Source organism: Dermacentor andersoni, chromosome 3 (assembly GCF_023375885.2).
Source record: "Dermacentor andersoni chromosome 3, qqDerAnde1_hic_scaffold, whole genome shotgun sequence".
NCBI classification, from domain to species: Eukaryota; Metazoa; Arthropoda; class Arachnida; order Ixodida; family Ixodidae; genus Dermacentor; species Dermacentor andersoni.
This window is the reverse complement of record NC_092816.1, coordinates 40647461-40719549: the sequence shown is the minus strand read 5'-3', so window position 1 is coordinate 40719549 and position 72089 is coordinate 40647461. Positions and strand designations below refer to the sequence as shown.

Below are 72089 nucleotides of genomic sequence, written 5' to 3'. Positions count from 1 at the left end.
CGCCGCGTTGAACTGACGAAGCGCAGATAGTGCAGAGGTCGTTCGTTTCTTCGCCGGCGCCTCAGAGAGGGACGCGGGTCAAGCCGGCGCCCCGATAACGCGCCGAAGCCGGGGAATTTTGCATACGCAGCTGCGGCGACAAACGGGGTTTGCGACTCTCGTATAATACCGTCTGTGGAGGGAGGTCTCCCTGCCCCCCCCCCCCCCCCCCCTTTCCGTTGGCTGGTATACGCGTCGCGCAGGCGCGCTTTCCCTGTCACGAGCAAAAGGCCGCAGCATGCTGTCCGCCGTTTTGCGGGTGGCAGCCGTTGAACCCGTTCCGTCCTTATTTGCTGGCTGTGCCCCCCCCCCCCCCCCCCCTATCGCCGTTCCCGGATCTCGCACTACCGCCGCAACGAGGGGGCGACTTCTCTCTTCGCGTCCCCACCTTAGCAACTTCTCGGCGCCGGAGTTTGCGGACGGTATTTTAAGGCGATATTGATCTCTATGACCGAAGCGCCTTCTTTCTTTCCTTTGAGCGTGTCAAAGGCAGTGAAGATCGCTTAACGGTCGATGGTTGTTTAGGAGACCTCGGAGTAAGTAACAGCCGTATTCCGAATGCATGGAGCGCGCGCCTCGTGGCTTTAAGGGAAGATAAGATCTGTCGTATAGACTGCGAATGCGAAACCGCGCGCACGTGTCCAAAGTCTGGGCGATCGCCCTCCTCCAATCAGCCAGACCAGCATCGGATCCTTCGTTAAGCTAGTACTTGCTACATTAATTCGTGTGCGAGGCAGGCGGGGAAATGGCTAATCCGCGAAATCAACGAAGACAGAAGTTGCAGACAGAAGAGAACTACTCGTTAATTTCTACGGGCGAAGTCTCGAAAGCGCTGAAGACAGAGAACCTGCTGGCGCTGTACGGGTTTATAGTCGCTTTACAGGTTGAACACCTGCATAGAACATGCATACAGGTCTAACTAATGATGAGGTTAGAAGAGCCTTGCAAGACATGTCCCGGGGAAAAAGTGGCAGGAGAATATGAAATAACAGTCGATTCCATAAAACATGAAGGGGACATACCGTGTATCCCAGCTAACGTTAGTCCAGCTGTTCAAAGAAAAAAAAAACACGGTGCAAGATACAATCTGAAGACTTGCGGTCTTCGGTTAGCGTACTTATGATCACTAAACACCGTAGGTCTGGAGACCTTACACCATGCTTTTTTTTTAATATCTTGTTTTCATTGAACAGCTTGGCTAACGTTATCTGGGACACCCTATACAGGGTGTTCCACGTAACTTGAGCCTAACATTAAAAAATATGCCGGTTTCTTGCCCTACGCGTTACGTGGCCCGGCCCTGCTCCGTTATCGGCTATCCCCGTTTGCCGTATAACTTACGCCTCTGTACTGTTCTATTGCATACTAGTGGATGCTGTACTAGTGTGCGTACAGGTTGATTGCTGCACACAGGTTGATTGCTATACACAGGTTGATAGCCGGGCGCATTGCAGATCGCTCCGTTATTTGCGAGCGGCCGGGTCATGCGCTGTCTTCTTGGAACCTCGCCTAGCATGGGTTTCTTAACGGGGCACTAAAGAGAAAGCTGAGTGGAGCCATATAGCATTAGTGAATTGTGCTTCTATAACACCGAAAAGGCCACTCCTACTGCGAGATCAGGCTTTCTAAGCCAGAAAATAAAAATGTGCAAAACACGATATACCGGCGGCGACGCCACCTTGACGTCTCCGTACCAGCCTGCCTTGACGTCACAGATTTTTTGAAGGCGCCTCCTCAGGTCCAATTATTTGTTTGTCAGCACGACATGACTGACATTGTAGGTTAAGAGAGCCATAGACCAACTGGGCAAGTTTTGAGAACGCTTAAGTAAACCTCAGTGGCCCAAATACGAAAGTATATACGTTGATATCCGTGACGTCACACTGACGTGCTGAGGTACCAGCGCGAAATTAAAGAAACTGAACTTTCATCTTCACTTTCCCTTTCCATGATCAACATATATCGTCAAATTAACGAAGCTAAAGCTCTGAAAGAACACTTTATCAGTGTAAACTGAATTAGGTGCTTCTATCTAGTGTTCATTTCAAAGGCAAGCAAGAGACGTCGTGATGGTGGACGCGCAACAATGACACGCAAAAGCGAAGAAAGGACTAACAGGGGAAGGAGGGTGGCGAGGCACGGCTTGCGGCGGGAGAAAGGACGCTCAACCAACGTGTAGCTAACCGAAACTGGTCAGGGAAAAGATCTGAGCTCATCACAAAGGGCGTAGTGGGTCTAAATAGAGATCAAGGACCCGCAGAGCGGTCTTACAAGTGGCCCAAATATTAGAGCCCTTTAGTAGCGCTGGCTAAGATCATTAGTAGTAGTAGTAGTAGTAGTAATAGTAGTAGTAGTAGTAGTAGTAGTAGTAGTAGTAGTAGTAGTAGTAGTAGTAGTAGTAGTAGTAGTACAGTTCACACAAGCTCACAACACACGCAAATGCACGCGCAAAATGTATAACTACATGCTGGTGTTCGGGCGGCCCTTCGAAGTATATGTGCGTCTGGCGCAAACCAAAAAGGATGTCTCCTGTGCACGTTCGGATTACCCTCGGCGTGCACAAATCTTGCTTTTGCATTTATTCGTCCTCTTCCAAGTGCCACCGATGAGGTAGATCTCGCGCAATCGACTTCTGCGCAGTTTGTGGTTGACATCGGAAGCTGTTGAGGTGTCGTGAACGGAAGAGCAACATACGGAGTTTCAGAGAAAAATAAAAAAATGGGAGGGAGAACACTGCGGAACAAGGCAGGCGCCTTGCGCAGGCTCAACTCTCCCTCCTCCCCTCCCTTCTGGGAAAAAGAAAAAAAGAAAGGCATGAAGCATGCGGTGTTACACGCCGTTCCTTCCTGCGAAGTCCTAGGTTATAATGGAGAAGCGCGCTCACATCCGAGGCGCGGTGCTTTGAAAGCAAGAGGCGCGAAAAGAACGAAGCAGCGAGAGCACGCACCGACAAATGTAACAACGGGCGCCCACCACTGAAAGATGAGACCGTGTGATAAGGTCAGAGGCGCACTGCGCATCCACAACGCATATAAGCATGATATCGCGCGCGGTCGACCGGAGGAGGACGCTGAACATTTATCTGTTGGGCGATCTTATGCACTGCGCGTTGCTCGCCGCTTTTTTTTTTTTTTTCTCCACGAGCATATAGCCGGCGTATGCATCTCCAGTAGATGCTCCCAGGGGGGGCCTACGCCGAATGCGCCGCTGCAGGGCCACGTATAGCTGGCTCGCCCACACGTATATGCAGGCTTTAGGCAAGTGAGACCGCGCTGCGTATGCAGGAGATAGCGCACTGTGCATGCAGTTGCCAAAACAGGTTGACCCCAGAGCGATGGCTGTGCAGTCGCGTGCTCCCACTGTGCACGGAGGTCGTGTGTTCGATTTCCGGCCGATACGGCAGCGCGGTCAGGTGAGGAGTGCGGAATGCGAAGGCGCTCGTGCATCGAGATGTGTGTAGGACCACCCTTAACTTAATCCGCAGTGTGCCCCTTGCGCTATGCGGCATCTAAAGACTATATACTCTTAAGTCGCATAAATTTCATGTCGAATGATCCCACATAATGACGCGTGTTTATATGTGATAACTGACTCTGATATTCAAAATTACCGGATAGATCGGTTGTGTTCTCTGATGGGATAACACGACGTGCACACGACCGAAAGCGTCTCCGGAAACTCGCCAACGAAACGAAGAGGCAGCTCCCTACGTTCGTAATCTTTCTCGCGCGCACTGTTATATTTTCCCCTATCTTGCAACGATGTGCGTCTGCAAAGAAACAGTCACACAAACTCGCGCAAGTTAGCGTTATTCTACAGCGTTCGCACTCCAGCACTACTTCATTGGTTTCGAAAGAAATCGTATCAAATTCTGGTTATAGTTGGCGTATCGAGCCAATCAGAGAAGCCGCGGCAGCAATCCGGACCAATAAGAGCGGACAAGATGGCTAATTCGACAATACGGCTGTAGTTGACAGTGTCCAAGGATGTTATTGTGGCCACCGTCAAATTCCGCCATATTGTCAGCTCTGATCGGTCCGGACGGCTTCCACGCCTCCTCTGATTGGCCGAAAACGCCGCCATTGCAGAATTCGACAACGTGGTAGAATTTGACGACGACCAAAATAGAACCCCAGAATCTCAGTTTCCCACAAAAATTACTATAGGGAACTCTGGCCCTATAGTGTCTATGGGAGGTGCAAGTGTGATGTGGCGAAACCTTATAAGGGTTCGGAAAAACATGCCGTTCACTTTCCCTCGCATGACTGGTCGGAATCGCGCTTTCTAAGCAAAAGGGTGATTCCGACCAATAACGTGACGGCAACCGAACGGCTAACTTTCCGAACCCTTATAAGATCGCGCCCCAGGGGGCACGGTCTTATATCTGGTTCAGACTGTGCGCGAATGATGGGTAGTGTATGAATTTTGTCTAAATTCCTTCTTCTGGCTTCAAACCGATTTGTGACTTCCGAAATTGAGCATTTTAAGCAAGATATTTCGAATGTAAGTGCAACATTTTGCAATGACCGTGCATGTGCGCAGACACTTATTGCATTTCACTGTAAAGAAAAATTTTGAGTACACTTAAGCTTCGCCTGTAAGAGTGGCACCCCAAAGCATTCAAAGACCCCTGACTGCTTTTCATGCTTACCGGCAACTGCGGCTTATGTAGCCGTAACATTTACCGGAAAACACTGGCGGCGAACGCTATGCACTAAGGCAAGCTTTCTGGTAGAAACGCGGCCTCATGCCTGGATCGATCTCCTGTTATTGTCTCGCACATATAATATTTCGGTCTGAGAAAAGCTAACATAAAAGATATGCGTTGTCGTCGTTTTTTTTTTAAAGCGAAAGCTTTACTTGCCGCGAACTTGCGATTTCGTCGTGGTGGTGCTCCGAGGAGGCACATGACGTCACAACGCGCGCCTCGCCACGGATATTTCTCTCTCTCTCTCTATCTTGCTCCCTAGTCACTACTGCGCATGCGCCGCTAGTAGCACCGAGCCACAGGTGTTCCGCCGCTGCGCAGCGCCGCGCCTTTCCGCCGCCACCGTTTGGTATGACGTCGATCCGCGTTCCTCGTCGTTGCGCTCGCCTTCGCTCGCTTCGCCACCTGCGTCGCATGCCTGATAACATGTCGGAGGATTGAAAAGGAGAGCTCGCGTGCGCCGCAACCACAGTTGAGGCGGCAGTATGGACGGCGACAATTCTGATAAGCAGGAGGAGGCCAGGAATCGACATTGGAACGAGATGAAGAGGAAACGAATCGCACAGGAAACAGACGAACAGCGCGCCGAACGACTGGCTAAACCCCGCAACATAGCTAGACAACCAGACTAACCTGGACTTGCAATCAAGATTAACCAAGGCTAACCATGCTATGCCTTTTTCATTACATTTGTTTGCGGGCTGCCGCTCTCAAAATTCCGAGGAATAACTTTGTAAAGGATAAAAGACAAGGTATGAGCAACTTTGGTGGTAGAAGAGTGGTTGGGTATGCGTGGTTCGGAAATTGTTGCGAAATTCTCTTTCCCGTGGCGACGTGCGACGCCGGATTTTCCGAGACACGGGGCCCTTAACGCTCTCGCGTTAAAACTGTATATGCCTGCTTGGAAATATATAAAGGTAAAGCGTAAGCAAAAAAATCACGCCGCAAAAAAGTCCGAAGGCACAAGAGTGAAGATTAAAGACAAATCCGCGCACTACCCATTGTCCCCACGGTAGCTGACAGATTGCAGCGTCAGAGTTGCTTTTAGTAATTTCTGTAGGACACTTTATGTCCGGAACGACACCCCAGGGATACTATACTAGACATCGGCGTATTCCACCATGTTGTCGAATTGGCCATCTTGTCACTCGTGATTGGCCCAAGGAGCTGCTACGGCCTCTCTGTTTGGCTCAAAATGCCGCCATTACAGAACTTGACATTATGGTGGATTTCGCTGTGTCTGGAATATTAGAACCCGGCTTACTTTAACGAAAATATCTTTAAGCCAGCTTTCAGCGAAGGTGGGTTCCAAGCCACTGCCTGCGTGGGTGTTGATCGAACGGGCGTCTGTCTTTATCAATGCTGTCGGTAACACCGCTCAGCTGGCTTATATAACGCCCGCACGTGCCGAGAAAAAAAAAGGAACAGATAAACGTAAAGGGAGAGAGAGAGAGAGAGGATTTGTGAGGGAGAGAGGGAATGTTACACGGTCGTGAAGATAAGCGAGAGCTTAGGAAGCCTTCTGGCGTCCTGTGTTACGTGGCCAACCGACGGCACCGGGGAAATGGCCGCAGTTTTGTGCTTCTCTTACAACTTCCTCCGCACCACTGCAAGGCGGCGACGCGCTGCTTCTAAGCACCCTAACGCCGCCGCCACTTTTTCCTTCAAAAAAAAAAGCAGTGCCAGCTGCTCGGTCGCCCGGTCGCGCGGCTTCTTTGCCGAACGACGCCGTAACGTTCTCCTTCCCATCCCCGCTTCTTCTTCGCACCCGTGCGCAACGGCGGCAGCACGGCCGAAGAAAAGAAGAGCAAGGCAACGAGGAAACTCGCGCTAACGCAAAACGCCGGCGTCCGTCCCTTTAAGCGAGCTCCGAGAGGTGTACAAAAGGGAGAAACGCCGCTGGCGACGTCGAGTGGGCGACAACGAGCCGAGGGGAAACCGCGCGACGGGTTTCGGAAGAAGAAGAGACGGGCCCGCTCAGGGGCGGTGAGGGAATCGGACGAGACCGCTAACAGGCAGCCAAACCGACTTCCAGTGCCACAAAACAGCGTGAACGAGTCACACACACACGCACACACACATACCACAGAGAGACGCCGCGCGCTGTAGCAGCAGCAGCAGCAGGCGGTTGCCGAAAGAGAGAGGGCCAGTTTATCGCCGCTCATCGCCGAGACGCGCAGCAGCCGCGCTGCCGGTCAGGCGACTTCCGGATGCAAGAAGGGTGGGTGGGAATGCCCGGAAAAGAAGAAAGTGTTTGACAGTTCGCGCTTACACTACCTGTGTGAACACCGTTCGGACTCGCTGCTGCGTTGCATGTGTGTATATACATACGCGCGTGTGTGTGTGCAGCTCTGTTGGGTGGGCAGCTGAGCGCCTTCGCGTGTTTTCATGCGACTGCATGCATGCCCTTGCGAGCATGTGTGTACATCTCGCAGTACGCGTCGGGCACGTGTCTCTGTATGTGTCGTCTGCGTGGGTGCGTCTATGTGCGTTCGTGTGCGTGCGTCTTATGTGCGCGCGCTCGTGCGTGTGTGTGTGTGTGTGTGTGTTTGTTTGCGTGCGTGTGTGCATGTCTGTGTGCGCGTGTCTCCGTGTGCATGCCTCTATGTATGCATGTCGTCTGCTCGTGTGCGTCTGTATGTGCGTGCGCGTTTAGGCGTCGCCCCCCCCCCCCCCCCTCACGCAATAGGAGTTTCATGATCCCATGATGCTGCAGTGTGAAGAGCCCCGGTGCTCTTTAGTAGCGTTCTCTCTCTCTCTCTCTCTCCATCTCTGGCCACCGCTCACGATCCCAGAGCCGTGAGGTCGAAAGAAATATGGAGGCATGCGAGGGAGTCCAGAGTTCACGGTTCTGCTTCGGTCACGGCGAAGCTCTTTGTTGAACGTAAAGGAAGCGAGAAGGGGAGCAGGGTAGCGGGACCCAGAAGCGGTCCCGCAAAGCTAGATAACGAATAACCGGGCGAGTTGATTGCTCTCCGCACCCGAAGGTCGACGTCGGAACCCGATGCGCGTGATCGTATCCTGCGCTGTTTGCATTCGGCGCTCCACGTTTTGTCTATATACCGCCAGGGTCGCACACCCGGGCATAACGGCAATTGCGTTTTGCCCCTTCTTGCTGCTTCTTCCGACACATCCATGCGATGGGCCTATAGTCCCGTTACAATGCTCGGCGTGATTGGCAGCTGGGGCAAGGAGGAAACACAGAGTATTGTTCTTCGGCACGTAATTAAAGTGACGCCACGGTGCTGACAGCGTACGGGGTTTCCGGCACGGGTGTTTTGCCATGAAGAATGGTGTAGGTTCATCGCCCTGCGTTTCACGTTGAAAGACCATCGTCGATGTGTGTATCACGATGAACTGCTGAACCTCCGTCGCCACTATCGCTTGTCTTTCGTTCAAGTCTATACACCGATAAGCCGATGGTGCTTTGACAAGCTCGCTCGCTCACTCGCTCGCTCGCTCTCACTCACTCGCTCGCTCGCTCACTCACTCACTCACTCACTCACTCACTCACTCACTCACTCACTCACTCACTCACTCACTCACTCACTCACTCACTCACTCACTCACTCACTCACTCACTCACTCACTCACTCACTCGAGTGCACCAATTCCGTCGCACAGTCACTCACTCAATTCAACAGTGACTGCAACCTGCATTCGCCCTTGTTAGCAGCTCCTAACCTTTACTTTTTTTAATGAGTCAGCATTCATTGGCGCGGTACCCCTTCCCCGTCAAGCGAGAAGTGTAATGCTTTGTATCTGCACAAAAATGCATAATTTTCAAGTTATGGCATTTAATTATTATAGTAGTGTAAATGTAGATGATTGTTAACTTTATAAGCGATAAGGAACAATTTAAGCAAAACAATTAAAAAGAGCATACACATAGGGCTACATAGAAAATGCATGGGGAAGCTTATAATGTAGAGTGGGTCGACTGAGATTTGGGGATGGACAGGGAGGAGGAAATAACTTTATTGAGTCCTGAGGAACCCCTCCCCACCCACTCTTGGTTTAGTTGTCGGCAGGGGTCGCGGGCCGCACCCACGTTGGGACGGGAAGCCCGTGAGCCTCCGCCCTTTCGTGAGCCCTCTGGACGGCCCGGAGCTGGTTCTGGTGGTCGTCGCTTCACAAGGCGTCCACCCAGTCTTCTTCTTTAGTGAACATGGTGCCGCTTAACGCGGAGCATTGCCAGAGCATGTGCGCTAGCGAGCAGTACGATTCGCCACAATCCGGACATTGCAGCTCTACTTCTGGCGAATAACGGCCCAGTCTGCCTCTCGAGGGGAACGACCCTGTCTGAAGCATTCTGAATATCGATGACTGTGGCCTAGTGAGTTTAGCGTGGGGGAGCGGGAAGGTCCTCCTCGACAGCTGATAGTGCGTTGTTATTTCGTTGAAGGTGAGCAGCGGGTCTCGGTGCTCCCCTCCCTCCCCGCCACTTCGCTCGCCACGATCGCCGCGGTGCGTGAGTCCTCGCGCGCGTCCGTGCGCCAGCTCGTTGGCGTTGGGAAATTCGGGGTGCACGTCGGCCCCCATGTGGGCTTTAAACCATTTGACGATGTGATGACCCGCGGCTCCCTCGCTGCTGAGGACGGCCGCCGCTTCCCGCGATATCGAGCCCGAGGCGAATGCTCTGGCCGCCGATCGCGAATATGTGTAGACCTAAGGACGTTCGGGGTCTCTCGTTGCCATGGCTATTACCGCCTGTTCGGCCACTTCGGACGTTACCCCCCTTGACCGATGCTGCGTTAGTTATAGTACCATCCCAGCGTATCGAGACGGCCGCGTACCGGTCGCTGCGCCCGTACTGGGCCGCGTCAACAGGGATGGGCAAACTTGAAATTTGCAAGTGGGCCAACTTAAATGTGGGAGTGGCTCAACTTGAAATTTAGGAATTGGCCAACTGGAGAACTGGAGGTTGAGGGTGGGCCAACTTGAAGTTTGGGGTTGGCTCATTTTAAATTTGGGGTGGGCCAACATTAAGTTTGCACGTGGGACAACTTAAATTTAAGGTTGGGTCAACTTGAAGTGTGCGGATAGGGGTGGCCCAACAGAAATTCATGGTCGGGCCAACTTGCATGTCGGGGCGGGTCAACTTGAGATCTTGGGGTGGCGCAATGTCCAGTTGAACGCTGCTGAGCGTCCTTCGAGTTACGAACTCGTCGCGGGCGCAAGCGAACGCGTTAAGACGATTGGAGCGTTTTCATTTGGCCTTACCGAAGCGCAGTTAGAACCCAGGTGAGAGCTTGCGTGGACAAGGAACGCGCGCATAACACACGCTTGAGAGAGCGACAGCGAGGGTGACGTGGCGTCGCGGCCATGTGCTCTCCCCTCACGCAGCACCTCACGTGCTACATACTGGGGCAACTGGTGTTACCTTTGCCCCGCTCTGCTCCGTCCAGGCGCGCTCGCGCCTGGCGTCCCGAGTCAATTGATGCGATAGCTTCGAAGCGGCCGGATGCGGCGAAAGAAGTCTGACGATTGTCTACTAAAGCCTAAGCATTCTTTGCTCCCGGAAATGCCACGGGTAGACGTGCATAAGCAAGTAAGCAAAAGTAAGCAAAAGCGAAGTCACAGCTGAGCCAAACAATTCTTACACATTAGTAGACGATTCTCAGAATTTCTGAAGCTTTTTCTTTTCCCCACACTGCCGGCGCCGCCGCGGATGCGAGCGCCACCTGGTGGTGCTTCAAGGTGGCGTCCTCCGCTTTCCTCCTCGAGCTCTCTTCGCTATCGCTGCCTTCATCCCCCGCTGCACCCCGTGTTCACTCTTTCGTCCTTCGCTGTACTCGGTTACGCCAAGACAACCGACTCTCAACGCAGTAACGGGCGCCTATAAGAGCTTCGATCTAACATAACGTAGGAAAGGGATGTTAATTCCGAAACATTAAGCATTTACAGAATTGGGTATGCTAGTGGAGACGTTGCTGTGGCAGCGCTATTGGAGCCAGATACATACTGAGCGCTTACATAAGATACCTTTAAAAGCCCCCGCACTTGCCCTGGCTAGTCTGCAAATTTAGTCTTCCTATCTAATTTGCATTATAAGTAAAATTAATGCAAAAATTTATAGAATGGTATGTTTAAAATCAGTTAATATCCTTTAAAGTACCAATTTCACAAGCAAGGCAAGTATGCCTGAAATTATATGTTTTGACACAAAATGTCCATCAGCATGGTCAGCACACGGGGTAGCCCGCGAAAGGCTCAATCACACGTGTGACCTGAGGTCCTGCGACGATTTGCGAATGGCGACCAAAAAGCGACTGAAGGCGAGCGATGCTTCACACCGGCAAGCGCGCGCGAGCGCGACCTGCAAGTCGCAATCCCGGAGGTTATCGTTCTCAGCGAGAACTCTAGGGATCGAGCGAAGTCACAGCTGAGCGAAACAATTCTTACGCATTAGTACACAATTCTCAGAATTTCTGAAGCTTTTTCTTTCCCCCACACTGCCGGCGCCGCGGATGCGCGGACGCGAGCGCCACCTGGTGGTGCTTCAAGGTGGCGTTCGCGCGGACTTCGCTGGTTTCGCGTTCAGGCAACAGCCATGGAATTTGTTTCCAGCGAAGAGGAAGAGGTCGTCACTGTGCTGATGCGCTCTGCCATGCGTGGTGTCAGCTGTGGCAGCGCGGACGCCTCTGAAGATAAGGCGACGCTTTAGTGGGTGCGCCCGTGCGGGCGTTCGTATATGAGTGGCTGGCCACGCAAACCGCCTTCTTCGCGGACTCCGCGCGCATGCCGAGGATTAATATCGAGAGTAAGTTGTAATTTCAAGTTCCCATTGCGTGGGAATCGGTGCATAATTCTTGTGCTTTCTTTCGCTGCTGTTCAGCCTCCTGCCAATGCTACCGCGTACATTCGACACGTTGCTGGAACTGCTGCGCCCCAGCATAGCGAGACAAGACGCCAATTACGTTCCTGTAGTCCGCCATGGTGGCGCGGACTTTGTATTTAGTGCGACGTTGGAGAACGCTGGATAAAAAAAAACACGTTCTAACATAACTTTCTGCGCGTCGCTGATTGGTGTAGCAGTTTTTCGACCATGGTCGCGCGTCTGAAAGATCGAGCAGCGAGCGACTGGCCCAGAATAGTCACTTTTTGAGAAAAGCAACGATTTGCGAGCATTGGGACCAATTTGGTCGCGCAACCGCTGTCAGTCACCGGTGTGATTGAGCATTAAAACCGCACGTAAAGAAGACGTAATACGTAGGGAGCCTATACATGAGTGTCCTGGCTGAGTATGAGTATGCATGTATGGCATGAGTATGCGTGTCTCCCTATTCACACGCATACTTCTTTATTTTAGAGCGCACCTCCTATGCGACCGTTCCTGCGTTGAGCGTCGGCGTCCCTCGGCGTAACCGAGTGAACGAGCACAACGAAGGACCAAAGAGCGAACGTGGAGCGTAACGGGGGATGAAAGACGCAATAGCGAAGGGAGCGCGAGGAGGAAAGCGGGGGAGGAGGGTGCAGCGGAACCATGAGGTGGAAAGTGGAGGAGAAGGGTATGGCGGAAGCGTGAGAAGAAAAGCGTAGTGCCGCGCAAGACGCTCTACATGTGGCGACGACTGCTACGAGATGGCGCCAGAGTAGCGCATCGTCGTCTGTTCACCGATGACTCCATCGAAGGCATGCGGCGAGCGCGTACACCGATACCATATCTGGAAACAAAGCGCTGCATGAGCGGAGGTCTGTCTATGGCAGCTGGTGTGAATCGCGCCCATGCGTAACCCACGCGCGGCCTCTCGCGATCTCCCGATTAGCGAAGCAGTCGCGCCACACTTCCCTCCGTTTGCAACGTGCTGCACGAGACAGGTTGTCCGCGCCACCCACGCTACTCACAGCGTTCTCTTCCTAATATAAACGGTGTACCTATATAATCATAATACAAAATATTGAAACGCCAAATGAAAACCTGTATAGAGCTGCGCACAGGAGGAGGAGGATGAAAAGGAAGGAAAGGTAGGGAGATCAACCAGACGCACGTCCGGTTTGCTACCCTACACAGCGGAAGGGGTGTAAGGCAAGAAAAGAAAGCAGAGGAAGGGAAGAAGGTACTATCGGTGTGAGTACTTCCTAATGGGAAAGTTGAGCTGCGCACAAATTTCGCGTTAGGAAGTATCGTTACAGCGGTGAATTTCTTTTTTTCATTCTTTTTAAAGAACATGGTGGCACCTTAGTTGACTCTGGCAACTCGATCCTTTTCTTTTGATTTTGCAGAGAGCATATATAGGCACGTTACCATATTAAAAAGCGAAATAACGAATATAGAAAACAACTAAAGGTACTGGAATAAATTACAATGTGTTAAACGTACTATTCACACTTGATCACAGCATTCGCGCTACAACGATAGCGTCGTGGTTGGGCTAGTCTAAATTTTCACGTTTGGCAAGTATCTCTAAAAGCCCGCAAATAAATTTTTTTCTAAAGAAAATGTTAGGTGGGACTTACACGAGTCCTACGCGCTAGACACATCCACCCTTATTAAGCTTCGATGGAGCTCGGGTCGCTGACCGACGTAAATGAAAGTGCAGTTTGCAAGGGTCGCCGAAGGAGCATGTTGGTAACGTTGCATCTCTGGTTAGGAGCGCGAGAAGGGACAGGAAAGAGTGTTGACTTACAACAATCTTTACTTGAGAAGTGCAATATTTAGTCGCATGATCTGTATGTCGTTTGTTGGCAGCTCAGTTTCCGAACACGTGTCAACCATCTCTACTTTCCGTTGTGCCGTAGCACGGTGCTTAGGCCTGGTTTATGTGCGCAATAAGAAGCGTTGTGAGCGCTCTTTCCTGTCACTTCTCTTACTTCCCACGTAGATCGTCGCGCTGAAAACCAAAGATGAAAGCGTAGCGCATGGCCCGGGATGGTATGGTATATGGTCGAAAATGCCGAAAGGATTAGTCACCATCGTTTAGTGCAGCCTGCCACCTTGCTCCAAGTGATGTTTGTGACGCAATATAATCTGGGATGCGCATTTCTGGTAAGGTGTAACGCATTTATATGAGTGTGCCATAACTAGCCACCTAAGAAAAAAGAAAGCGTAAAGGTCCGCGAAGGCGAGGATACATTAAGTTACCACTTTAATAAATACCATTACAAAAAGAAGGAGAAAAGCACAAGAACGTCTTCATCTGGTTTTATTTATTTGTCTTTTTTGTTTTTTGTTTGTTTGAGCATAATGCAGGCCCTTCACGGCCCGTGCAGGAGTGGTACAGAAATGTAATGGTAAGTGCGAGTACGTAGTAAAAAATAAATAATGAATTCATGGTGAGAAGTCAATACACTGAATGAGGTTCATAAGAGAGTCGATGTCATTGCAGCATACAATAACATTTGTTAAATTGTTCCACTGGGAAATGGCCGACGGAAAAAGGGAGTGTTTGTGAACGTCAAACATGACTAGGGGGTAGATGGATTGTCTTAGAATGATTTAGTCTGGTTGAGCGTCTAGGATGATCGTGCAGGTAATGAGAACGTGTTATCTGGAAATGATCATGGTATAACTGATAAATAAATTTTAGTCGAGAAACTATTCGTCTCTGCGAGAGGGATTTTAGGTTTGCCCTTGCGATCAGACCATAGACACTATAGATTGCCTCTGGCAATCTGAATATACAAACCTGCCTGCTAATTTTTTGTATGCGTTCTATTTTATTGATAAGTCATTTTTGATGAGGACTCCAGATTATATCAGCGTATTCTAGGCATGACCTTATTATTGTTTTGTACGCGTTTAGTTTGAGGTACGGTGGTTCAGTACGCAGTTTCCTTTTTGAAAAGGATAGTTTGCCTGCGGCTTTTTGACACATGGTCGAGATATGTGGCTCCTAGTTAAGGTTAAGCGTGAGTTTAATGCCTAGGTATCTTACTTGGTCGATTTTGTTGATTATTGACCTTCCGATCGTATATGTAAAGTTAAGCGGGAGTTTATTTGTGAAGGAAATGTAATGTGTTTTTGTGGTGTTCAGTTTCATGCCCCAAGTGTTGCACCAGGAGTCACTTGTTTGTAGTGAATTGTTGAGTTCTACTTGGTCGTCTGATTTGTGTACGACTGTGTACATGACACAGTTGTCGGCAAACAGTCGCATCTGAATGGAGTTTATAACGGAAAACTGGATGTGGTTAATAAACATCGAGCACAAGAGTGGCGCAAGAACCGATCCTTTAGGTACTCCGAAGCAGACGTCGAGTGGTTGTGAAAGATGATTATCGATTGTCACGCTATCCGTTCACGATTGGTTAGAAAACTGTTGATCCAGGATATTATTTTATTACTAATACCAAAAGCCGATAGTGTTGTGAGTAAATCCTGGTGCGGGACTACGCCAAACGCCTTTGAGAAGTCTAATTTGTTTTATCTAATTGGTCATTATTGTGAAGTACGTTAGTTATGTCGTGAGGTAACTCAGACAATTGGATTATAGTTGAGAGGCCTAGTCTGAACTCGTGTTGTTTATATAGAAGTTCGTTAGTTTCTAGGTTAGTTATTATGGCCTTAAATATTACGTGTCCCATTATTTTGCAGCATGAGCTTGTTAGTGACACTGGGTGGTAGTTACCCAACTTTAATTTTGAGCCCGATTTATGTATTGGAGTTATTGTAGCCTTCTGCCAGTCGTCTGGTATCCGTAATGCTTGAAGAGAAGGAGTGAATATTTTAAATAGATACTTTGATGTCCAGCTTGCATATCGCCTTAAGAATGAGTTAGTCATCTGATCGGGACCAGTAGATTTTTAACAATCAAATTTAAGACGACTCATGCGACAACGTCGACGGCAGCAGAGCTCGCAGCGATGTTTAGTGCCCTTCATTACATTGGTAATGAACAGCTACACAAGTGTACGATATTCTGTTATTCTAAGGCGGCACTGCAGTCTCTACTGTCACATTTACGACGCGGACCACACGAACAGCTAATATTTCACATTACAGAGACGTTACACCATATAAGTGATGCAGGCCATAAAATAACTTTCCAATGGCTTCCAAGTTACTGCGGGATTATCGGCAATGAACGGGCCGATAAAGCTGCCCGTTCAGCCCATACTGAGGAGCACCACGTACCAATTCCACTTTCCAGAACTGACGCAGCACGGAAGCTCCGCCTGCTTGCTCGGCAGTACACCATGTCACAATGGAATGACCCCCTTTTAAGAAATACGCGACTGTACTCACTTGATCCAGCATTAAGTCTTCGAGCGCCATCACAGCTTCGCCGTGGAGACGCCACGCTTTTGCATCGACTGTGGTTGGGCGTTGCCTTTACCAACGCCTATGCGTTCCGCATGGGGATGACCGACATCCCAACCTGTGACCACTGCGGCCATGAAGAATCAATTGGCCATATTTTGTGCGCCTGCCCGCAGTACGGTCCACAGAGGGAATGCCTTCACCACGAACTTGACCAACTGAACGACCAACCGCTATCCGAAAAAAAGAATTCTACAACATCGAAGGGAGCTAACGTCACAGAAGAAGGCCGTGCAATCGCTATTGCGCTTTTTGCGATCTACCGGCCTTTGCGAACGCCTTTAACTGGAACGCCTTTTGTGTATGTGTGTGTGTGTGTCTCAATGTGTGCGTGTTTCTTCTTTTTTAGCGTTTTCCTCTCTGCCATCTTTCTAACCACTATCCCCCATCCCCAGTGTAGGGTAGCGAACCGGAGACTCATATCTGGTTAACCTCCCTGCCTTTCCTCTTCATTATCTCTCTCTCTTAACATCAAGCTTATGCAATAGAGAAAGTATGCCCTCTTCACTTACAGTTAATTCTTCCATGGGTATTTTGGCAGCGTAAGGGGTTAAGACTGCGTTAGTAGCACATGTTGTAAAAGCGGCCTGAAAGAGGTTCGTCTCATTAGCAGTTCGTTCAGGATCCTGAATAACTTGATCCGAAATTTTGTTTTGCCTTATTTTTTCTCATTCATCTGGCAAATATCACCAGAATTTGTGAGGGCCATGCGCCACAAACGAAGGTAACGTACTGTCAAAGAAACAGGCTTTTGTTTCCGAAATATCTTGTTTTAATGCACCGATAAGGTCATCTAACATGTATTTGATTCCCTTTTCCCGCTGTCATGTTATTTTTATTTTTAGTTGGATTTAGTGCTTTATAAACCAGCTTCGGTCGGACGTTCGAAAAATAGATGATGTTACTGCGAGATGGTGAGCGGTGTTCATAACGGCGCCTAAAACGCCACTTCTTGTTCTTACACCCTTCGTGGTATGCACGGAGAGTAAGAGCGACTTATTCACAATTCTAGACGTGAAACAGACGTGTGCGATAGAGGTATAATAGACGTTTCTGATAAACGTGTAATACACGTGTGATAAAATTTATATACTAATCTAGCTTAGCTTTCAGAGTTCATTTAGTGTTGGTTCAAGGCTCTCTTCACTGGGCCACGATTCATGAGTAATATAAAATGCGTAAAACCGGGTCGGCCCGGGTACTTCAGGACAAGCTTGACGCTCGTGTAAGCGGTCATTGCTCAGAGGGCAAAGCACATTTCCAGGACCTGACGTCATCCTCAAGAGGGGCTCCACTAAGGGTCTTCGACAGTATTACACGGAAGGCTATAATTCTATGGGCACACGCGAAGAGAATATACACGCTCATTACAACGGCGTTAACAGGCTGACAAACTGCCGTCTCCAATAAATTAAATCAGGGTAAGGACGAAAGTACTAATTAACGTCGAGGAGGCGGGAAACCAGACAGAAAAGGACGCCGAAAGGAAACAAAAATAAATGCGCCCCCTCCGAGCGCTTCTGGGAGTGAAGCAGGTCCGCGAGGACTTCGAGAGCAAAATAAAGTACAAGAAGTGGAGTGGAAAGAGAGAAAGTTGAGTGGAACGAAGATGCAAACAGCCGAGTACCTCTGCGACGTTTGCGCCCGAGTTTCCTTCGAAGTCTCATTAGTACCTCCTTTCCCTCGCAGGAGAGGCGTTTGCTTACAACCGAGCCCTCGAACGACCGTATATAACCGTCGCAAAGCGAACAAAAAAATTTTTAACGGGCTAAATATTTTTCGCCCTACGTTCAAAATCGCTTTACTACCTTTTAGCTTCTTTCGAAAGCGGCGCCCGTCCACCCTTTGGTTCCTTCTAATAGGATGACGCCGTTCTGCGGTGCAAACCCTCCATGACTTACGAGCGGACAGCAGACTGGTGGAAGAGGGGAGCCCGTCCATGCAAGTGCCAGGTAGGTTAGGGATAATTTGGTCGCACGCCCAAATACGCGAGCGGTGCCGCTATATCACGTTGCCCAAACGCGTTTATTAAAGTCTCGACCGCGATGCAGTCGAGTCTCGCCGGCCTGTGTCGGTGGGTGGCAAGGTTGAGAAATTGGACGGTACAGTGGCCGGGGCTGCCCCCCCCCCCCTCCCCCCGTCTCGCCCGCCCGCCCGCCGGCTCGGTCAGTCGGTCTGTCGGTCGGGGCACCACGAATGCAAGTATAAGGCGAATGGAGAGCGAGAGCTGCGGGGAAGAGAGGCATCGTTACTAAATTGACGGTTCGCGCGCATGCTGGACCCACTGCAGTGGTCACGTGGTGCACCGCTCTTGCCTTCTCCAGCGTCCAAGATATACATCTCGCCCCTTCACCCTTCCCTTCGTTCTACGCGCTTGTTTTTCGGGTTAGCTAGGGAGCCATGTCTGATTAACCCCGTTGGCCAGTGCCGCATTTTTTTTTCCTCGGAGGCGTACGAGTCATTAATTCACACTGCAGGTGTGGCGCTCGCTTCCCCCCCCCCCCCCCCTTTTTTTTGTTGGTTTACTTACTTTCCTTGCATGATATTTTTCTCTGCCACACGTAGCCCCGAAGATATTCGCGCAGAGAATCTCGCAGATGAAATAGTTTACGTCGTAAGAGAAGCCAGAGACACACGCAGGTACAAAGCCTCTGCGGCCTGTATACAAGGTCTGCCTGCGGAGTGGTTGAGGGGCGACCAGAAACTGCTCGGCTAACCACGCTACGTCGAAGCAACAGTAACAAGAAAAAAGTTATTACGATAATTCTACCGAAGTTCTTTGTTTCGGCGTATATAACCAACGGGGAGGGGAGTAATCAAACCAAAGTTCCCCAAAATGACTACGGAGTCATGCGTCTCCGAGCACAAGATGACTGTAAGAGACACCCGCAGAGGCGCTACAGATGACGTTTCATGACACGGTGCTCTTCATGGTGTGCCCAGAGATAGGTCACAATCGCATTTCTTTTTTTTCTTTTTGCGTTCCGCCTTAAAGAAAATGCAGCTGCACCGGAACGAGCGCGGTAATCGAACCGCCACATCCTTATCAACAGAACAATGTTGGTAAAGTTATCTTATTGAGATAGCAACTATGCCGAAGCTCGAGACTCAGAAAACGCCGTTGGCGCCGCCGTTGTCGTGCTGTCCCGCCCGACGTTTGAAACCCAGAAGAACGAAGTTCACAGGCAAATCCATGCGCTACACAGCGACCGCTTCCACGCTGGCTCTGCTGATCAAACCGAAGCTCGCTCACTCGTTGGCCTTTCGTTCGCCGCAATACATCTCAACTTCGTCCCTGCAAACGCATAGCGGGATCGTCTTTCCCGGCAAAGCTGGATAGTTCGCTGCCAGGACTATGACTATATGCGTGCAAGCTTAATACAAAAAAAAAAAAACGGCTGGCGTAGACCGTGCACGTTAAAGAACCCCAGACGGTCGAAATGAATCCGTAGTCCCCCACAATGCGGCATTGACTCATGATCACATCGTAGTTTCAGCGCGTAAAAGGTTAAGAATTTAACTAAATATGGTTGTGATTCAACGGACTCAGATAGACCGGCCGAGCAAGAGACCGGCGGGAAGAAAGACGAAGTGGGACATATCTCTTGGCCAATCCCCCGCACTGGGTACGCGCCATCGAAGAAGGAAATCCAATCCAATCCAATCGAATCTGGGGCCCTTGGCGCGAGCTGGTGTCCATGTCGTGGTCTCTGGATGCGCTGGTTTTTCGTAAATACATTGTCAATAGTCTATTCTGTCTGTGTCTCTCCGCATATAACATCGGTCAAGTTCCCCAATGATACCGAGAAGCGGTCGAGGGACTTAACAGCTCGTTCTGCCTCACCTTCCGCGGCACCTATATCTGATGAACCTGTTTCCTTTGCCACGGCGCTTGGTATACGAGAAGTGGGCACTGTGCGACTGCGGAATAACCAAACCTGTAAATCCGTACGATATGCCAGTGCACGGAGAGACACTGGCGATGGCGCTGTTGTGGCGATGGCGATGGCGTTTTTGGCGTCCGGCGGCAGCTTTTCGGGTTTATTCGCGACGCCAATGATAAGAGGTGTCGACTGGGCGGTCGATCGAGTATTGGAGGCCCGTATCAGTGGAACCTGCCTAGCAGCCAGCCGTCTTTCTTTCGCCCTTTCTCTGTTGCCTTGTGTGAGTATTGTGAGTATTGTGTGAGTATTGAACAGTCGTTTTCATAATAAATATAAGACGATATTCGTATCCTAGTATTCATAACGTCAGCGCTAAAATCCCAAATAAACCATCAGGAACAAACGAACAGTTCATTCACATGCACATGGCTCTTCAGAGACTGCCAATTATCGCTGTATATATACCCAGTATGGTATATGGTGCCCTGAGCGACTTACCCTGCTCACTACGTAAGCTCTCATAATTCATGCCTGTATTATCCCGCGGGAATGAAAACAAAAAAAAAATCGTCTTTACGATTAGTGAATTGATTCGAAGACCGAATCGAATGAGGCACTATTCTATTCGTTATTCGAAATGTTCGAATGTTCACACACCCCTATACTGTGCATGCCCCTATATAGTACAGGGTATACAGTGCATACACCTATAGTTCTGGTTATTAGGTGCCTACTGACCCCACCTGTTTCTGCGCGAAACGATACTAGGTACCGATAATAATATTCCCTTTATATTTCTTATTCTCCGCAGGCGGCATTGCCATGATTCGCCAAGTTATCGTCATTAATTACAACGGCACTAATAATAATAATAATAATAATAATAATAATAATAATAATAATAATAATAATAGTAATAATAATAATAATAATAATAATAATAATAATAATAATAATAATAATAATAATAATAATAATAATGATTTGCTCTGACAATAGGCCGTCGTTGGTATGAGCTAGCACTGGCAGTTGTTAACTGTTATCCTGTGTTGTCAACAGCAGATATTGTTTGCGCATGTGCTGCTTCTCTCTCTCGCTCTCTGTTTCTTACTTATCTTCTATGTCCTTCCCCCTCCGCCTCCGCCCCCGCATGCACGCATCTCGAAGAGTAGGGTAGAGAGAGAGAGAGTGAACTTTAATGAGCACCAGCAGTTCAGTAGGCTGGGCCGATGGGACGTCGAGGTCTTGCCTCTTCGCCGCTTCGTAGGCCTGCTGGGTCGCAAACAAAATTTTTCTTCTGGTTAACCTTCCCGTCTTTCCTTTGTTACAGCGAAGCTGTCTGTGGCTGGGATCCCGGGACTTCTTCGTGGTGTAACGTTGACAGGCTACTATCATCATCAATTACTCATACTCCCGTAAGGCAGAGGCTACAAGCACTCGGCAAAGTGAAGCGAACGGTGCATACATTCTGCGGAATCCCGCGTACAACATACAGAACCTCTTACGCTTCAATAAAGGACAAGCTCAAAACAAGCATCCGAACCACGTAATCGATGATAAGGCGCTCCTAAGCCTACATGCAGTGCGAAGCAAGCAGCGGGAAGCGTATGCGGGGATCCCTGCATACGTTTCCCGGTAAAGATTGCTGTTGTGCCAGCTGCCGTGGTGACGGCAGCTTGACTGCAGCATACGAAACAGGAAGTGACGTAACTGCACTTCCGTACGTAAAAGAAGACCCCGCCTGGCAAGCGATTTGTGTTGTGACAGTGCTATGGGAAGGCTACGTATTGTGAGGACTCCTGAAGAGCAGCGTGCGTACGAAGAGCGGCGAGTTTCATCTTCTCCCTGGTCCACTCTTTGCAAGTGCATGAAGTAGCGGCGCAAGCCAAGTCGCAGGCCGTCGTCTTAGGCTATTAATTAGGGAAAGTGGATGTGAATTTCACCACGTTAACAACGTGAATAATTTCAACCTACGTCGCATTGGGTAATCGTTCTAGTTGTCGTTTACAGCTTCGCTGTCCAACCACGTTCACGGCGTGCATTGGAGACAATTTTTTTGTCATATCTCTCTCTCCCTCCTCCTTTCTCTCTCGCTGTAATAGCTACACAAGCAACACCAATGCAGGCCATCGTTGAGCATATATACATTGGTCCCCTTCCGGTGCTGCTGTGCTAGTGTAAGAAAAGAAAAACAAAGTAAATAACATGTTTAACAGTTTGCGGATCTATTCTGCAGCACAAAGAAATATCCTACAGACGAGGCCTCTCCAATTTCCTTATTGAAAATATGCGTGAAAGGCTGAAAGTCTCTGGTTGGGCAACTGCCAAACCGATCTGAATGACGCTCGTTGCGTTTAAATGTGAAAGCTGAATTAGGCCGTCTGTATGCGGTATAATTTTGATCTAGAGACTCGCGCAACTTTTGCAAAGATTGTCGGAAACTAGTGAATCCGAAGAAAAGAAATTGAAGCACGAAGTTTATAAATCCGTTAACCATTCACCGAAACGAGATGTCGCACCTCCGTAAACTGCATCCCTTAGAGCTGAAATCTAAAGCCAATAAATCTGATTTATGAGTTTACAGTTTACGTGCAACTGTTGCACTATCTACTATGGTTTCGCAAAAGTCGTGCTCACAGATTAGTTGTACATTTCAGAGCGGTTTATAAGAAAAATATTTTTGCCGACCATACTGCGTCTTACAATTGGCGCTGTTTACAAAATTGTGATGGATAGGAGATTCGTAAATGTCATGCTTCTGTTTTTTTTTTTCTTTCTTTCTTTCGTGAAGCCCAAATCGCATGCGAGTGATTTTGTGCTCCACAGCGTTGGGCAACGAAACGGGCCGTGGCGCGATCAGCTCAATAATAATAATAATAATAATAATAATAATAATAATAATAATAATAATAATAATAATAATAATAATAATAATAATAATAATAATAATAATAATAATAATAATAATAATAATCCTATTTTAGGTCCACTGCAGGACGAAGGTTCTCAAATCCACAATTCGTCGTTCGTCGTACGGAAGTGCTACGAGCAACTAGCCAACAGCGCGAAGCTGTTGTCTGCAGTCAAGTGCTACCGGTTGTCGCACGAAACGAGCAAACGACAGAATTTTGATGCGTACAAGAATTAAAAAGAAAAAGAAAGGAAACTACTAGCCGGAAGGCCTTCAGAAACCTCTTATACTGCTTTGTACAGCAAAACAAATCAACTTCAATTATTAGAGCACGCGTCAAGCTAGTTTCGGCGCGTATACTTGCTGCCCTCGTACCGGCAACACCGGGGGGAGACGTCGCTCAAAGGCTTCGCTCGCGTGGAGTGCGACTCGCAGGCGACGAGCGAACGCGACAGCCATCGACATCGCGTCACTCGTCGCATCGCGCGTGGTTCTCAAGTGTTTATACTTGGCAATTTTCAACGATTTTCGAAGAAAAAATCATTGATAATAAAAAAAAAACATCTGCTTCCTACAGTTGGTAGATTCAAACTTTTTCTTTGAAACGCAACAAACCTCGTCAAATTTGATGGTGCCGATACTGAGTAATACGATTTCTCCCTTCGCGTGTACTTAAAAAGGAGCTCACGAATGAAATCTTCCTCATAAATGTTCACGGGAAACACACTAAGATAGCTTGACATTTGATAAACTATTCTTTCAAAACTCTCATTCATCTGGTGAAAGAAGGTTGTTTATTGCTGGATATAAACCGCAGCACAAACTTTTTCTTTTCTTTGAGCTTCACTCTGAGTTAAGCCCCAGCACCGATGTACCTCAGTGACATGCCGCAATTTTCAAGGTAATACTTTTTCACGTCTTTGGCACATTTTTCGAGGAGGGCGTTTTCTCGAAGCTTGGTACAAGGTTAAGTAACTGTGTCTTTTTAAAATGCGATGTAATTCCTACTTGCCGATAAACAGCCACCCAGGCCCGATCATACATTGCCAGTGTCCGTGACGTCACGGCTAAGCTGGGGCGGAACTTCAAGGCGGCTTCACCGCTCGTCTCTCGTCTCTGGGTCTCTATAGAAGCCAAGACGCATCTCGCAGTAAACCATTGACCATTTCGCCACTCTAGAGACGTATGTTACGAATAAAGGGAAGCTGTATAAAGAGAAACGCTGCATATCTTTCGACTGATAAGGCATCCTCTGAAAAACTAAACTTCCATCAATTTCGCGGTAAGAGCTCGATTCGCTACAGATCGCCATTTTCATCTAAATAAATAGTATTGTTCTCTTTGTCTCGATTTTCTTCCCTCTGGTCTAATGTACATGTTTTGTGCTAACGTAGTTATTGTATAAGTGCTGCTATCATCATCTTGCCAATGCGAATTTTTTTCTTAAGGTAGGCGGTGGGAGGGGTACAGACCCCCCTGTCGTCAAGTATATTTCGTAATTTTTTTCTGTACTCCGGAAAACTGTATCTTTATGTGCTGTCATCAAATAAACTTCGGCTTTGAAAATTATACTGGATGAGAAAAAAAGAAGGCCAAGCTTCAATTCCTTGAATATCGGCTGAAACCCCGACGCCGGTGCATAAGTACGACGTCGCGGGTTTTAAAATATATATTTTTTTCGTATACTTCGGCCCGTTGTGGCGTAGTCAACAACGCGACCAAGTGGCGCAGTGAAAGTTATCTAAACTCTCCAAGCTCCGCCTTTGTATCCTCTAGAATGCGATGCAGTCCATCTTTACCGATAACTAGACCGAGCTGACGCCTTCAATATCCATCACTTCACGGCGGGCTATGCAGGAACTTGAAGGCGGCGTCGCCAACGGTATACATCGATATTGAGTCGTCTCTGCCTTATCAATATGTCTCTTACAGTAAGGGCGGCTTTCTTTTTTTTTTCTCACTGTACTTGAGTAATTTACTAACACAACACAGCTTTCCTTATTTTTTTCCCCGCTTTAGAGTACCTTGGTTATACGCTTACTGAAATGTGCACTGTCGGTGCCCAGCCCACCACTGGGCACGTATAGCGCACGGACCGCCAAGGATGCTGGGAGCAGATTGGGAAAACGCCGGACTGACTGCGTGGTTGGTGCGCGGGAGTTGCTTTCTACGAACGGCGACCTAACCCAACAACGTGCGAGTGTGCCGCCATCTGAGGAATACATCCGGAACGTGGCCGTTGCACCAACGAGGTCTCCGCGGGGGCCGTGAATCCCGGAGGCCATCTTCTCGTCCAGTCCGCTTCGGTCGGCAAATGTTGTGGCATTGTTGTTCGGTAGCAGAAGAGCACTCACGAACCGTGGTAGTTTTCTGAAGCGAAATATACACCGAATGTTGTGGAAAATGAAATGCTTGTATGACATTGCATTTTCAGATATGATGATTACGTAAAATTTTACAATTTCACATTGTTAGCGCTTGCGCAATTACACATATGTGCATAATTTGACGTAATTACTCAATGTCAGTCGGAACCTGATCGAAACCCTGATGGTTTCGATCGTATCTTGGCCGGCGACATCACTGGCGGTTTCGCTCGTGGATTCAGCGGTTACGACGGAGCAAACCCAATGTGCATCATTGCTGACGTCGATGCGCACTCGTGGAGGAAGCTAGCTGCACTATACCTAGAATCCGAGAGCGGACGTGTCAAGCGATAAGTGATTGCACATTTGTTTCATCGGCGTTCTGTATGCCTGGTCCGAAGGTGACGCGGAGCGCTAACTGAACATTTTATAACAACTGTGCGCTCCAAATGCAGTCATAGGTCGCTGTTTGAGACGTTGCGTTAGACTGAACTGCCGAAAACGCCCAGCTACCCGGCGGGAAAAACTGATCTATACAGTCAACAAGATCGTAGATTGCATTGAGACGTCCACGAGCTCGAAGGAGTGCTCTCACGACATTTACATGACATTTAACACTTCGGCGTAATATGGAGGCCCAATTCTTGGAAACCGTAGAAAGAAAAAAAAATAATGATTTCAAGCGCTATAGAGCGCGCTGAACGAACAATACTTGTTTCTACGAACCATGGGGTTGAATTCGCAAAGCTTTTGGTTTGGAAGCTCTCCCTGCCATTGGCCGGTCGCCTTAGCTTGTAAATGACATGGCCGACGTCTCGATGGGCTGCATAGTTTCTGTTTCCGTATCCAGAAGGCGGGTGCGTCATGACATCACGATACACAGGCTCACTGCGTTCCTGCGATTGCGGTCAGTACGGTACACACGAGTGCGGTCAGTGCAGATTCGTTGGAACAAAACATCTTTCAAATCTTATTTTATCTTTTCTTTTTTTATGAGCAACATCATCACATACAGCTTTATTGCTAGACAGCAACAATATTCTTTTTTTATTTCGTGCCACGACGCCACAATAGTGTGGATGTGACTTCGAAACCAGTTTTTAGTATGACGACGGTGAATTTCGGCGTATTGTGGCGCAACGGCTAACCTAAGTATAGAAATTGAAATACTTTATGTTTCCCGACCTTCGTACAATTGATAGGTGTCGTCCTTTTACTTGCGAGTAGCGTGTACTGAGTGTCTTACAACTTCGAAAATACGTGTCGGTAGGCCTTCAGAGGATGCAGTGGGACATATTTGAAAGGACGTACTGACGCGACGTCCACGCGAAAGGGCGCCGCCCGATCTCGGGGAACCAGGCTCCGTGCGACGTGAGTTATTGCGACCGCACCCGCTCGGAGATGGATAATACGTTATCAATAAAGGGATATTACACTGCGTAGCACTGAGCCTGGAACCTTTCGGTAACAGTTCCCGCAGAGAAAAAACAAAGGAAAGGAAAGAAGAAAAGAAGAACAAGAAAAGCTTAAATGCACGAAGAAAAAAATTTATGACGAGACAGTGGTTTATGCGAGAAATTAAACTAATCGAGGACGGAATTTCCGTTGCCGAAGTCATCTACGCTGTGTTCTGCAATGGATTATTCTTACATTTCTCTCTTTTCGTTCCTTTGCCAATTTAATAACGCGTTGCACGTATATTTAGAAGCATTGCAGGCTGAACATTTGGCCTCGATCAGGTGGCACGAATCTGTACGGGAAGCGGCGTTTCGCAGCAGTCAGTCTCAGAGTATCTTTCTCAATTTTTTTTTCATAGCCGTAAATCACAGTCACTCTTCAAACGTTACGGCGCCACTCTGCAACAATAAACTCCGTCGCCAGTCTTAATTTCGGGGCTCCCTGTATATACATCACGCCTGGAACTCGAAAGATAAAAAGAACGATTGAATGATTGATTGGTTGTTTGTTTGTTGAATCCACTGTTTAGTTAATTGCTTGATTAATTAACTGATCTCACCGTCCGAAGCAACGCAGCGGACGGGCGCCAGTTTAATTTTAACAACCTAGGGCTCCTTGACGCTTATACATATACAGTGCTCGGTACACGAGCGTTTCTGCATTCTGCCTACGTAAAAAAAAAAAATAATAAAGAGAGAAGCGGCCGCCGTGGCCAGGCACCGAACCCTCGGCCTCCTGATCAGCTGCCTACGATCACAGCCCCCGAGCTATGCTGCGATTGGTCTAAATTCGGGAGATTGTCAGTCAGTTCGTTCGTCTCAATGTTTGCGATTTTCGGAGCAAGAAAAAACCCCTGCACGGGCCCTGGAGTATACTATACACACGGTCCAACCACACTTCCGCGGTTACGAGCACAACGCGGCTCCGAGACTTTTGATGAAAACTGTACGTCGGGTGGGGGGGGGGGGGGGGGGGGGGGCATTCGAGGGCGTATTTTTCGTAGCAATCGCTCACGTATATAATGTCCTCTCCGCCACTTCTCCGGCTACTATAGCCACAAAAGCCACTGGGCCGCTACGTTGGAGCGTTAACGTTTTCGAATCGCGGGAGAGAAGGTCTCCGATTCGGATGCTTAGAGCGGCCTTACTGCAGTTACCCCGAACAAGAAAGCCGCTTTCGCGGAGAATCGTAAAACGACTCCGTTTCGCGTTTAGCTGCGCGCCCTGTGTGTGTGTGTGTGCTGGGAGTATGTCGAAAAGTTTCGCGCGCTTCTTTTCTTCAGAGTCTACAACTGCAACGTTTTCGCGAGTGTACCTGTATGCGTTTGTATGTACGTACATACATATGATACACATCTTCGGCAGTCCTGAAACGCATTCCATCGTCGGATTTTCAGTCAGAATGAAGGATAAGCTTTAAAATAAATATAGCAACGCTCGCACACTTCGGGCTCGCTCCGTCTATTCTGCAGTATTCACGTCTTTCGATGACCGACGGCCGCAATATCGACGCCCATAAAGAAGCTTCGAAAGACGGAAACGTGAGGGGGCGGAAAATAGAGACAGCGCCCCGACAGAAACAAAGACAAAAAATAACAAGCGAAAAAAGCTTATGTAGGTGCTAAGAAATATATATATGTGTGTGTGCTATAGATATATAACGCCAGGAGAGCTGTATAGTGTGAGCCCCTGCAAACTCTCTCAAACTTCAAAGAATTTCACGGTCAGCGCGCTCGCACGAGCGTTCGAGACGAAAGGGGCTCCGTTGGCGAAGTCGCTTCCTGCAGCGTGAAGAAGCGTTGCGCGTGAGCGTGACCCTCCTCTCTCTCCTCCTTCCCACCGCCCGCCTCGCTTTCTGCGCTCCTTTTCATCGCATCAGGGAGAAGAAAGGCCGCCTTGCTCGATCAGCCGCGACGGCCACGAGAGAGAGAGAGAGGGGGGGGGGGACGTGAGACGGGCGGAACCAGGAAGCTTCCAGTTCTTACGCAAGTTCTTTCATCAGGCAAGCTTGCGAGAGCTCCGCTCCAAACTTCGACCGAACCTGTGTGACGTTCTCTTTTCTCTTCATTCTTTCTTTCTTATTTACTTGATGGAAGGGGAAAGGAAAGAGTAGAAGACACTTGCACTCTCTGTGTGAACGACACGCTACCGAACCATTTGCAACTTCAATGATGCGCGTCGTCTGCTTCGGACATGCCCAAACAAACGGTGTCCGCGTAAAGGCACCCAAAGCTGTTAAGTTAAAAAGATCGCGGAAAAACTGCGGACTGCGGAGCAAACATGGACTTCTATGACATCAGCCCTAGAAAACAGAGCCACCGAAACGTAGTACTAGTACTACAAGGACAGCTAAATCTGAATAGAGTCCGCGAAATGGAGTTGTTAATACAATTCTTAATACGAATAAACGTCGATAGGACAAAGAGAAATTTTAATTTTCGCCAATGAATGAGCGCAGTGGACACGAGACCAGCCCAGACCTATGTCTCAGCCTCTTCGTTTCCTTTTGCAACTGTCATCCTTCCATCCGCTCGTCCGAGAGTTCACGCACCCACTCATCCAACCGACCGCCCAACCGCCCGACCACCCGGCCGCCCGTCCGTCCGTCCGTCCGTCCGTCCGTCCGTCCGTCCGTCCGTCCGTCCGTCCGTCCGTCCGTCCGTCCGTCCGTCCGTCCGTCCGTCCATCCATCCATCCATCCATCCATCCATCCATCCATCCATCCATCCATCCATCCATCCATCCATCCATCCATTTAAGCCCTCACTACAGCTGCCCACAAATAAGGAACCATCTTATCAAAATAGGGACCACCTGGTGGCTCTTTGCGTTGGTCACGAAGCAGCTAAGGCTCTTTGGCACTGGAGCTACGATCTCAGGACAAGGATAATGCAGGCGATGACATACTCAGGAAACGTGCTAGCATTGAAACAACGTAGTACGTTCCGTTCAAACGAACTCAGTTCTGTTCAGCTTCCCTGCCCTTACATTTACCTTGTCTCACCGTCTATATAAACAATGTTAGAGCACCTCGACAAATGCACTCTGCTTTACTTGGGTGTGCGCGATGTTTTTGCTTCATTGCATTCAAGCCTAGTGGAAAAGCTCCCCGCAGGGACAGCTGTACAGCAGGCGAAACTATCGCAATGCGATGATACAAATTTCTGTTCCTCAGATGGACAAGCGACGACAATCGAGTGAGAAACGATCAATCGTTTTTGAATATAATTGCACAAGACAACAGAGCGCAGATATGAACAGGACGGAGCTGTCCGTGTGAAAACTCGGAGCTGGCGACAGCGCAGGCGCTGCAACATTGCTTCAATCTAAAACTTTTTATTGCACCACGCGGTTAAGAGCTTCGTATCCGGGTATCCCTGTAACATCACGGCTCCTTATGTAACATCACGTTCAAAGCTTCAGAAATGATGAAAACACGAACCAAGGTCACGAAGTTAAGTGAGTTCGAGTCAGGAACACTAGCATGCTCTGAAGCGGGTGTTCTGCCATTACACTCTGAAAGCAGTTTACACCTTATACGGCGTGTCTTTTGTCTCACAACGACAACCGCTATTTCTCTCGCTTGCGTTTCCTTTCTTGTAAACTCTGCGCTCGCTACTTTCCTGTCAAGAATGCCATGTCACGCTGATAATGGACATGTCGTTCCTGACCTGAAAGTATCTGGTGCGCAGCGTTAGAAGAAAGGAAAGACAGATGCCGATAATTGTTTGGAGACAAGATACGTACGCCCCAAAGGGTATCTGATGTGTTTCTGGAGTGTACTTCACATGCACTCTGCATTTAGCGTTCTAGAGGATTGTCCCTTGCTCAGTTCGCTCTTGGGTACTCTTAACGCTTAATTTCAAGCGCGAACGGAATACTTCTTTTCCAGTCGCCATCTTAAATGTGACCCGTTAAATAAACTTTGAGAACCCGGAGAGTGAGCCCATAACTCAACCTTATCCCAGCTGCAAATACCGTGCACCACCTACCACTTAGAACATGGCTTCGGTAGGAGGAAATAATTTCATCTATTGACTGTCGCCATTGCAACGTGCCTCAGAAAACTGCTTTAGCAACCGTAAATATGCCATTTCTGAGATGTTCTCCATAGAAGTTTGCAGAAGGAGTTTGATTTACATGCGAAAATTCCTTAAACGCGCATTTCGCTCAGATGATTATACAGCGAAGGGCACTTTATCATCAAGATGATTGTCGGCCAAGTCGGTATCCACTTTTGATTAAGTATTTAGATCCTATTTATAGTTTTCAGTGTTGCTTTGAATGATATGTTAACATCTTTTTGTAGACTGCTCGCTTTCCTGCTATTGATTCTAACCATCTTGTGCTTCCACTATTTTATATAGTTCATGTACGTATACCGTCTTACTCACTGTAACAAATGTCACGAGAAAAAAGGAAAGAAAAATATGTTGTGCAGTAGTGGTAGAGTACGTACTTCGAATGCGTGGGGTTTTTGGTTCGAAACCACTTAAGTTTGTGAGCTTTATTTGTTATTCTATTTTAGTTTCCGATTCTTCGAGCGTGGTGCTGCAAGGAACCGTGATGTAACAGGGTATTCGGACACACCGAGCTTAGTGATGAGTGAGTACTTTACCGGTCTAAACAAAATCAGTGTTGTCGTTCATTCGTCTATCTAATGCAGGAGGCTTCCGAGGCGCAATGAGAGAAGCGCACAACGATGGCGAACCTGTGATGATTAACCCTGCCGAAAGGAGGGGGTGAAGTATACGCTGGGCTACCGCTAACAGCCTCGTCGGGAATATCGAGGTTAGGTCACGTAGCAAAACAGAAGAAAAAAAAAGAAGATATCGCTACTACGGCCTGCACAATCAAAAGCGTTGGCCGCTCTTTATAACAAAAATGTTTCTTTTGTGGCCCACCTTCTTCCGCAACAAAACACGATAAACATGATGATGAGGAGGATTATTCCCGCGAATGACGCCAGGAAATGGTGAACGAAATCATTCTTATTGTTGTAATACAAATCGACCATAACTTGACCTCCTTCCAACACTGCAACAACAGCAACAGTGACCTCCCCTGCGATATACAACTTATCTCTCCGTTTCAACTTTGTTGCGTGATTCTGGCTCCGTAGCAGAGTTATAAAAAGATTGAGAGAGAGGACAGAGAGAGAGAGAGGTGAAAAGCATTGAACTCTGCTGAACATGCGCTGCCAGAAACGTTTCCGGGAATCGCGAAGAAACTACGGTTTCCGCCGATCGGCGCACAAACTTGGACGAAAATGAAAAGTGTAGGTGAGATGGGGGAGAGAAGCGTGTGGACGTGACCAGGTGAGGGAGGCGCGAAGCCTTGCCACATCAAAGCGGCGGGTCAGTCGACTTCCGCGGTCTCCTCGCGCCTGATCACTCGCAACGCGCGTAATGACAGAGCGCGAACCCTACCTACTCCGGACCGCGTGTGTACCGTATTTTCACTGTCTATAGCCCGCGAGAGGGTGAATCTCGACGTAGAACGACAAAATGGTAACCCGCACTTGTGGTGTACGATATACTACGCGTGGTCTGCAGATATAACTTGGTTTTCGCTACCTGCTGAGGTAGCGTTCGTGCCGTCTGTCGCAACCAACGTCGTCTGTTTTCGTGATGAAGTTTTTCTTGGCCAGAGGAAGCCGCCAGGTAAGGAAAAAAAAATACTTCTCTATCTTCATCCGTGATACGACCCCTGATCCACGTATCTCCTGACCCATTCAGCCGTCATCGTGGTTTGTTGTCATCAATTTCGTCATCATGGTCGTTCTCTTCGGGCCAGCTATATTGCAGTTATCGGCAACACTCCGGAGTCTCCTAGTACAGTAATGCCCACCCCCTCCCTTCTCTCTTTCCTTCTCCCATTTCTTTTTTTTTTAAGGAAGAACAAGCTATTTGCTGTTGTCGTATATACTTATACTGTTGTACAGCCTTACTTTCCCCTTCTTCTTAGTCCACGCATAACAGCACAAAAGTACGGCGAACTGCTAGCGCACCGAACGACGTTGGCTATATCACCCGCCGTGGTCGCTTAGTGGCTATGGCGTTGGGCTGCTAAGCACGAGGTCGCGGGATCGAATCCCGGCCACGGCGGCCGCATTTCGATGGGGGCGAAAACGCCCGTGAAAGTCGACGAATATTTGTACTCCAGTGCCTGTGTGTCTTGACGCGATCAGGCGCATCAGGCTCTTCTTACTTTTCTAAACGAAACTATCATAGGTTCATGTTTGTGGACTACTTCTATTCTTCAAATGACAATATCTCAGACACTATTCTATTCTAACATGCTGTAGTAGCGTGACCTGCAGTTACCGGCCCTACTGTGTTGCTGTATGTGTTCTACTTCTAGATTTGTCATCTTCCACTTTCTTTCGTCCTCCCTCCCCTTCTTCCTATCTTTCACGTTTCTGTCTCCTTTCTGAAGAGCACGCAGGCATTGTGCCCCTTCCGGTCGCAGTTGCTAGCCTGCTCCTCGCTTTTCCTTTCCTGCCATGTGTGTATAGGCTTTTAAATTAAATAATATTATTAAAAATAATAATTACGCTAAACGATGAAAGAAAAAAAGGAAAGAAGAAGAAATAAATGAGCAAACTTCTAAAACAATAACGAAGAAAGCACTCTAACGAAAAGGTTACGCGAACGAAGAGAACTCTTCACGATTTGCAGTCGTACGTACACACGCGGTAGTGTCACGCAATATGACTGCTAGAAACGGCACGTAAGGACTGAATCCCGCACCCCAGACGCACCAGCACGAAACACCAAAGCTCGACGACACCTGCGTAAAGTTCGCGGACTCCCGGACAGTTCGCACGGGCACGAAATTCCAGCGCCTATAACTCGCGCAAACTTCGCAGGCTGACTGTACGCTCGAAAACGCGGGCACGAATTCACGGCCGTACGAAAGGAGGTGCTGTCAGACTGGCCGCCGGCCGGCCCCCTGACTGTTCGCACGACGCCGTACACAGGGAGGTGGCGGGGCAGCAACGCTTCCGCGGGATGCGAGACGCGCCGCCAACGGCAACACCAAGCGCGTACGCCAATTTGGGAAAGCGCGACGACCGTGCGCAGCGCACCCTTCTCGCCCGCCGGATCAACTGCGTCTATACGCGCGAACGGCCGCAAAGAAAGACTCGAGAAGAAGCGTTAGACCAGGAGGCGAATAGCGGCATCGCTACAGCGTACTCAGTTCGGCACGAATATCTGCGTTCGTACACACAGCGTCGTAGGCATGCATGAGTGCGCACGAGTGCGTATACTATTGTGCGCACACATACCCGCGGAGCACGCGAGGCGTCGCGGGCAAACGGTGACGGCCCCGCGGGCCTCTGGACGCCCATCCGCTAGCCGTATTTTGCGGAAGCGATCGAACGCCCGATCTACGCCCTCGCAGCGACTTCGCCCGATTCCTTTGCAGGCACCCTTTCACGATTCCTTCGCGCGGACCGCAAAGCGGGACCCGTCGCCGACCGACGCGCCACATTACGGACGTGCGTGACCCCCCCACCCCTCTAGCGCCAGGGCTTTTGGTCAACGGTTGCTGGTGAAGGCACTGCTTGCGCACTCAACAGGGAGATGCACGTCACGCGTCAGGTACTATACGCACTGTTTACACGGCTGCCGATGTCTGCCGCGCGCATCGCTCCTTCTGACGCGCCCTCGCAGGCGAGTTCAACGGGTTGGACGTGTATAAACTCGGCCGATATGCATAAATGTGCGAAGATCACGGTTCGGCGGCGATCGCCGCGTGCATTCTGTTACCTCAAGGTCACGTCCTGCTCACGGACGTCACTTCCGCGCGTGCGCCGCCCCCCCCTCCCCCCTTGAGTCAATCCCGCGAGAAGCGTTTGGGCACGTATTGAGCCCGTTCAACACCGACGTCACCTATTATTCCATGCGCGGCCTCCTTCGCTCTCCCACCGTTCCCTCGAAACCCGCGACGTGCCGCGCACACACCCGCGCTTCCCAGATCCAGCCCCCCCCCCCCCCCTCAAAAAAAAAAAGAAGAAAAGAAAGAAAAGAAAGAGGGAAGAAGAAGAAGGAGGAAGCATACCATTCGACCGAGCGCCCGAGTGGCCGGCGCAACTGACCTTACTATTGTTGCGACGCCTGCTTCTCGAACCTCGACCGGCGTTACTATTGGGTAGCGTGGCGTTGTCGGCAGGCGTCCGGTAGATCATGACGACCAGGCAGGGACGAGCCGATTTCTAGTGCGAAACTTGCACTGTTTATTCAATGGTTGGTGAAGGATAAGAAGAAAAAAATTAATGAATTGAAAAAAAAAAGTACAATGCGGGGCCCCTTAAATAGGCCCACTAAAATCGGAGGAGAGATCTTGCTCGGGTCAACGTCACGTGACATGCACTGCTTCCTTCGGTGCTTGGCGACGTTGCACTTTCTTGCCTCCCCTGGCGGCAACCCCTCGAGGCAACCATAGCAAATTAGGAATCCATCCTCCGTTTCGGTTGAGCAGGGCCTTTCGAGCATCCTTTTTGCTCGGGGTGTTACACGTCAACCGTAGCAGGTTCGGCGACAGATATCCGTAATCGGTGCACTTCGCCGAATTCACACCGGCAGTGATCCGCGCGGAAGCGTTCCGAATCGCGAAGTTTGAACGGTCGTGGGCTTCGTGAACGGGCGGTGCATAGGCGTCCTTTCTGGCGACGGACGGGAACGTCACCCGAGATGCGCGTCGCGTGACGGCTCTCGTGACATGCTCGCGACCGCCCACAGCGTGCATGCCTTAGAGGAGCACTGCCGCAAAAGTTTTGTCTCGCTTTTAATGCGATTATAATTCTAAGCATACTTGACGCACTTTCCGGTATCTGTCTGCCCATCTGTATAACATTCTTCCGTCGGCTTACAAGGCTGCGAAGGCACTTGTGCGTTGCTTGAGGGCGACTGGCCTGTGTGAACGCCTTTGTCTTAGTGGTGCTGGCCGGGCGCGTGCACTATCTCACCGCGTCTTTATCCCCCCCCCCCCCGTCTCTCTCTCTCTCTCTCTCTCTTCGTCCTCTTTTCTGCAGATGCTACAACTCCGTTTCCTACAAAAATTGCTACAGAGAACGCTTGCACTGGTGTCTACGGTAGCTGCAAGTTTAAGCCTACATGCGATCGAGGATTCGTGCACGATGAACACGTCGTGCACGGATTTACTTCCATGCGGTAACCGGAGCTCGTATATGCAGGTAGCGCAGCCTTGTCTTGTCTTGTATTCCAGACAGTGGCGCATACCCACTATGGCGGATTGGCAAAGAAGCAGGCGGTTTTCCGTATGCTTAGATGTAAAGCGAAACTAGATTTAAATAGTGGAGCGTGGGACTATAGAATTGTAATTTAGAAGTGTAATGAAAATATTAAGAATCTTGATAAACTAAGTTAATTAAAGAAATGAAATAGAAATTTTTTGCAGATTCCAATTTTTTTTTTCTTTTTTTCTGTGCATCAACCTTATTATGCGAGAGCGACGAGATTCTAAAGATGAGTGCCACTTTGCGTTGAAGTACATCGTGCATGTCGTATATTTGCTGATAAGCGCGTACTTGAATTGCTTAAATCCTGCGCGTCGTCAAGAAAATGCCCAAAATACAGAATTTCCGGGTTTCAAATACGCGTAGTTTGTTATAGCACAATATCAGAACAAGACTTCTTTAAAAAAATAAATAAAATGCCTAACCGCACTTCTCAACAGGAACCTCCGTCCATGCAGCGCACTCACTACAGCTAATCACTGCGCAGTAATTCACGAAAAAAAAAGCGCTTGCTGCATTGAATGCGTAACGCAGTAAAAAAACGGCGACAGACAGTCCCATGGAACGGCATGAAACGGTATTTGAAATGGGTGCACACCTTAACGGCATTAGGTAGAAAAGCGAACGCAATAAAAAGGAATCTTGAGTAAAGCTTTCTACAGCTGCCATTGTCATTTCTTTTTTTCTTTTTCACGGTGGTGTGCTTCGCAAGAGTGGCAGGCACAGTTGCGAAATATCGTCAGACAATCATGCGACATTTGTTAATCGGGTTCATGGGCGCCCCTGGCGTGCACCCGAAAGCGCTGGCAAAGTGGGGGCTGTGCTTTAGCGGCACGTTGCACATGGCCCGACCCCACTGGTCGCCGCACGTCAGCCAGCAGTAGAAGCCGAACAGCAGCTTGGCGTCCGAGTAAGGGGCCGGCACTTCGAGCGAGGACGTCATTTGCAACGGGCCGCGCCGCGACTCGTTGACGTCCCGGAAGACGTCCCAGATGACAGTGACGGCAGCGGTCGCCGCCACCAGGTCGGTGTAGCTGTCCTCGTCTACGTTCTCCGAGCCGAGGCAGCGCCAGTTCTCCCGGTACACGGCGTCTGGGTTCGGGCGCCGTCCGACGAAGTCCAGGTACAACGCGCCCGCAAGTCGGCTGCCCAGTCCTCCCAGTAGGATGCCCGGCCGGGCGTCTCTCGCGTACCATGGATAGCTGAGCAGCTGGGGATTGAGATGGAAACCGTCGAACATGTCGCCGTCGCCGGCCTTGTAGGTGGTGGTGAAATTCTGCCGGCCGTACAGGTAGCGCGCAACCTCTATCGCATTCCGAAGTGGCCGCTCCGGATGGACATCGGGAAAGTCGTCGTACAGGTGAAGCACGACGGCCTCGCGAGACGCGTTCACGATGTCGAACGCCGCTCGAAGGTGGGTTCCGTGGGGCGGCGGAAGCGCGTCGCCCACCAGAGAAGAGCGGTTCCAGCTCAGCAGTCTGCGGAAAGACCCCGCCAGAGGGTCTACAAGGTCTCTCGCGAATTGAACAGCTGAAGCGACGTCGTGCACCAAGAAGTAGTCCAAGGCGAAAGCGTACGCCAGGTAGGCGAAGGTGACGCAGTCCTTGCGCTTTTCCTCGCCAGCCACCGATTCCGACTGATAGTAGCTCGCCAGGAGGCGTCGGTTTGTGTACGGCACCAGGACTTGAACAGCAAACCAGCCCAAGAAATCGGCCATGTCCTCCTCTCCATGCTGCCGCCATAGAACGAACAGCGCCCTGAACTGGGCAACCCTCTCGACGAAGATGACGCTGACAGAGCGCAGCGATACGTTCAGGTAGCGCCGCAGAGTGGCTTCCCAACGCGATTCCGACACTGGCGGCGTCATTGACAGGAAGGCCGCTGGGTCTGGCTCGCTCGACTTGTTGGCATCCTGCACTTGCATCAAATCGTCCAGCGAATTCTTCATTGCCAAAAACGTCTTGTAGAGCCGCTCCTGGAGCTGCTCGTGGTCCACCTTTTCGCGGTTGGAGGCGAAGCTTTCGTACGTAGTGCGAAAGTGGCTTTTTATATGCACGGTGGTCATGTGCTCGCCTATTCTCTGGTACATGCTTTTGAACTGGTCGTCGCTTATGAACTCCAGGCTCCGCTCGTTGTCCACTGCGCTGACTCTGATGTCTACGAATAATGCCTGGTACACGTGCTGCGACATGAAAAACATGGAATTTAGGATGTCAGGTCGAGCGCGACGATCGGGCCACGGGAGGCCCGCAGCCGCCAAAACGTCTTTCACTTCTTGCACGTTGTCGCGCTCCAAGGGGGAGAGACAGGCTTGGATGCTGGTCAGAGCCTTGTTCTCCACACGGGGCGCGTTGTCCGTAAAGAGACCTGCCGAATCGCGTGCCCCGGTACTCGCGCCGAACGCCGTCACGCGTCTGGCGACGTCGTTCAGGAACCTGACCCAGTTTTGCTCGCAGATGGGCTTTTTACCCATGCGTATCGACGATCCGCACACGTACTGGTAGAAGTCGTCGCACGGTCGTGCGTCCTCGTCCATAGTCAGAGACAGCAGCTTCTCGTACTTGACGCAGGTGTCTGTGACGCAGCGCTGAGTCATCGCGGCTACAGGGTGCCGGTCGCCACCGCCCGCGAATAACACCCATATTAAGGAGGTCGCCAAGACCACCACCGCGACCGCAAGCAGCGCGGTACAGAAGTCGGCCCGCAGCGAAGACCGGGCCATGACCGGTGCGTCCGGGCCGGACACGCTGCTCGTGACCTTCGAGTACGCTCGCGCATTGCTGATCTCGCTGATGCGGGACCTGGGATCGGGCGTCTCGGCGTCGGCATCCGGACCGCGCTCCTGGGCCATGCCCCTGCGTCCAGAGCTCGACGGCAGGCGGCTAACGAGCCACTGATAGAATGACGGCGCCCTCGCTCGGCCCTCGTCGCAAGCGGTCGCCTCCGCACGGTGTCCCGGGCGCTCTTGGTGCCAACTCACGCGACCAGCAGATACGCCGCGCTTTCTGGAAGAAGCGCGACTACTTGGCGTGCCGCGACCACTGGCCGCAAGAGTTTGCTCCAACCTGGGAGACATGGACCCCCCTGTGGCCGGTGAGGCGCATTCCAGAGGCGACAACACGGGCGACTCTCTCAGCGACTCCACCTGCGACTGGCCGGGCGACATTCTGGGGGCCTCTTTAGCCGAGTCCTTCGGTGACCGTAGCGGCCCGTGGAGCGACGCGTGTTCCTTGTTACCGCCGCTGGGTGAAGCCAAGCCACTGGGCGATCCGCGATAGCTCGGTATATCCTTGAGCTTCCTCGGCGAATCCGTGCGAAAGTCGCTGCGCGGCGGCGATTCGCTTTCATCCGTTGCTTGTCCGGTGGTGCGCGACGTCGGAGGAACGTAGCTCGTGGGCGATACGCGGCCCTTGGGAAGGTATCCCGGCAGCTGCTCCGCGAGAGAACCTTGCCGCGTCCGGACCTTGGGCGAGCGACTTTTCCTCGGCCGGGACTTGCCCGTCTTCTTGCTTTCGGGGCCCGCTTGCATGCTCGACTATACTTGTCCGAGAAACGGATTCGGCTTGCAGAGTTAAAGGGAGCTCACGCCGTTATATCGTTATCGTTCCAATCCAATGGCGGGACGGGGGCTGACGTGGAACGCGCGGCTTCTTCCTCTTTCCCGTCGACGTTTACGGCATATGTATCCACAGCTGGGAATACGCCAAGCAGTTGAAAGGAGAAAATTGTCGTCCGCCCAATGGCATAGTGCACGAAGCTACGAAGGCTTGCGGATTCATGAATTCCTCTCCATCTTGCTAATTTCTGCACAACTCATTCGCCATAGTAAGGCAGTCCTCCTACCGAAGAGGAAGAGGTCTCAAGAAGTCTCGTGCAGTTTTAATGAAAGAAGACTGTAAAAAGAAATCACAGCAGTCTTTTCGATCATCACCTGATTCATGGCCGATCCCCCAGAGTGGTTTGGACCGTTCCACTAAGAAGCAAGAGCAAGTTCGAATTAAGGCTGCCAGGTAGCGCTGTCTCTGAGTTCGGGATCTGATACCATATTCACGGTCCCTATGGTTCAAGTTGTCGATTAATTCGCCCTCGCCCTGCGATCTGCTGGCGTCCTGGTTAGATAGCACGGCGACAGCCTCGGAAAGGTGTTGGTCCTGGCTTAGATCACCAGACTAAGACAGTAGTAGTAGTAGTAGTAGTAGTATTACGAAACATTGCAATAACAAAAGAAGTCGCTATTTTGCCCTAAAGGCAGAGCACCGGTTGCGATAACAAATCAGTAGACAGTTATACGAAGTAAGGATAGTTGTTTTATCGACCGCATAAACTTGTAAACATTCACTTACTAACTAACGAACGCTGTCGTTACATTCTCTCTCAAAACAGCACCCGCGTAACGTCCCCCGTGGGAAATAAAGACAGAGCAGATGCTTCTAATAACTACTTGCAGTCGGTGTTTACTCATTATGTAGATGTTCCAGCATACCCATACCCATTTACCTTTGGTAATCAACAGAGAAAACCAGCTGGCTCTCCAATTATTTCCGAAACTGGCATATTTTCTATCTTATTAAATATCGACGTACAAAAATGCAGCGGACCTGATAGAATTCCACACGAATTCTTAAACCGGTATGCAGAACCTATCAGCAAGTATTGGCATCTGATATATTCAAAATCAATACGTGAAAGCAGCCCCCCAGCACAGTGGAAAATTGCTAAAATTGTTCCAGTTCATAAATAAAGGAACAATTTCATCGCCAGCAAACTACTGGCCTATATTTTTGACTTGTAGAATGCTTAAACATATTATCTTGAAGTTCATTACAGAATTTGTAGAAACTAATTATATCCTTCATCCAAACCAGCACGGCTTCCGTAGTGGTTTATCCACTGTTGCTCAACCAATAGAAATCACTCATCACCTTGCACAAGACCTTAAGAACCAGTCTCAAATTGATATGCTCTTTCTGGATTTATCAAAAACCTTTGACCGCGTCTCTCATGCGAAACCAATTTTCAAGCTTACGAACATACTCGTAGATGGGCCGGTGACTTGCTGGGTAAGTTACTATTTGTCCAACAGGAGGCAGTTTGTCCATCTTGGAGACCATTTTCTCGATCCTGTTCCAGTTGTCTCCGGTGTACCTCATGGCGCTGTTCTGGCTCCCGTCCTTTTTTTGCTCTTCATAAATGATATTGTGAAAGAAGTTAACGCTAAAATCCGACTGTTTGCAGATGACTGTGTGCTTTACCAGGAAATCCAGAACATTGATGACCAAATTAAACTCAATAACGCATTAAATAAAGTTGGGCAGTGGTGCAAGGATTGGCAGATGCCAATCAATTTAGAAAAAAAAAACGGTTTCAGTGTCTGTTACAAAGAACAAAAGAAAATTAGGTTATTCTCATTTTATTAACAATGTCAACATCCCAAGCGTTTCCGGGCATCGTTGTTTAGGACTCGTCATTTCTTTCGAGTTTACGTGGACTGCGTATATCCAACAGGTAACCAGGAAGGCAATGCGGAAACTGTTCTTTCTCGTTTCTCGAGAGAGTCTTGCGTCATTCGGCATTTGAAACTAAATACCTTGCGCACGGCACGCTTATTCGGCCGATCGTTGTTGCTCTGTGGCGATGGTGTTAGGCTGCTGAGCACGAGGTCGCGGGATCGAATCCCGGCGGCCGCATTTCGATGGGGGCGAAATCCGAAAACACCCGTGTACTTAGATGTAGGTGCACGTTAAAGGACCCCAGGAGATCGAAATTTCCGGAGTCCTCCACTACGGCGTGCCTCATAATCAGAAAGTGGTTTTGGCACGTAAAACCCCATAATTTAATTTTAATTTTTTTATTCGGCCGATCTTATAATATGCGAATATATTTTGCTTTCCACACGCGAAAAATAACATCCACACACTCGAAATGATTCTAAGGAAAACTGTCCGTTTTCTTTTATAACCGGCACAAGCGTACCGATTTACCAACTGAGCTTTCACAATGTGCAGGCCTTCACACTCTGGGAAGCCGAGCGAAACTGCAGCGTATGAAGTTTTTGTATATGCTACCCCAAAACGTATTCAAGATAAACTACTCAGACTATAAACTTTAGCTCTATTCGTCAGACCCGAAACATGCACCCAAGTAGACTAGAAGAGTTTTCCTGCAATAATAACGCGTTCTTGTTCCCCTACTTCCCGCAAGCCGTCCGAGAATGGAATTAACTGAACTCGTGTGTCACTGCGGGGACAACGTTTCCCGAATTTGTTGAGCTTACCGAGAAGGCAGCCCTTTCTCTTATTATTGGTATTGTTTGTGTCTCTGTATTTGTTCCCAACTACTCTGTATTCTTTTTCTGGCTCAAACAAACAGACAAACAAAAGCCAGGATTGCAAATGTACACATATGTGTCAAAGTTTGTTCACCCGCTGAGACAGCCCACGACGCTGCACGCGCGCTTATCGACCGTGCCGTCACCCTCGGGCAACCGCGTCTCGATGAGTTGGAGTCACATGATAAGTCACATGATGAGTCACATGACCAACCGCGTCTCGATGAACAGGGACGCCCTAGTAACGTACAATGACATCACCAAACACTTTTACTTGGGACGACGTCTCTTTCCGCCCCCGCACCCCGAACCAAACAGGCCGTAGGCGATAACGCTACGCTTGTTACAGACACATACCTATCCAAACCTCACCACTTTACACATCATCTACCCGGACGTTTACCCCGACGATGCGTGCCCCTCGTGCGGGGTCACGGCGACACTCGCACACGTGCTCTGGGAATGCAGAAACGCTCCACCCGACTCTACCTTCGACAAGTGGGAGAAGACCATACGAAGCCCGCTCCTACAAGTCCAGCAATGGGCCTTCTAGCAGGCTCGCGCGGCGGCCGCCAGGTACTCCCTGTCGGTCCCTGAGTGGGAGACGCCCACTGCGCGCTGACTTGCGTCCTGCAGGACATTTATTAAAGTTTTTCCCATCCAATCCAATAATCCTAACGATGCTATCACATTACAGTCACTTAATGTGGATCTAAGTTCTTTGCTTCTTCCTCCAAGTTTGGCGTCGGCATCTAACCAAGTAGACGTAGCAGGGCCACTCTCATACGGCTGTACAATGGACAGGAAAAACGTGAACATTTACAGGACAAAGGACTCCTGGTAGATAGACTTAGCGGATGGGCTCCGCACTCGCTTGATGGGTGTATTTAATAGCTCATGCAATTCAGAGATGTTCAAACATTAAACATGTTTAATACTTCGTAGCGGCGCGACTGTCACTCTAACGCAGGCGAAAAAGATGGACTCACATGCAGGTAGCGTGAGAATAGAACACGCTAGCGCACTTGGCGAAAGCGGCCGCGGTGACAGCCAGCCTCGAGATCCCGTGACACCATGGCTGACTGGCCAAGTTCGCGGACCGCTACTACAACTATTTGTACGTGTTACCGGCACTTCGAGATATAAGACTTTCCTCGAGGATACAGAAATTTGCACACCCGCCAGTGTTGTATCGCTAACCTTAAAAAAAGGTGCTTTAGCCCCGATACGTTGGCAAGAGTGGGTACCGCTCTTTAGACAATGACAAAGGGAATAGCAGAAAATATTCAGATAGTGACCGCACCGAGTAAGTAAAAAATGTGTCAATCCGCTGCTTCAATGTGTGTTCAAATAAAGAACGAAGAGCAAAACGCACTAATCCTGATTTCATCCATGAGCAGAAACTTTGGACAACTTGGAATACATATTTGGCTCGGCTTTTAGAACAAGCACGATATACGTTGCTCGCGCCGATTGGACATAGCTTAATTGGCTCCGAAAGCGCTTTTACATGTTCTGTTGTGGTCAAAGCTTTGTTTCGTCCACCCAATCACCGTCTACGAAGCAGAGGTTTGCTAGCAGCACCGGCGTCATACAAATTCATTGTAAACACGGAGGCAGCTGAGGCAAGCAATGGACGCGTCACCACGTGATCAAACATGGCAGCGCCCACGGGATCGCCGCGAAAAGGGTCAATACAGCTTCGCTGTAAAAATTCTCGGCACCAACCGCACAAACGCGCTTGTGCCACTGCTTGCGCGTTCGTCGTATTTTTCCACAGCTGGCTCTGTTGTGCAAAAACTATCATCATCAGAAATGGCTCGAGCATCGTCGTCTTGCAGAGCTGGCTTCGTTGCCACTCGTCATTTCAGCGTAGAAGTTCTCATTTGTCGTCGTAATAGGGAGGCCACGTTTACCTGTGGTATGAGCTTAAGGGGGTTTCTGTAGTCAGACCGCGAGCGTTTCGCATTGGCATATACAGCTTCGCTGTAAAAATCGAAGTGGGAAAAGTAAAGTAGAGGAAATTACCGGGGTAACGGCATATCCACACTGCTGAAACATCTAGCTGACATGAACGGAATATGTCCTCCATATGTTATATTAAGGTTAGAGCTTGGATTAGGAGAGTTTGTTGAAGTCCGTTAAAACGTCGGTGCAGAGGAAACAGCAAAACACGCAGAAACGCGCAAGACAAAGGCTCTGGACGTCTATGTCAAGAATATGCTGCCTTTCTCGCATTGCACGTATTTTTTTCAAGCCTGTAAAGCGTGCTTTACAACAAGCTTTTTTTACTTTGCGGGAAAGCAAGCTTGTCACATACGCAGAAAATACAAAACGTTCCGCTTACTGTATGTGTATGAATCTACACCAGATTGTACTTCCAGAGTAGGCGATCCAGAACAGCAGAAATAGTCGTTCGAAGATTCCGTGGATGAGGAAAATTACAATTTACAAGGAAAAAGCTTCCTTGTAACAGCCCGTGATGCTGGCACCTAGAGTTCAGTTACAGTTGTTCACAGAACTTTAAATAATGGTGCTTGTAGATGGTCTTTACTGCAATGCGAGTCGGTGGCTGCCAGCCAGGATGCTTTCCCTTCGTTGCTTTCGCTGAGATTCACTACCACTGATGTGAGATTGAGTTCATTGAAGTTACGAAGTGGTAGTGCTTGTGAGTATCTTACTTTAAAGGTGAAAGTGCAAGCCTGTCGAAGTTGAGCAACATTGAATGAGCAAATAAGTGCTGTGGAAATGTGTGAAACGAACTAAGTTTCGTGAAAGTGAATAATTGTCATTCACTCGAAAGTACTACTTTATGCTACAAGGAAAACCAAACGGGTTCCTCTCAGAAGGCTTGCCAGTTCAAGAAAAATTCATGCTGGTGTGGAGATCGAATGGAGTGCTGTTGCCTTAACTTTAGCAGTCATCGTGTCAGTAATGCTAACCAAGAAGCTTCAGCAAGTAGAGCGAGAGCTAATTAACCGACAAGTCTGAAGTGCAAGAAGATTCAATAAGCAAATGAGTTGTGTGGAAAGGTTGAAGATGCTTCACGAAATAGAGAATTATAGTCCGCCTAAAAGGAGCAGAAATTTTACAAAGAGAACCCTTTCTGAGCTATTTTATGCACAAAACGCTTTCCCTGTCATGTAGTAGCATTGCTTTCCTTTGATGTTTTGGGAACAGATGTGGGGGTGTCCACTGGAAAAACTGGTTGAAGCACCGCAGTCAACTGTGGGCGAGGAAGGGAAGCCTTAGACTGGAGCCAATGTAGGGTATTCGTCTACATTTTCCAATCAAAGTGCAAACTAAACAGCCACAAAGCAGAGGAAGGTAAAAGAAGTCAACACGGGCACTGTCTAACGAGTTATTCTTTATTGAGAAAACAGCAATTATACAAGTACATGCCTGTGCTTTACACATATGCCACATCACTTCACAGCAGGTCATCATTCACAACTGCTATCTGTGTTCGGAAAGTGTTGTTCAACTATAATTTTGTTATTGAAGCTTGGCTTGTCCATTTATCACCATTATGGTTTGTAATATAAGCTTCCATAATCGCCAGTCTGCCTGTAGAGTCTGTGAAGGAGTGCGTTTACCTAGGTCAGTTACTCACAGGGAACCCAGATCATGAGAAGGAAATTTACAGAAGAATAAAGATGGGTTGGAGCGCACGTAGCTGACATTGTTAGCTCCTGACTGGAAGCTTAACATTATCATTGAAAAGAAAGGTATACAATCAGGGCATTTTACCGGCGCTGACATATGGGGCAGAAGCTTGCACACTGACAAAGAAGCTTGAGAACAAGTTAAGGACCACGCAAAGAGCGGTGGAACGAAGGATGCTAGGTATAATGTTGAGACAGAAAGAGAGCGGTTTGTATCAGAGAGCAAACTGGTAGAGCCGATATTCTATCTGGCATTAAGATAAAAAAAAAAATAAAGCTGCTCAGGTCATGTAATGCGTAGGTTAGATAACCGCTTGGCCATTATGGTGACACAATGGGTGCCATGAGAAGGGAATCGCAGTAAAGGATAGCAGAAGTCTAGGTGGGGCGACGAAATTAGGAAATTCGCGGGCACTAGCTGGAATCGGTTGGAGCAGGACAGGGATAATTGGAGATCGCAGGAGGGAGATGACTTTGTCCTGCAGTGCACATAAGATAGGCGGCGCTGCTTGCTTGCTTGGTAGCGGCTGATGATGATGCTGCTCTTGGCGCATGACATCTCCCTTTGATTGTATGCTAATCATAGTTGCATGATTGCAACTATGATTTGCATGCATAGTCCCGGCAATCTGTTACGGTGTGTGAGCCATGTGAAACCATTCCGATAGTATTCATGGTACCGTGGGTACGTGTTGAGAGTTCTGTCTGCCTGACCATCGTAAATGAATGAGAGGAATGATCAAGCGCACAACGTATTGTTTTACCTGCAAACATGCTTTAGCCGTCGAATAAGGCGTTTTATTCACTGTATGTCAGCCTGCGCTTTACTGTGAAAAAAAGAGAGAAAAGAAAGCCAGAAAAGAATGTCGCTGTCCCCGCGGTCTCTCTACAGTGGGTTTAGCGCAACAGGAATGTCTGCAGACTCTCGGTGTTGTTGAATTGCTTGTTGCTGTGTAAAACGTATTCTCCCGTGGTGTTCATCGAGAGAAGAATGATGGCCACCACCACGGTCTTCACGAAGGCTCCTGTCAGGATCTGCAAGGAAGATCATGCCGGAGAACTCCATATCTATACGGTAACAACTTACGAATCCTAGCTCGCGCTTTAATATTTTATTTGCGTTTGCTGCCTTTTTTTGCAGTTATTACATAACGCATACGTACAGCGTACTAAGCTTAGATATCCCACCACTAGCTGTGCTTTAAGGTTTGCTACCATGCAGTTACGTTGAGGGAGGAGGTCCCTCCGACAGATTTGTGACCTCCGACTCTTAATAGTATTATACTCTCTCCGTTAGTAATAACTGAACAAACTGAAGCTGGAACGCGGTGACTCATCCCAAGGGCGTAGGTATATATGGACGGGCTGTCGACACACCCGGTGCGCAACCAATCCCAGCAGCCAATCTGTTTCGGTGCCGGACGCCGCGCGTCGGCCTACTTGCATGACGTCACACCGACAAAGCGCGAGCCTTCGTTGACGACCACGGCAAATGTGGTACAAAATCTGGTACACTGCTTAACAAAAGAAATTGGGATTCTTACATAAATCTAAGTGTATGACCATTTTTCATTTCGCCTCCGTCGAACTGCGGTCGCCGGGGCCGGGAATCGAAACCGCGACATCGTGCGCAGCTGCGCAGAACGGCACTAAGCCGGCGTGCCTTGATTCATGGCGTCCGAGATGCGTGCGCACCGGGGCGAGCGAATCTCCGAGGCCATGTTTGATCGCTCGAGACAGTTACAATGTTCGTTGGTTGTCGGTGCCTCTCGTTCTCAACAGGCGCGCACTATTCCGTCTCGCTTTTCTGAAATAAACGCAATGCTCGCGCGACCCTCCCCACATTTGCAGTGCCGAGAAAAAAAAAGTATTTGAGAACTGTGACGGGCCGCGCAATGCACCAAATGTGCGAAGCTCACCAGCTGCTTGCGCGTGACCGGCGCCATGTCGTGGAGCATGACCAGCGGCAGCGAGACCGGCATGATGGTGTTCACCGAGGCGCCCACTGCCACTGGCAAGCCGAAGTACAAGGCGTCATGCTCCGTGTCCGTGGACTGCGAAAAAGATTGCTGCGTATCGACTGTGTGTCTTTGTATGTCCGCTCCTTGACTCCGCAACAACTGTCGATTTGAACGCGAGGTCAGTACGAGTGAACTTATCGAGCCTCAATTGGTTTGATTCGAAAAACTAAAGTGAAACGTTATTTCAAAGATTCTTGCGGAACAAGGCTGGTTACTAGCTGTCAAAGCGAAAGCCAAACTTCTCTGAATTTGTCCAAACCGCGGCTGGATAGCGTTCACATTGTAGTCTATACACTGTATACGTGCGCGCCTGACAGGCGTGATTGTACCGCTGCTACTTGCTCATAGTCTCTATACTCACAAGGCTGACGACCATGGGCAAGATGGCGTCGCAGAGCGTGGCCGCATTCATGAACTCGGCCATGAGCGACGACGCGATGGTGAGCAGCACCTGCTTGACAAGGTCCGACTGCTCGCTCCAGAACTTGGTGTCGAACGCCACCTTGGCCACGCCCGTCGTCTGCGGGTCAGACGCGTTACGTCCTTCAAATGAACGGACTCCGTCCTTTTCCATGCACTGGCATTTTGGGAACGCGTGGCAACGCGTTCAGCTTGACAGGCCAGGTGACGATTTGCCGAGAGATTGATAGTAGTGTAATTTCACTTTGGGGTGTCAAGCTTTTAGACATAGCTCAAACTACAGTTCTTTGTGGTCGGTTATGCAGTCTTTAAGTGTCACACTCGAGTAGCAGTTGTCGCAAGAGGCGCACATTTTACTGCCATTATGTAGCCTTAAAAGTACAGAATACTGGATCAGTGCTATATATTAATACAGTGTGCTTTTTCGCGAATGTGCCTCTCCGAAAAGCATGGGGCTCGCTGAAATGAAGTAAATATGGCCGCTGAATAATTACGCTTGATCTCGATTTCTAGAGACGCTAAAAGCAGGGAAATCACGAAGTGCTCGAGTAAATTTAGACTATTTTCGTGCAAGAAATCTCCTCAAATTTGCCACGCGTTGAATCTTTGCTCCCTTTGGAATGTAACATGATGATACACGCTGTTGAAAAAAAAAAAGAGAGAATCCGGCAAAGAACCATCTTTAACAATGGCAAATATTGAATATCGTTAAAGCATAAGAATTTCAGCGCGACATCGACGCAAGAAACGAGCGCTTTGTGCAGTACATATGGTCTTCTTTTTTGCGCTCGCCTATGCCGCGTTGAAGCATTCGATGCCGCCAAGGGTTAGGCCCAGCGATTTCTAGCTCATTTAGGGTGTCCATTCTAGACACCGACGCTGACGACGCTGCCCCATTTCCAAAGGTCAAGCTTCCAGCACCGTCTTTCGAAACAAACGCAGTCTCAGTGAAAACGGTGAAGCTAGCGCTTCACTGTAGGCGCCTGGGTAACATTATCAAAATAAGAGTATAAATTCATTCGGTGCTGGTTTTGAGGTGGGAGGGAAAAAAAGGTACCGCTTCAGCTTTGAATAACTGTTGCGGTTCAACTTCTCAACTAAACACTTGCGGTGTGAGGGTTGCTGCAAGCCACATCTCCGCGGGCTGACTTTGGCCAGTGGCAATTTCTCAACGGGCACCTACGTTTAAGAAACACTAGGGATTTTGCATTCCACCACGTGGTCGCGCTGGGGTCAAGAATCGAACCCGCGACCTCGTGCTCTCGTCAGCAGAACGCCAGTGCCACCGAGCTATACCGCCGTGTGTTGTCACGGGCTGTTTCGTCACAATGCAAGTTCTGAAAGGACTGTCCAACGCGCTGGAATGCATTGCACGTGAGACTTTTACTCGAGCTTTCAGCCGCGGCCGATGGACGGACCTGGGCGACTCGCGTGATGACCGACGCGGCGCCGTAAATCACGATGACGCCCCAAGGCAGGCGGCTGGCAAACGAGGCGAGACCGCGATCGAATCCGTGGGGCCGGAAGTCGGGCGTGTCGTCCCCGTCCACGTCCACGTTGCTCCGGAACCGGCTCGGGCTCGTGCTGCTTGCCGGCGCGCGGCCACCCGGCCGTGAGCTTAGTGCCGTCGACGCCAGCAGCACGATGCCGCCGAGTATGCACGTGGTGAGGTCTCTGCGAGACAGCACGAAAATCGGCACCGCTGAGTCGGACGAAGTCAAGACAGCGAACTTCTACGGACGAGCACTTTAAGACGCAGAGTTTCCTGCAGAGTATTACTAGAGTAAGTCCTGGCGAGGTGTGCGAGCACGGCGGATCAGTCGGCACGATAATGGGGCAGCACATGTATCTGGTTAAATATCGCGCTTTTGACTTCAAGCTGATTTGTCAAATCTATCGTGTTCGACAAAATACTGCGTTATAAGTGCAACAATTCGAAGTGATTACGCCTTGTGCGAAGAGACTTATGGCAGTGCGTCGTGTTTATAAATCTAGGATTGCTCGGACATTTAGACAACGCGTAAAGAATAGCGCCACATGATCGTGTGAAGCCACTCGCCCAAACGTTAAGGAAAATCCACGCATTACACATCGTCCCCATGGTATCTGAATAATCGCAGCGCCAGTTTCCTGAATTATTTTTTTTTGTAGAAAACCCTCTTTCTTAAAGCGATACTGAAAAGCAACACTGAATCAGTCAAGACCGATAAAGTTGTCTTTCAAAAGGGTATTTTCATTGATGTCGCTGAAAAAGGTTCATGATTAGTGCAAAAAATGGAGGCCAAGCTTCCGTGTATTAAACGTTTCGCGCCTAAACTAGAGTCTCTACGTCAGCGTCACGTAGCATCACAGGTTGATGGAAATTCAATAACGAACAGTGATAACCGATTCCTCGAACCAGGAATGTCGCTCGAGCCAACGTTTCGACAAGGTGTGTTATCCCTGTTTTCTTTGTCGAAACGTTGGCTTGTTCTGCCACTGCTTCAATCTTTGTTCCATTCCATAAACATTCCTTGTTCTACCATTGTTCATCACTTCTCGTATCTGGGCCGTTCTTGCTCAGGAAGAGTTCTCAAACGTTGCTAGTTTGACCCTTAGGTTCTTTGCAAACTAAATTAATGTAGTTATTTATGGATAAGCAATTAGACGCTGCCGAAATCCATAACACCGTGGCGAGCTGGAGCAGGAACTTGAGAGCGGCGTCGTCACCAACAATTTTTTGTGTTTCTTTTTCGCCATTTCTGGTTTACCAATTCTCCGTTCATGTCAAGAGAGGCCGCTTTGCTCTTGCGGAAGTGTGATGTGCAGCTTAACTCAATATCGTTTTGCGTGGCCTTAAGAAACGACACCAATAGCCATAGAGTTTCCTGCTAAAATTGCCAAAGGGAACTCTGGCCCTGCCGTTGTTCAGCTGCCATGGGAATAACGGTTAGTACGGATGGATTTGACCAATCTTCATGAAAAAAGAAATTACCATTCACCCGGATGCAGCACGAAGCCACAAAGGAAGCCCAAACGGGTTTCACAGAAATACGTTTGGGTTCACACAGTTTGGACAGCTTATTACGCTTTATCTTTCTAAATTACCGAGGAATCTTATTTTTTATACGCATGGAGGCAATACGTCTCGGCGCATACGCGTAATCAGCGCGTACGTAGGTTAATTAAACCTCAGTACCTTCAGCTCCCGTACGCACTACCTCCAAGGTTCCCTCTAGTAATTTTAGAAAGAAAACTTTGCCACTCCCCATATTTCACGCAAAGTTGAGTACTGTTTAGCTGGACACGGTCAAAACTCCGCCATGTTCTCATATTATACAATGGCGGCGTTTTAAACCAATCAGAGGCACCGTAACAGTGCTGTAGGCCAGTCGGATGTGACAGGATGGTGAATTTGACAATATGGCGGAATTTCACTATGTCCAGAGTACCCACCCCGAGTCTCGACTCGAAGCCCCTTTTAGAGTCCACAGAATGGAGCACAGCGCCATCCCACGACTGACGAAGACGAACTTCGGTTTAATGACACTCATGGGCGATTCTGACGACGAGGAGTTGCTTGATCAAATCATCTTATTCTCTCTAGAAAGTTCGAGTAGACGCCAAGAGCAGATTGTTACAGAAAAATAACAACCATTCGACTTTCTGATGATAGAATGGCAGCGAGAGCTACCACAGTCAAAGCTCTCAAACGAAAAGCAAAGTACTTTCGCTGCGATTCCATCTTCACAGAGTGGAATGGTTGCCGGTCTCGCGATTGTGGTTTCTTTTGGCATCGCGGGAACGTCCTTCGTCGGTGGTCGTTTCGTGCCGGCGCCTTTTACATTCTCGTTTCTGTTCCCTCCGGCGCTCCTCGTACGCATGTTGTTCTTCGGGTGCACGAACTATATGTGTCCGTCCCATCGATAACGCAGCTGTATTTAGCGCCGATACCTCTCCTGCTTATATACAGCGATAACCTTGACTTCAGGTTATTTTTCACGGCTCGCGTTCTAATCTGCTTCACATTTTGACTTCTGCGCCGGTGCACTGCACCCGTACGTGACAACACACAATGCAAACAATGAAACTTATTGTGTATGTGTTTGTTAGAAGTCGCTAAGTCCGTTTCTGTTACCGGACGCCGAAAAGAAAAACTACGGAAGGTTAGCCATACACAGACTCTGCTTTAAAAAAAAAAACAAATGTCGCTCAGGAATCGCCGTGGAGTATAGTATGGGAAAATACCGAAGTAACGGCATATCCACACTGCTGAAACATGTAGCCGACGTAAACGCTATATGTCCTTCATATGTTTCATTAAGGTTCAATGCAGGATTAGGAGAGATTGTTTTTAAGACGGTGGTGCTGAGGAAACGACAACACAGGAAGAAAGAAACACGCAGGACAAGGCTCTGCACGCCTATGTAAATAATATGCTTTTTTCGCATTGCGCGTTATTTTTTTGTATCCTGTAAAGCGTGCTTTGCAGCAAGCTTTATTGTTGTGTGAGAAAGCAAAGTTGTCATATATACCAAAAATACAAAACGTTGCACTTACTGTCTGTGTATGAATCTACACCAGATTGTACTTCCAGAGTAGCCGATCCAGAACAGCAGAATTAGTCGTTCGAAGATTCTGTGGATGAGGAAAATAAAGACGTCCGTCGTATAGCGAGCGGTAGTCCGCACAATTGGGACACGTTGTGCTTGCTACATACTCTCGCTGTATCATTCATTCGCACACACAGATGCTAGCGAACTCAAACAAGTTCCTACTGAACCATTTTTATTGGGATAGCAATTATACGGACACTCCAGGCGAATTTGCGCCGTCGCCGTCGCCGTCGCCGTGATGTCGAATATAACGTCCAAATGCAATAACTTAGTGGCGACGCGCCGTGTGCTGTAGGTGCGAGCGAACGCTTGCGAAGCTTAGTCGAGGAATATGGTGGCTTGATGTGGCGGTGTGTTCTCGTGCTCGCAAGGGAGGAAGGAGGAGAGGGTGCGTGCCATCTTCTCGCGCGCTCAGAGAGGGGAGCGGGTAGATGTGCGCGCGCTACAGAAGGGAGGGGGGAGTGTAATTAATGCGCATCTCCTCAAACTGCTGCAGCTGAACGAGGCCGCGCCCGGCCAACTTGGAGGCAATCTGCACTGGGGTCGAATGAACGATCGAAGAACTTTGTTTATCCGTCCTTAAAGGGGAGGGGGCAATGGGGTGGGGGGAGGAACTACTTTAAGTAGGCCTCCTTTATCCTCTCAGCCCACTCTTGACGGTCGGGCCTCGAGCTGCGCAAGGCAACCTCCCACTGCCCCTCACTAGATATTAATTGCTCGAGGAAAGAGGGAAGGGGGCTGCTTAGGGCACCCTCACATGACGTGGTTTAAGTGTGCTCTGGGAGAGACGCAGAATTTACATGAGGAAGTAAATGGAAGGATGAATGCGGTGGAGCAGGTAAGGGGAGGGAGAGGTGCGAGTCTGCAGCTGTCGCCACAGAACTTCACACCTGCGTGGGAATTTGCTTACGAGGGGCGGAAAGGTTAAACGGTCTAATCAAGGCTGGCGGCCGGATATAGTCGACGGCTTTGTTTGCGCCGTGTTCTCGAGCGCCTAGTTCGCGTTGAAGCGATAGGCAGCACGGAGGGCGATTCTCTCATCGCCGGTGCCGCTCTTCATCATGACAGCGTTCTGACTGTGAATGTCCGGAGTCATCGAACGAGATGCCTTCGCGTTTGTCTGTGCATGCGTGACAATGTGCTTGTTCATTTAGTTAGTAGCCGAATTTCGACAGCACTTTATGCAGCTGAAAAAACGACAAACTTTAATTCGTATAGCTGTCTAATAATTTGTTATCGCAATGAATGCTTCGCCTGTCCGGCGAAACTGATTTGTTTATCTGTTTGCATCGTCATTATTCACGATAACTCAGTTTAAACTAAAACACATTATCAATTTCACTCAGCTGTTTTGACGCGTCTGAGATAAGTAGAATATACTGCAAGGTTGACTCACCCTATTAAAGCGACTAAATAGCCAAGATGTCTACAAGACATTCTGACACAATAGGTTTATCTTTATCTTTATTTCATTTTTTTACCCAAAAACTACCATCTTTCAGCTATCTTCACGACTCCAAGCTCAACACACCGCATGTATTTAAATTATCAATGAGGATTTTAAAACTTTAATGGATTGCTTGTTGTACATGTGATCTCCAAAGCACTGCACTTTCACTAATTAAAAAGACATTTTGAGAATACCACCAACAGAGATAACAGCGTGTTTCACATGATGTACTGGTATGCAGATGATCTAGAAACCCTTACAACGCTCTGTTTTGAGAATACCGTTTTTGTACTGTGTCTGTAAAAAAACTAGCTAATTACGCGGCAAGTTTTTATCGTACTCGCAGTCTTCGCCGAAATGAGTCCACCCTGTTTGTGCTGTGTTTTGCATTGCGCTGCAGCACGGTGTAAACGCAAAAGATTAGTTTTGCAGCAATTTAGCTATCGTATGCTCGTGTTCCACTCGAAGTTACGTATCTTAAATTCGTCGTCACACCAGGACTGCGGGTTTTCGTTATATGCTACAATTTGTAATTGTTTGATTCGTAACAATATTAAAATTTAGCCAGGGCTTCGTTGTTATTCCCACACGGGAAACTACCTGATCGCACGCCAAATCTTTTCGCGTGGCAAAATGAGGCCGACGCAAAAGGCTGGGCATTACTGTCATGTTGCCATACGTGTGACAGGGAAACACGGCGGGACTAGAACTCTGACGCTGCTAGTCACACTGTAATCAGAACGGTTAAAACTTGTTTGTTTGCCATGTGGCACCATCTAGGTTCGCGCGAAGGAAACAAACGTGACGGGGGCACTTGCTCGCATCTCTCCAGTCTGCCAAGTTTCAGCTTGGCGTAGCAGCGGATCAGTTCCTCCGCATCTTCGTTGAGCTTGCTCTCACTGAAAGAAAGACAACCACAAATTAGGCTGCCTCAATTGCAATTTGTACGTTTTTACAAAGCACAAGAAAAAAGAGGTGAAGATTGTGTGAGAGCCTTAAAAGAGCGAAACATGCATGTGCGGAAAATCCATCCCATCCGCCGCGTGATTGCTCGTACGAACAAGGCCGTCCAACAAATTTGCAATAAAGATTTTAACAGGTTCCAGCTGCCATCTTTCAGGCGGCTCGCACGTCATATCGGACGTCGCGTTGTCCCTTGCGTTTCATACTAAAGAGGTGTGGGTCCAAACGATTTGGTTTGTCGTACGATGCGTCGAAAAGATGGCTGACTGCACATTTAGAACCTGTTGGAAACCTGTTGAAAACCGGATGTAAATTCGGAGGCTTACACGCTTGCGTAAGACCATTTGATCAGTTCTGCGACTAGTCTTACCAAAAAACTCATCAATGTTTCCAACAGGTCTCCATCAAGTTACCAGTCTATAGGTTCCAACAGGTTCTACCAGCAGGGACATCCACCTTTTCGTTTGAGGTCCAACGGATCAGATGCTTTCAACGCACACGTGTTTACGACTCCGACACGACGTGTCTGAATGATGGCGTCTCCGACTGCTGGAACTTCTTGCACTTCTGGAAACTTGCTGAAACCTGTTGGGAACTTGTAGAATGCGGCTCTAGGTTTCATACGGGTCATGTACATCGGATTGTCTGCAGAATCGTACACGCGCTTACAGTGTCTTCCGTGCGTCTATTTCTTTACATCCCTCGGCCGTACTCACTGGGCTTGCAGGGTGCCGTAGTAGACGCAGACGGAGGACAAAGCCGATGCTGCCAACGACACCGGCAGCGTGATCAGAGTCCAACTCCAGAAGGACAACGAAGAGCTGCGATAAGAGAAGCCCGGCGGACAACATTTTGTTTCTCAGGGACAAACGAAAGTATACGTGCAACCAGAACTGTTGGAATGATTGAGGCTAAGGTTAAAAGCACCATACGCAGGTGTAATACCAATCCGAGCAAGATCAAAGAGAGGATTTCTGAAATACTCCAGAAATCCGGTAGGGAGTCCGGTTTGCCACCGCTTGAAATCTACCCAAGACTGCAAATGTTTCACTGTATGCTGTCTAATTCCTTCACTGTGCCCTATAGCAATGATTCACTATGCCCAAGCTTAGCACTTCTACACTGTTACATCCGGCGCAAGTTATTGCTGTATGCTGACCGTATATTCTATCGACGCAGGCGCCCTATTTCCGCCGTCGCCTGACGAGGAACGCTGCGGAGCTACCTCTAGCAGCTTCGCTATGAGAATCTACGGCAGCACGTTGTCGCACGATTGTGTGAACGTGAAGACGCTTTCTTGTGTACCTGTCCATGTTGGCGGCGATGGCTTCGGCGGCCGGCGTGAACCAGTAGCTGGCGATGCTACCGGCCACGCTTGTCATGCTGCCGCATACGCACAGGGCTGCCAGGACCTCCTGGTTACGCCGGAGCCTGCCTCGAGACGAGAGTTGATTATCGGGACAGGCCAGCAAATACATTTATGAATTAGCAGATGTGCAAAGCTCACAGGCGAGCTTTTCAACAAAGCAAGCACACGCTCACTTTTTCTACCTCGTGCGCTAATCGTACATGACGGCGCTGTTGCAAGGTGTTGAGGTGATGGGTTCGACGACGCCGGCGACACTAATGCCTAGAATATACAGCGACACCATGTGCGGAGACGCGACCGGGGCAAAGCCATTGACCGAAGATGCTGCGAGAGATGTGATTTATATTAACTTTATCGAATGTTAATTATCGATTTTTAATGCAAGAACATAAAGATTATTCAAAGCTATTTACGTTGTCGCAGACATCAGTTTAGGAGCGGAGGGGGAAGGCGCTTGGAGGCGAAGAGGAAGAAGATAGGTTGAAGAATAATGAGCAAGTGGCGGGCGCGGACCTCAAACGGGCTCTGTAAGGCATTGAAGTGATGCGAGAGCTCGGCCCATCTTCGCACACTGCACTGCGCTGGTCGCGTCGCGGCATAGCGTCACTAGCGTTGCCGAACTCGTCACCTCCATCCCATCTTGCGCGAGCGTTGTCATGTACGAAGAGGACGTGGTTGCAGCTGCGACGGAAAGACGACGTCGTTAGGCCGAAGCAACGAGGGAACGTCGGGCTTCCGGAACGCTCGAGCAGAACGCCGCTCGCTTGGCATAATCGCTTGGGCGGCGACAGCGTGTTGTTGGCAAAGCCGACGGTAAAAGAATATGAACCTCTTTATCGTAAGGCACAGACTTGAGAGCAAGTGACGTCAGCGAGCAGTCATGCAGCAGAACGAAGCTTAGATTGTAGCGCAGCGAGGCGACCGCGAATTCAAAGACGAACCCATGACCTTTCGCAGTTTCCGTGTTCTACAAATGGATTCCATCGTCAATTGGTTTCTGGAAAACGACTTCAGTAGCTCCAGCAGTGTGCGACAGGCTGATGTTGTCAATAAGGCTACTCTATGAGGTATGAATGGCAGGAAAATATTCCGAACGAAATATGGAAGTGCTTCTCGCAGAAACTTGAGCTTCGTTCAGTGGCGACCACCCGCCGCGCAAGCCCGATGTGTACGACGTTGCACTGCTGACCTCCAGGTCGCAGTTTCGATTCCGGACGTAGCGGCCGCATTTCTTCGTGAGCAGAAAAAAAAAAAGAGAACGCTGGGGTACATGGAGTTAGGTAAACATTAAAAACCACACTTGGTCAAAACAATTTCCGAAGCCCCCCCCCCTGCATCACCACCAAGGTGCGCCTCCCTCATATCGTCGTTCTGGCACGTAAATCTCCACAATTCCATTCATTCAATGCGAATGTATGGTGGCATCCCGTCCATTGATAGTATTTCCAAGATGCTATCGCCTTACATTTCTCTCAGGCAATAACACGAGTACTCCGCTAAACATTTAATATCTTTCTGTGTCTCAGAGTAACGTCATTTTGCGCACTTAAGCAAAGCATTGCGGAGGGCCTTGAGCGGCGTTTGCAGTGGCTGTTAACAGTAACATCCCTACACCGAGCCTCCGTGACGTCATCGGCCATGTGAACTTGTTGCGCACGTGCCCTTCAAGCACTAACTATATATATGCACTAACTATACTTGCCGTAGTTCTTCGGGATCCTCCTCCACGTCGTCTGGAATGTTCGCAGACGACACTGAAAAGGAAAAAGGAAAGATTGGCAAACGTACATTTGTAGCCATTTCTAGCGCTGGTCGAGTCCAAGGCGAGCACACAATAAGATTTTGCGGAATCGGTGCAGCGCACTCTCGTTAGAGTTGCCGTGAATTACAGAGACAGCTGGACGTTATTATGGACGCGCATTCACAGCACAGGAACTGTACAAGGACGTGAAGAATGTAAGTGGAGACCCGTTCCGTTTTTGTCTGGTGACTGCGCTGTGAATCTGCATCATAGAGCACACACTATATTATCCTAGCTGTGTGCCGTTCTAAAGCTGTGCGCCATCCCTCAAAGGGCATGGAGGCTGGCACAGGCTGTTTTCCGTAGGCGCGGGCGTCGAACTTCGCTTCAAGTACGTGTGTTGCTTTGAAGCACGGAGAACGCACGCTCGCGCAAAGCATTTCCAAGGGGTCACTTGCGCTCTACCGCCATGCTTATAGTGGAGCGGCCAGCGCTCTCGCCTCGAACCTCGTGCAGGGCCGCTCCAGCGTAGTCAAAATTTTCCACGCACTCCTTAAGGTTCGTCATAGCAAACGCGCGACGCACCTTGAACTGCGGGAAAAATGCTGTCTTTCTAAATTTCATCTCGCCGGCTTCGGACCTTGGCGGACGTTGGAAGGGGCGAGATCAGACCATGACAGCAGCTCGCGACCAAAGCGAAGCGACTAGAAGCTACTACAGCTCGCATGTTAAGTGACGAGGGCCTACATCTATATATGTATATAATCATATCATGACAAGCCAACAAACAAAGGCACAACGTAAAGCGTAGGGGAAATCAATTGTGTTTACTAACTGAATTGAAGAAATGATAATTTAATGACAAGGAAAGTGGATGAAAAAACTAACTTGCCGCAGGTGGGGAACGATGTCCCACGTGTTCGAATTACGCGCGCGATGCTCTAACCAATTGAGCTACTGCGTCGTGATTACTTTCTTGGGTATTTGTGTGTTACTACTAGAAACAACCTTGGGAACGTTAGCCAGCGCCGCCACTCACAAACCTTGGCGGTGGATGTGGAACATCCTTTCTGCCGCAGGCGTCACGAGTACGTCATCTTTCTGGTTGAAGGCAACTGGTCAATATATATATATATATATATATATATATATAGGCTACAGGCTTCAAGATTGGCCCTTGACCCCCCCCTCTCTCTCTCATAATTTTTTTCTTCCTCCATGAGAACAACACCCCTGAGACAGCGAACGATATGCGGACGGTGCGAATAGACGGGCTCTCACTTGCGTTGGAGACGGTGGATCGGTCATCCGTGCGGAACCGTTGGAAGGCTCTGTGACCGTCGCGACCCGACATCAACGGCTGGTTCGGATAGCGGATGGAGATGCGGCGCGCCTGCAAGCGGCCTGTGCCACCGGCGCCGCCAAAGCTGGGCTCCGCACGGGACGGGCCCAGCGTGGCGGCCATTGAGACGCGACGCTGCATCGACGCGGCCGGCCGGAATCGCTGCGCGAGCGCGCAGAACGCAAGCAGCGTGATGAGCAGCGTCGCAAGATACAGGGACGGCATCTTAAGGAATTCATTCTGCGCGAGAAGTAAATATAGCTATGCTATAGCGTCTTACGCACCTGCCATCCCAAAAATGATGGCGCAAGCCCACTGTGAGGGATTGGCTGTGAATCGGGTCTTAACGGGCAAGCAGAGAAGACACAAAAATACAAACCAGGCTGATCTGCTCTTCTATGCGTTCCCTCCGTGCGTCACTTACGCGTATTCCCTATCTTGGTTCTCTGTACGTTCCTACATACTGTGCGTTACCTTTGTGTGTTGATTATGTACCTTTGTGCACCTTCATTATGTGCGGTTACTACACGTGTGTTCCCTACGTGTATTTTCTACGTGTGCTCTCTGCACATTACTTCTTTGCGTGTCATTTTTGCATGTGTGTTCTTTCTGTGCGTTCACTGTCCGCAACCTCTGTGTCAATTCTCTACTTTCCAGGCGCGTGTTCTTTCCGCGCGCTACCTGTAATTTCCCTCAGAGCGCTTCATACGTGCGCTGCTTCTACATAGCCTCTGAATATCGCTCCATCACTCATCGCAGTTCGCCTATGTGCACTTTTGCCCACATACCAGGCTCTCGTTGTGTTGCTTTTCTGACCGCTCTCTTGCTTGTTTCTTAATTTGCTTTATATTGTCACGTGGTGGTGACGTTGAAGAACACAGTAGGAATACTGTGAAAGACAAAACTAACTTATTAGGCGAACCTGTGCTCACAAAAAACAGGCTACACTTATAGCACAACGATAGCGGCGAACACGGTCGGCGATCGTCGAAAATCTGATCAGCGGGTCAAGCGCGTCGGCTTTTATACAGCAGTCATCGAATGTTCCAGACTAATCGTTGGGACCCGCATGCCTTCCACAAAGTTCTACACCATTCGAGTCACGCGATGAAATCAGATAACACAAGGTTCGGCGACAACAGACAGCGGATAGAAGCATCGATAACTTTCCAGAAACTTCGGATACATGCAGACGCGTCCCGCGCTGTGCGATAACATTGGTTAGGCGGCGAAACGTGGTCGCCCGATAAAGATAAGTACACGTGTCAATATATACGCGCACCTGGGTCGCCGATTCGGATGGCGCGGCGGCTTTGGCGAAGGCGACAGCGGAGCCACTCGCCGCGACGCCGATGACCTTCGGAGCCCTGGTCGGCGACACCGAGGACCCATGGTTCGAGGACGTGGCTTCCGTAACGTGTGCGTCTTCTCCGGCAGTTCGGGCCGCGGTGAAAGATGCCGGCTTCCCAAACGAGGCACGCAAGGAGACGGATGATTGTTGCGACGGCGTGAACCAAGGGCTGAAAAGGGCAGGAGACACACGGGGCGGCAACCAGATTCCGGGTTATATTATACGCGCATTTTGACCATCGTCAGCATATTTACTAACACAGCAATGACGTTATAGCTGAGCGGATGATATCTTTCGCGTGATTGTAACCTCCTCCTTGTTCACAGAGTTTAACATACTTGTCCGTGCAAGACAGGCTACAAAAGAAAGAAAGGATGCCCCACACAAGTTAGCAGGCCCGACAAGAGGACAAATCAGACAAAAGGTGGCAGACACGAGACAAGCGATAGTCTTGCCTGGTCTTGTCATGCCTGCCTTCTTTTGTCCCGTCTAACGCGTGCGCTTGTCAAGCCTGCTATACACGAGCTAACTAGCCCAGCAAAACGTTCTATTAAATCACGCACGTACACAAGCCCAGAGTGTGTAGCTTTCCTTTCTTTATTTTCTTCTGACTGTTCTGTGCACTTATTACACAGTAAACAGATAAACTAGCTCAGCTTTCTATTCTTTTGAGGGATTACTATAATTTCGCGGACGTCGTGGAACGTTTGTCATGGTAGCCATTGGCATGGAAAGGCTTGGTTGTGTTGTGCACGTACAAGTGTCAAACTTCGTGTGCTCATGACCTCCCGACTCGCCCTGACTAATTACTCACTGGCGCGTCGCCTCGTATCGGAAGTCATGGCCTGTCGTGTTATTTGCGTGCCTCTTGCCTCGCTAATAGCAAATCGTGCGGCCGCCGATGGTGTCTGTCGCGGGCAGACTTCGGCGCCGAGCGAGCGCGACGCGGTACATCCCGTTGTTCTTTACGACGTACATGGCAAATACTACGCGCCAGCCGGCGCTTATGCGAAAAACTGCGCCGGACACTAGTTGTTTGTGGTTGTACGGAAGGTACTCTTTACGCGCAAGCACTACGTGAACTGAAGATGACGACGTGCCTTGCTGGAAGTGGGCTGGCTACCAGCTTTTCCAGTGCTTGTATACTACCGTTGTATATATATACGTTGCGAATTGTTGCTTTTTTTTTACCTTGCCCTGGGTCTGACCCTTTTCTGAAATGCGTACGCATTTTACCAGTAAAGATTTGTACCTTTACGTCGCCGCACACCGATCGCAACAAATTTTGAACATAATATGACAAGCAGCACATTGTTCTTTAGCTGAACTTAGCAGTCGCTTTTGCTGCGACTTTGCTGTTGCCGATTTTGCCTGCTGTACAAGAGGAACGTGTCTGAACAGACTCCCTCGAAGCAAACATTCCTCTGGTGTCCTCTCACGCTCAGAAGATTTTCCAAGAATATCTTCGGAGACCGACGAGCGAAATTTTCCCGCAAACAAGATTTTTTGTACATTTTGACGCAGCATTCGTAAAATCGTAGACCGATCCAGAAATCGTAAACTTTACGAGAAAATGAATTCGGGAGAATTGACAAGCATATAAACTAAACGCCCTTTAAAAAGGGCCTATACCCAAGTTTGGGCATCGCTAGCAAGCAAACGCGGTGCGTAAATCACTCGGCGACGACGGTGCCTGCAAAATATTGTACCGATGTATTCCGCGAGAACGGCTCGAACTTCAATCGAAAGTACGTGCGCCATTATTTTATGAAAGTGGCCAGTCGCTTCGCCACAGCAAAGGCGATCTCGTAACCCCTGGTGTTCGGCGCACGCGATCAACGCTAGGAATTGTCGCGAACCGCAAAGCACGCTAGACCGCCACCGGAAATGCAGACCGCATTAAGAAAGGAAGGAAAGAGAGAAAAAAAATGCAAGCGAGGCGGCAATCGTGATGTAAGCGTCACGTGTTTCGTCGGCTCCGAGATGAGAGAAAGGCTGGGGATGAATGTCGTTCGCGGACGCTGACCTGGAGATAGCGGGGCGGCCTCTGCTGAGAGAAGGCCGAGTAGCTCGCCCCTTCGCGCTGCGTTTTACTCTGGAAGCTGTAGAGCGAAAGATTTTTCAAAAGCGTGTCAGTAATACCGGAGACAGACAGACAGACAGACAGACAGAGACAGACAGACAGAGACAGACAGACAGACAGACAGACAGACAGACAGACAGACAGACAGACAGACAGACAGACAGACAGACAGACAGACAGACAGACAGACAACTTTAATGAATACCGGAGATAGGAGCAAACTAAATGCTGCCAGGTGAGAGAGATAGAGTGATTGCACCTCTTCCTTCTTGCAATCACTCTCTCTCTCTCTCTCGGCTCGCAACATTTGCTTAGCATCTCCGGTGTTCCTAACACGCCTTAAAATATGTCACGGCAGAATGCGCCCTGCAGGGTGCTCTACAGCTTCCAGCGTGTAAGAACCTTCTCCGACGATGCCTGAAAAGAGCGAACGCGAGTATAAATGGCACCACCGACGCACCTGGGGTTAGATGTGCGGCTGGTGTTGGGCTCCTCCTGTTGCGAGGCCGGCATGTCGTGGGTCACGCGACGGTGCTCGCTGTACTCGAACACGTGAGGCTTGTCGGCGAACGATTGACGACGACGCTTGGCACGGATCAGTTTGCCTTCCGGCGGCTTCGACTCGTTCGGGGGTGTCGACGCCTTGCCCGGCGGGAGGTCGGCGGCGAACCGGGTCGCGCTTCGCGAGATGAAAAGGCAGAAAAAGAAATGCGTTCGCAAGTGTCGCTGTGCAATAGTATTCGCGAAAATGGTCGATCGAAAATAGGGCTCCAGCGAACAAGGACATCTTCTTGTAGCAGGACATGTTATTATGCAAGTTAATTTTACGATATATGGTCGAAATTCTGCAATGGCGACGTTTTGAGCTAATCAGAGAGGCTGCATTGCAGGCCTGTGGGTCAATAAAAACTGACCGGACGGTGATATCGACAATACGGCGGAATTTGTCAATTCCCGGAAGAGCACCCCGGGTCATGAGCGAAATCAATGGCTGCTAACCTTCTGGCATAAATAACGCTGTAAATGTTATTTCCATCCCACAAAACTATATAGAGTGCACTGATGAGCGCTACTATAACACTTACTATATACTGTTCGTAAGGTATCATAATGTTAGCATGAAACTATACGCTAGTGCAGTCATCTTGCTCCAGGCCTTGTTTTTAAAACAGTATGCGGTGGGATGGCAAATGTAAACGAGTCTATGGAGGAGACAGCAAAAGGCTGTCGGAAAAATGCTCGCGTAACGGTATAGAGAAAACACTGATTGAAAAAAGAAAACAATAGCGTGAAAATAAAAATAAAAACCATAGACAATATGAGTACACAGGGCTGGTGCTTGTGCACTGGTCTGATTGAAAGAAGAGAAGTATACTGGTTGAAAGAACGTTTGTTACTTTAAGGATTTAAGATGTTTTGTTGGCACGAACAACGGATATCAGGAGCTGAGAATATACGCAACAGAAAGGTAAAGAAAACATTTAAGCTTGGCGAAATGAGCCACGAGCACGTTTCAAACTGGATGCTCATAAAATCCACTCATCCAGTTCAATTCAACTGTTCCATTCCATCCAATAATTTCATCCGTCCTATCCAATCCGACCGCGCAGCCCCATACATTCAAACGAATGCCGTCCGCTCCGTCGGCTCGCACGTCAGGCTGAACCTCATTTAAGAGCAATCACGTTCAGCTACACGCAAAAGACTGCCGTAGATTATACCTGGGCGTGCCCGCTCCAGCGACGTCCTGTGCGGCTGCAGACTTGGAGGGCTTGAGGATGGACATCTTGCGCTTCAGCGCCCCGAGTCTCTGCATGCGTGTCGAGACGACACCCCTGTTCCCACATGACGAGACACTTCGCCGGGTGGTCTAGAGTATACAGTGCCGCAGCTGTTGAACTGGGGGCAAGTGCTTTAATCCCTCATATTCGGAACAGCGCGGAGAGAGAGCAACGCGATACAGAAGCGGCCGTTCCCAAGACGAACCAACGGCGACTCGGCCAAGTTTCAGTGATCTGCAGTCTTTTGATCGGGCGGCTGCGGCGCTGCAGAAGTGAAGGTGGGACGAAAGAGGGGTGCCGTGTAGTCGTTGGTCTCGCCTTGTCAGTCGAAGGAAATCGGGTCGCACTCGATCAGCCGCAAGTACTACGGACCCGCCTACCGAGGCAGCCGAAATTAACTTAAAGGGAGGAAGATAAGTGTCTTGTCCTTGGGGTAAGAATGGGATGAGAGGAACATAGTTTGCTTAGATAGTTCACCGCTCGGCCTCGCGATGAGATGTGCTACAGCCTCCTCCTAGAGTTAAGCTCAAATTGTAGAGCGACCGCCCCGGAAGGGCATTATAATACCACCTTCAATCCCCTGACCAGTACACATCGATGCGAAAGCGTCAAATGGCTCATTGAACGAAAAAGCTGGCATCAGGCGTGTGCAGCAGCGAAACGGCACCTAAATAACCCATGGCTGCGACGCTACGTCATGAGTGCACGAGTGAGCAAATTTATTAAAAGAAACAAACGCTGTATACGACATAATGCAGAAATGAAAACGTATTGTTCAACGGTGGTTACCGGTAGCGCCTGGCTGACCTTTATTTCATTTTGTATTAGCGATAAACGGTACACATTTTTTTTCAAGCGCAAGTTAAATAAAAAGGTTTATGCTCGGTGTACAATTGCATTGCGTCACATAAGATTTTTTTTCAGGACATTACGATTTAAGAAATATTGTAGAATAATCTATGTAAGTACCTTGAGACACTATGTAGGTTATAAAGAAATGGTATCTCGTAGCCTTACCGTAAATAAATAAAGCTCTTGTTTCATCAGCTTTCTTTGTAGCTTTGGGTTACTCTTAGGTTGGTGACATGAAACTTTATTTTCACGAAGCTTCCTTTTGAGTTTACTGAGAAGGAAACCGAGAGGTCAGTCTGAGGCATTAATCTCTCGCTTGCTACTGCGTATACGAATCTAGGAAAAGAGAAAGAGAGAAGGAAGACGACAGCAAGGGGCGTACAGTTATAGGGGCAAGGTACACACAGTAAGACGATGGAGTACTCCTTGAAATCTCGTCCTCAATTACACTCTTGTGCCAAAGACGCTCTCAACCCCAGACAGTTCACGTGCTGAAAATTGAATTCCCTTAAGCATTTAATTCTTAGAATAGGTTCCGTTACGGTAGAGAGCCGACGACAATGCGACCCGAAGTATTCGGACGCCGCCGCCCGCAAAGGCTCTCTACGCATAACCGTGGACTCCAAGACCCGAGACGCAAAAGCGGTACACGCGCATGATCTCCGAGGCCCTGGACGCTTCCACTTATGTATACCCTGGAATCCGGGCTATCCGTGCCGCGCTTGTCGGCGTCCCAACACTCGACCGAGTCCTGGTCGGCGAGGCCCATGCGGTGACGTTTCCACAGGGCCACGGCCAGCTCCTCGTAAAGCATCAGTGTGTCCACCTGCGCCGTCGAGTGTGTGTCAGTATTGCCAAGCGTCGTTTCACTGTTTGCAAGCTTTGTTCTCATCAAGTTGTTGCTCTGCGCAAGACGCGCCTACACGTGTCCACGACTTCTGGTCTCTTGCGGCCAAAATGTGCATTATCTAATGCACACGAGCACTATGGCGATCTTTTTTATGCCTACAAACAAAGTTCTCAGAAGACTTCCTGTTAAGCCGTCTGGAAGAACACTTACAAAAGCCTGTAAATTCATAAAGAGTCTTCCGGCAGGCGACAGTTTTTCTGTAGAGTTGGAGCGTTCGACAAGTGAATTATACCGCCAAGTAAAACAAAAACAAGCTCGACGTATAGTGCACGTTCCCTATATCGGAAAGCACATCAAGAATATCTGCCTACAGTATATCATGCGACAAATAATCTTTTTTATTTCTTGACTAAATTTACTGTCAAAAATGCAGGACATGAAGTTCTCTGGGGTCCTGAACACACTGCTGCCCCGAAGCGCATAAATATGCCTATACCGAGAAACACGTATAATCAGCTGACGAAGTCGACCTGTGAGATTAATATTCGACTGCCGTCGACTGCGTTCGCCGTTATCGTAATCTCGGGGCGCCTCGTCTTTATCGGCACAAGTTCGCTCAAGAAGGAGTTAAGATCCTCAACTCGCATTACTGGCAGCGTTTGATTCTTCTCTCCGAGTATGCCGATATGGGCCACTCTTGCATGTGCGAGTATTAGCTACGGCTGGAGTACGCCTGCAGACTACGAATACAAGCTGCGGCTGCGATTGGCTGCAACTAGATGTCTAACTTATATATACGATGAGCAAAACGAGAACAAGGCAAAAGCGGGAGCCAACGTTTCGACAAGTCGCCGTGTTTCCCAAACTTATAGTGATACCCGCTTGACGTTTTCGGATCCCGCCATGTTTGCTTTAGATGACCAAGCCCGGCCTTCGAGGAAATTTAGTAAACCATACATCGGTGATCCAGCAAGCCACCATGTAGCGAACGGCACGAATTGCTGTCGTTGCCAGAGAGCGAACGTTGTCCCCCGGACGGGAACACCCAGACCCCGCAACAGACATTGCTGATGAGATGAAGGGTGTCCCATGTTACGACAGCAACCTGTCATAAAATTCGGCGAGAATTGCCCTCTCTATGACAGAACCAGCTCTGTCATGCCGACATGACTTTAATCACGGCACTTGGGGCTATATATACGAGTATAGACGGTACAACTGTCGCAGTTATTAAGACAGAGGCAGTGCTGTGTGGCACTAGTAGCACCAGACACTCCTCTGAGAACAGGCCTTACGCTCTTAGATAATTTACGCCCTCCAAAGTGAATAAGGGTATAAATGAGCCTATAACTCACATCCTTCTTGAATGCAAGAGCGAGAGTTATAAATCCATTCACACCCTTAGTTACTTTAAAGGTTTGTAAATTATCTTACGGCGTATACGCCCATGCCTGTGCTGGCCGTCGCACGGTATCGATTAACAGATTGCTGGCGAAAGTTACAAAAGACACGAGCAAACAGGGCGCGGCTAAAAGGCAGATTTAAAAAAAGCTATTTGTAAAAAAAAATATCTAAATGCGATTAAACCGCTGTGCGAGCTGCGATGCTTCCTTTTTGTACATATGCGAGCGCACTGATGCTTTTATGCTGTCATGTGCTTCAATCAATCAATCAATCAATCAATCAATCAATCAATCAATCAATCAATCAATCAATCAATCAATCAATCAATCAATCAATCAATCAATCAATCAATCAATGTATTGTTTCACAACATATTTCACAGGTCAAGGTATACAGGAGGGGGTCCTATAGTCAAAGAGTGAATTGAGACCTCCTTGAACGGATTATCATATATGCTGTATTTTAGGCCAAACTTCACATCAAAATTCAGGACAAACTTCAGCCGGTAGCATCTACGCGTCCGGTACTCTTGTAACTCCTTCATGGACGGGTTGGTTTACGAGAAGTGTTGGCAATTAAAACGATGTTATTAATACTATGCCACATGGCACTGCATTCCACCTCTCAATCCCCAGCTAATTCTTAACCCTACATTTATCTCGTACTCCGGGCTCTAGCTCAGCTCGTCCGTAATGCGCTGTAAGATCCGATAACACTTGGCGGTCAAAATTAATATTTGCGCCATACTTCATAATCAGGTCGTGAGTGTGGCACGTAGAAGCCCAGAATTCGGTTTTAGTTTGTGCACCTTGTAGGCAAAATGAATTCCGCAGCAAGCACTCCGGACTACAGAAGCTGAACTTTAATAAAAGTTTATTCTCTCTTCTACAAACTATGCGACTTGCCCAAACCCACTGAATTCAGCATTCTTTATCTCAGCTAGATCTACACTCAGATTTGCCTCACAGTGATTAAATTTGATCTCCAAAGGACTCGCATCAAATCCTTTGTTTCACATGTCTTTGTGCGCATCCAACACCTTATACTGTAATATGCGCTCGGCCAGCATTTCGCGTTGGTCTGCTCACAGAATAATTTGACGTTGATAAATCGATTTGCTGGCAAAACAAGCTGTTCCGCTGCAGACTGGCACTGAAACAGCCTGCGACCGCAGGCTGACTACACAGGCTGTTGAATGGTGTTTTGGGGGTACGCCATGTAAGCTCCAACACCCAGGGGAATCAAAAGAACAAGTATATAGACCAGATTTCATTGACAGTAAACCAGCTCGTAGATTGTGCTTTGTCGCCTTTTTCTGTGGTGTCCCATCCTGGTTACCAGTTTTACTCAGTTGTACTCAGCGCAATACAAAATTGACGAACACCAACTAGCCCAATTTCCAGCTTTACTCGCGCGCTCGCCATCCATACGTCCGGAGTGGCAGGAGCGCCACGGGAACTGTACCCCACATCCCAATGACATTTGTGTGATGAAAGCGCTGAGTAGGCCGTATACTTTTGACGAAGGCTGCACATTCTTTTTACGTGCTGTATTATAAACGAATGCGCACTCGTACCTTTTCGCGTATAATATGTGCGGTTTCTGTCACCAAATCTTTGCTATTTAGGAGAAGCGCCGGTGTTTGTCCGCTTTTGCGTGTATTTTTGTTTGTTGGTGCATCGTTTGGAAGATCTCGGTAAACTAGCTGCTCTCAGAGCCACGCACGCACATCGCACGGTCGGCCCGTGGTGTCTTCGGCGACGGCGCGGTCGAGGCAGCGCTGCGCGTCCTGCAGGCCTTCCTTGCGCACGAAGTTGCAGAGGCGCTCCACGAGACACGTGACGAACACGGTCACGAGGCTTTGCGGCAGCACCAGCGACGCCACGAACGTCGATACCGTCAGCAGCACGAGCACTGGCCCGGCGCGGCTTCCGAAGCGGCCCACGAGTGCGTAGGTGAGCCGACCGACGGTCGACGTTTCGTCGCTCACCAGCACGAGCCAAAGCAGGAGCATGGTCGTCAGAACGTCCACCTGACCGCGAGAAGCAAAAAGACAAAAGGACGCGCCGCCCAATGAAAGAGTTCACTAGGGGTGAGGATTGGGCGAGTTGGTATTGCATTCTAAAATTGGTACAGCCTAACATAGAAATGAAGAAACAAACCGAGGAGCCGGCCAGAATAGAGCGCTGTATCCTTTCATCTCGTCGGCTCGGCTTGTTTCTTCCTTTCTATGTTGCACTGTACCAATTTTACAATCAAGGAGGCCACAACACGACGCATTCGAGTTCAAACGTTTCCTAACGTGCTTCAACAGTGGTCCTCTTTGATTTGTCGTCCCGGACTGTCCAGGGTTGACCGAGACGCTGCACACGCAACGCTGATTGGCTGAAAGCACCGCCTCGGGATGTCAGGCACACCGTGGTCAGGGTCTACCAGGGAGGAATCATCGAAGGGGCCCAGTAGTGGAAGCACAGCCAATATTCCTGACACATCGTCCGACGGATCGTACGATTTTGGCGCATATGCCTGCAGGAGACACATCCTGCAGCGTGGAGTCCGATATGACGTGCGACGCTACGTGTTGGACATGGTTGTCGGTGCGACAAATACGTTGTATGCAGCATCGTGCCACGTGTTTTCGGCGAGCACATTGTAACCAACCGCTTTGATGTCACTTTTGTAGTGATCGGAAGGACGAAGCGCCGGAAAGATGGCTTCTTGCGCGATTGAGAGTTTGCACAATCAAGTTTAACGAGAATACTGAAGTTACAGATGCACTTGCACTTTGTGAAAAATGAACACGTACACACATAGCGCATTAGTAACTTGCTGGAAGAGTACAAGTTGTGGACGCAGGTGTCCGTTCTGTCTCTCCCTAGTATAGATCACCCATTATCTGTTCGACGCATTACCTATGCCTCGTCCAACACCCCTTCTCCGATTATCATCTGTTCGTTATTTTAACGCAGATTTATAGATCACCACACACCTGTCAATGTGATGACTTAACGCAGCGTTACGTTGTGTTCGTCCTTCGATCTCTCAACGCACCGAGAAATAATTGGTGGCGACTTGGTCGTGTCCCATGATGCCGAGCAGGGGCAACGCGATAGCCGGCAGGAAGGCCAGGACTGGCCTGGGAATGGGGCGAACTTGCCACCAGGACATCATCAGCAGGACGCAGTAGAAGCACTTGCTTTCCTGCATCGCCCAGTTCCGGCCATTTGTGGTGTAGCGCGGCGCCAAGAACAGACAGGAACAGAACGCACGGTAAGAAGCGCTGTATTTCAGCTGAACGTTTGTTGCAGACACGCGGCAAGTATATGCAAAGCAGACGGCACCGAAACGAGCCAAAGGACACGAAAGAAACACACACACGTTTTACGATTTCAATACGCCATTCTTACAACAGCGATACACTAATGCCTAGTCCCCCGCTTACCTACAGCCAACAGCCAACAGACTAACGCACCTAATTGTGTAATACCAGCTTCTCCTATCACGTGGTAACGAACCTTGGTGCCGGGGTAGAGCACGGGGCACAGGTAGAACGGCATCAGGTAGGTGAGCATACCCGACGTGTCGCGCTTCGGTGTGTCTGCCCGGCTCCAGCTCCATCGCTTTGCCAGCTCTGCACAGCCGATGGCGGCCGACGACGGTGGTTCAGAAGATAAGTGCCAATATTTAGGGGGAAAAAAGCTATGACGCTAAAGGTTATTCGCAGGAGCAGATGGCAACCGATCGCGACCTAGGACATATTATCCGCGAAGGTGGCAGGCCCCTGCACCCTTCAGCTTTTGTTTTCAAAACGGCGCTGGCACCTCACGGTTAAAAATAAATAGCATACGTATCAACTCTGCTGACGACTCCATAAAGAGCACGCCACGTCCCGTGCTACGAGTAGTACGTTTAGTTTCATCTTCGTTTGGTCGTTTCGGAGCATCCTGGCGGTCGTGCAAGACAACAGTGCAACTGCCCGACATA

General features: G+C 49.1%; 1 protein-coding gene across 1 annotated transcript; it reads right to left on the bottom strand.

Annotated features, from left to right (window-relative positions):
* Nucleotides 1-46622: 46622 nt before the first annotated feature.
* Nucleotides 46623-71888, bottom strand: LOC126517367 (uncharacterized). The gene is made up of 18 exons (XM_072286815.1): nt 71621-71888; nt 71157-71306; nt 69835-70137; nt 66546-66677; nt 64940-65028; nt 63679-63897; nt 61067-61304; nt 59724-59946; nt 58404-58455; nt 56638-56763; nt 56049-56153; nt 55143-55268; nt 53720-53809; nt 52864-52941; nt 49743-49998; nt 48266-48424; nt 47803-47937; nt 46623-46918 (listed from the first exon to the last, which is right to left on the bottom strand). Exons 1-18 carry the CDS (start codon nt 71675-71677, stop codon nt 46781-46783), a joined length of 2676 nt encoding a protein of 891 aa, XP_072142916.1. The 5' UTR covers nt 71678-71888; the 3' UTR covers nt 46623-46780.
* Between the last annotated feature and the right edge of the window lie 201 nt (nt 71889-72089).

Bases quoted from the DNA above. Each gene is read 5' to 3' on its own strand.
- LOC126517367 (XM_072286815.1), bottom strand. From the start codon at position 71,677: ATGCTCACCTACCTGATGCCGTTCTACCTGTGCCCCGTGCTCTACCCC. The intron at 63,898-64,939 runs GTATAATCTACG...CATCTCGCGAAG, and splicing joins GCTGGAGCGGGCACGCCCAG to CGCGACCCGGTTCGCCGCCG. The intron at 55,269-56,048 runs GTGAGTACGGCC...TCTTTCTTTCAG, and splicing joins TACGGCACCCTGCAAGCCCA to TGAGAGCAAGCTCAACGAAG.